The 72,089-nt window shown below is 35.1% G+C and overlaps 1 protein-coding gene across 1 annotated transcript; it reads right to left on the reverse strand.

The window, feature by feature from the left end:
• Positions 1–15,339: 15,339 nt before the first annotated feature.
• On the reverse strand, positions 15,340–30,175 carry Tnmd (tenomodulin). The gene is made up of 7 exons (XM_077107439.1): positions 30,128–30,175; positions 29,830–29,961; positions 20,799–20,939; positions 20,505–20,606; positions 17,366–17,519; positions 15,839–16,005; positions 15,340–15,549 (listed from the first exon to the last, which is right to left on the reverse strand). Exons 1-7 carry the CDS (start codon positions 30,173–30,175, stop codon positions 15,340–15,342), a joined length of 954 nt encoding a protein of 317 aa, XP_076963554.1.
• Positions 30,176–72,089: the final 41,914 nt, after the last annotated feature.

The following is a 72,089-nucleotide window of genomic DNA, read 5'->3' on the forward strand; positions in this document are numbered from 1 at the left end:
TCCCTTATAATGCTATTGTTACTCTAAGTTTGATAGTGATGTCTGTTCTTTCATTCATAATTCATTAATTTGAGGTTTCTTCCTCCACCCTTTTGTCAGCCTAGATAGATTTATCAATTTTGTTGACCTTTTCAAGGAATCAACTTTGGTTTTATTGATTTTCTTTGTTTTTCTATTCTCTAAGGCAATTAGTTCCACACTAATCATTTTAATATCCTTTGTATTTAATTTGCCCTTTATTTTCTACTTTCTTAAGGTAGAAATTTATATTATTGATTTGAGATTTTTTAAAAAAATATATTTTTTAGTTGTAGATGGACCCAATATTTTATTTTTAGGTGTCGCTGAGGATCAAATCCAATCCCTTCCATATGCGAGGTAAGCACTCTACCACTAAGCTACAACTCCAGCCCTTGAGATCTTTTTAATCATAGGCATTTAGAGGGATAAATTTCTCAACTGTTACTTTGGCTATATCCAGTGCATTTTGATTTGTGTGATTTTGTTTCAATTCAGATAAAAGGACTTCCTAGTTTCTCTTGGAGTTTCTTCCTTGACCTATGAGGTTTTTAGAAATGTGTTGTTATATTTCCTCCTTGTTGTCATCTTTCTTTTGTTCTAATATAATACCATTTTGGCCACATGACAGACTTCATATAATTTTACTCTTTTTAAATTTACTAACACTTGTTTTATAGCCTACATAAGTTTTCCTGCACAATGTTCTTGATAAAATTTATATTCTGCTTCGGTTAGGCAGAGTGTTCTATAGATTTTTGTTAGATTGTTAGTTTCTTATGTTCTAGTATTATTGATCTTCTGCCTACTTTCTATGCCTGCTGTTGAATGTGGGGTATTAAAATATATATTATTGTTGCATTATCTATTTCTACCTTCAATTTTCTTAACTTCATGTATTCTAAGGCTTTTTTGTTTTATATTTTCTTATTGAGTTGACCCTTTTATCATTATAAGATGTAACTATTTGTTTCTAAAAACATTTTTTTGGTCTTAAAGTCTATTTTGTTCACTATTATTATAGTTACTTAAGCCTTTTTAAAAATTTTTCAAAATTTTTTGTACTGGGGATTGAACCCAGGGATGCATAACCACTCAGCCACATCCCCAGGCTGTTTTTAGTGTTTTATTTTGAGACAGGATCTTGTTAATTTGCTTAGGGCCTCGCTAAATTACTGAGGCTGGCTTTTGAATTTACAATCCTCCTGCCTCAGCCTCCTGAGCCACAGGGATTATAGGCATGTGCCACTGCACCCAGTCTACTCTAGCCTTCTTTTGGTTACTGTTTGTATATCTTTTAGCATATACTGTTTGTGTACTTTTCTTTCTTTTACTTTCAATCTATTTGGGTATTTGAATATAAAATGTGTCTCTTGAAGAGGGTATATAGTTGAATCACATTTGCTTTTATCTATTCTCTTGATATGTCTCTCATTTGGAGATTTTACTCCATGTATAATATTTAATGTAATTGCTAATAATGAAGGACTGGCTCCTGGCATTTTTATACTTGTTTTCTGTATGTCTTATACTTTTTTGACCTCTTTTCTACCATTACTGTCTTCTTTTGTGAAAAATAGGTATTTTTAGTGTGTTATTTTAATTACTTTGTTCTTGTTTTAGTTACATTTTATTGGCCTTTTATTATGTATCTTTTGAGTTATTTTTTTCAATGATTGCTCTAGGGAATATAATTAGCACATTAAAACAATGTGGTTCAAAGTAGTACTGAAGGAATTCTTGATTGACAAATTTTTTTCCAGCACATTTTGATATAATCATACAAGCATGGGGTATATCTTATTCTAGTTAGGACCCCATTCTTGTGGATATGCACAATGTTGAATTCACTGTGGTCTATTCATATAATGTAAATAGGAAAACTATGCCAGGTTCATATTTCTTACATGTCAAGTTTGCTATTTAAAAAATGGTTTCAGTTTTTGTTCATCTGGGAATGTGTTAATTTCTCTTTCAGTTTTGAAAGATAGTGTTGTCAAATAAGGAATTCTTTTTTAAATTTATTTTTATTTTTTAATTTCATTTATTTTTAATTTTTTATTAGTTGCTCAACATTACAATGATCTTGACATATCATACATTTGATTCAAATGGCGTACATAATCTTATTTTTCCACGTGTACAGATTGCAGGATCACATTGATTATACAGCCACGTTTATACATAGGGCCATACTAGTGTCTATTGTATTCTGCTACCCTTCCTATCCCCCTCTCTCCTCCCATCACCTCTTTCTACCCAATCTACTGTGACACATTTCTCTCTTTTTTTCTTCCCCCTCACATCATCTTATATGTAATTTTGCATAACAATGAGGGTCTCCTATGTCATCTCAATCAACTCTGGCCTCCATGTTTTCTGATGATATTTCTGCTCTTAATCTTACTGAGGATCCCTTGTATCTGGTAAATTGCTTTCTTCTTTCTTCTTTAAGAACTCTCTTTGTTTCTGTCTTCCTTTTCTTGTTTTATGTTTTTAGTTGTAGATGGAAAGAATGCATTTATTTTATTTATTTTTTATGTGGTACTGGGGATTGAACTCAGTGCCTCACGCACGCCACAACCCCAGCCCTTGTTTCTGTCTTTCAACAGTTTGACTATGATCTGTCTAGGCATAGATATTCTTTCATTCATCCTATTTGGTGTTTTTATTGAGCTTTTGGGATATGTAAATCAAAGTTCTCTCATGAAATTTGTGAAGTTTTTGGCTATTATTTCTCCAAATATTCTTTCTGGTTCATTACCCTCTTTCTTGCATTTTTGGAACTCCCATCATACATACATTGGTATTCTTAATGGTATCCTACAGGTCTCTGGGGTTTTGTTAATTTTTCTAATACTTTTTTTTATTTTATTATTTATTAATTTATTTATTTACTGAGCTACGTCCCCAGTCCTTTTTGTTTTTTAATTCAAGAGAGAATTTTGCTAAGTTGCTCTGTTGCCAGGGTTGACCTTGAACTTGTAATCCTCTGGCCTCAGACTCCCGAATTGCTGAGATTCTATGTGTGCATGCCCAGCCATTCTTTTTACTTTCTGTTACTCAAATTGGATGATCTCACATAACCTGTCTTTGGATTATCTGCTTCTTATGTCAGCTCAAATCTGCTGTTGAACTCTTCTAGTGAAGTTTTCATTTCAATATTGTACTTTTCAACTCTGTAATTTATATTTGGATCTTTTAAAACTTCTATATTTTATTGATATTCTGTTATTTGGTGAGATTTCACTGTCATATTTTTCTTTAATTCTTTTTTTTTTGTGGGGGGGGGATCAGGGATCAAACTCAGGGACACTTGACCACTGAGCCACACCCCTAGCCATATTTTGTATTTTTCTTCATATTTTTATTTTAGAGACAGAGTCTTACTCAGTTGCCTAGGGCCTTGCTAAGTTGCTGAGGCTGGCTTTGAACTCTATCCTCCTGCCTCAGCCTCCCGAGTTGCTGGGATAACAAGAGTGCACCACCACACCCAACTTCTTTAATTCTTCAGACATGGTTTTCTTTTGTTTACTGAACATATTTATGAAGCTGCTTTGAGTCATTGTTTAATAAATCAGTTCCTGAGCTTCTATAGGGAGTTTCTATTGACTGATCTCCTTAACCTATATAAGGGTAATACTTCCTGGTGTCTTTATTTGTCTTATATAAAATTATATCTATTTTTTTTATTTTTTAATTTTTTACATACTTGACAATAATGGAATGCATTACACTCATTATTACCCTTTACAGAACAATTTGAAAACTGGAAATTATAGATAATATATTTGATACCTAAGTCACCTCCCCAGTCCCCAGGATTTCCTGCTGTTGTTGATCTGTTTGTTGACTTTTTTAGTGACTTTTCAGGACTAATTCTATAAGGTTTATATTGCCTGTAGTATGAGGAGTATAAGTCTCTGATCATTTAGTTTAATGATCTCAAAACAATTTTTCTTCTCTTTGCCAGTGAGGAGGGGGCTCTTTGCCATTTGGGGAACACCTTTGACCTTCAGACAGGAGGTTTATAACTCCTCCTTAACCTTCACTTTAGCTTGCATAGAACTTTAAGATTAGCCAGATATGGGAAATTAATGGTCTCAGATCTTTCATGGGCATGTACACAGCTCTGCACATGCATGTGACTTTCTAGATCCCTAGAAACATGAGAGCTCTTTAAATACCACTATGGACATCTAGATATTTCTTTTAATATATATATTTTTTTTGGTAAATTCAGGTAGCTGTCATATTAAACAACTGCAGCTGATTGTTTTTGACAATTGCAGTACAGATGGAATTTTCTTATGCAGAAAGCTCCGAGTCAAGTCAAATAATTAAAACACTCTGTAAGTGTGATTTTTCCCAGGGAATTATGAGACAGGTCAAATAGTGACAATACTCTGGGGGTGGAACTTTTTGAGGAATTTTAAACCTAATCAGCCCACTCTGGTGGCTGTAAGGCTGCTGTTTTTCACAGCTACTATGATTGTGAGTCTGCCTGCTATTAAGGTGTCTGTGGAACCGAGGAGAACATGGGAATAGGCCAAAAATGCCCTAATGTACTATTATAGAAGTTCAGTAGTTTTTCTTGTATAAATGTTTTTCCAATTGCTTTATATCTTTTGTTAATTTCCAGATTTCTAAAAATGTTAGTTTTTATAATTTAACATGTATTTTCTTGCTTCTATGGAGGAATGATTTATTGAGGTCCTCACTTTGCCATTCCAGAAAGCTCACCTGGTTAGCTATTATTATATTTTACTAGCTATTTTGCAGCTTCCTACCATCCTTTAACAATTCCTCTTAAAGATTTTTTATACTAGGTCATGTTAATCTTATGTAATGTTTCATAGTGTGTTGCAACCTAATTTATCTAGCTATGGCTAAAATGCAGTACCCTGTTATAAGTTGCTCTGGGTCTCTGATAAATTCAAAATGGAACTTACAGTTGTTAATGAACATTTTAGTTTGCTAGCTACTGGTGAACTTTTTCTTTCACAGTTGCAACTAGAATGTATTACACATAGTTGGGCTCATTAATTGTTTTTGTAGAAGGCACGAGAAAAAAAAAAAACAAAAACATTGTGTCCACATTGCTATAAGGGAGAAAATAATAATGTTTAAAAGCAGGTTATAAAGTCGGAGAAGTAATTGAAGTTCTGCCATTTAAGACCTGATATATCTAAATGCCAGGTAAAGTTCAAAGGGAGATTTATTATAACATCTGTAAATAAAAACACCTCATTTGTTTAAGATAACGTCTTCAATTATGTTCATTGTCTTTTGGGCACTAGCATCATTTCCAAAAACCATGCCAATCTTGCTAAACACATAGCTTATTCTTTCATATCCTTCACACATGGCCATTCCAGGGCTATGGATATTATGTTACTCAAATCAATCCAGTAGGCAAAGACATTGAGTGGGTAGCACACAGGGACTAGAGGCAGGCAGCATGGAGGATAAGTAGTGGTCTTACTATGTTGCCATGATAGACTCCTTGGTAACTGTGGAAAAGTTGCATTAATGTCTCAGTTTCCAATTCTCTTAAGTGAGACAATGAATTAGCAGGGAATACAAAAATCATCATAAAAGCATTGTAGTGGTTTTTACTATGATCATGTACCCTTCAGGGAAACTGAATTTGGTCAAGTAAGCCACTGATAAACAAATATACTTTTATATGTTTTTTTAAAAATTCTTACAATAATTTTGTACCTTAGTGAATTTAGTGAAAATAATATAGTTACCAAGAAAAAAGCTACTATTTCCCCTTGGAAATATAGTTACTATAATATAGCAGTTATACACTGCTCTGGTTCTAGAGCCAGAGAGCTGGTTCTGGTGTCTTAGCTCTGCCACTTACCAGGGCATACGACCTTGAACAATATCTCAGTTTCTTCATTTATAAAATAGGAATATAGTCCTCCCCTTATCTATGGGATTTCTATAAGGATTAAATTAGATAATACAAGAAAAACTCCATATTAGGCCAATAGTAAGCGCTCAATAAACATTAAATACTATTATTATTCATTTAAAATGCTCTCCTTTTCTCAGGTGCCAAACAGGAGCCAGTAAGACAGATGGAGGCTGAGATGGCAAGGAATTATATTATCTATAATTTCCAGCTGAGGTGACAAGGATGAGAACAATAAAATCATAGGCTTTCATGTAGTACCACCAAGGAGATCATAGTTCTGACAATGGTGTTGCTTACATAATATTAATTGTTCTGTCTATAGTATTAGCATGTTTTATAAAACATACCAGTGTTATTCAGAATGTATCCTTGGGCTACTTGCATCAGAATCACCAGGAGAGAGAAAATTGATGAAATGCAAATTCCAGGGCTTCATTCCAAAGCTGCAGAATCTGAATTCCCAGACCATAAACAAGACTGTATATATTTTTTTGGTACTGGGGATTGAATCCAGGGGTGATTTATCACTGAGCTACATCCACATTCCTTTTTACTCTTTATTTTCAGACAGGGTTTCACTAAGCTGCCGAGGCTGGCTTCAAACTTGTGATCTTCCTGCTTTAGTCTTTTGAGTTACTGGGATTACAGACATGTGCCACCTTGCCTGGCAAGACAAAAACTTTTAGAAGTCACCCTAGGAACTTCTGATATAGACTACAAAGTGAGAACCAGCAGACCAAGGAATATTTAGATATGATTTGGCCAGCACAGAAAGTAGCTAGTAATACTGACAATGATGTCAAATGGCACTAGTTTATGAAGCCATATTCAGCTTGACCCTGGAGCTGCTCTGACTTTATTTGCTTCTGCTCTGAAGCTAAGAAATAAAATTTTTGTGTAATTTTTGCACTCAGGCTACAAGATATTCTGCTTCTGGGCATGGCAAAGAAAAGTTTAATTCTTAGTTCTATAAGGTATTTGCCAAGTACATTTTTTATACTGGCTGTAGCTCTTGATTTTACCAGTAGGGAGCACAGTCAGTCTATTGATCTTAAGCTTTGTATTACAAAAAATTCTGAGATGATATTTTCTGTGTTAGTATGGAAATCTTATTCTCCTAGTTGGATAGAAAGAGACAAAGGCCAATTCTGTTGTTGGGTAGGAATGTGACTCTCAGGTGGGATTGATCATTTTTCAATGATTACATAGAATGAAATACATCTAAACTTTTTACATATAAAAATATGATCTCTTAGACATGACATTCCATGAAATGAAATAGAGCCCTTTTTTCATGAATAACACAGGCTCCAAATGAGCACTTTGGAACAGGGTGTGAAGAGTAGAGAAATGTGTAAGAAAAGTTATGAGATGTTGAGTTGCTCTATTTTTGAAAACAATGTGCTTTGGCATGTGTAATTAGACACCTAGACAGAAATAATTAAATGTCTGATGAAAGATAAATTTAAATTTTCTGTGGTCTGAGGTGTTTTTCTGTTCCTGCAGACCACTTAATTATCATCTTAGAAGAAAACTGAATGGGCACAGGTTTGGGGTCCTTGGAAAGAAGCTAAAACATAGCATTCCCTCCCCTGCTCCAGCTCCCTGAAGTCAAAATATTTATGACAACTATAGTATTGGCGTCAAATGAAAAAAAAAAAAAAAACAACTCTCTTTTCTGTACAACTTTCCATGAATTCACAGAGAAGAACTGGTTCACTAATAAAATGTAGGCATTGGTAAAAACAAGTTTTAGAGTGAAAAAACTGTGGACTGAATATCAAGACAAGTAGAGTTTCTGTGAAGCAATCTCTCAGTACTTGAAGCAGGCTCATTCTTAAGATGCCAAAATGTAATTCTGGGTCAAAACATAGGGGAATGTTGGTTAATATTTATTTAATGTCCACAATGAATGTGCTGTAGGGAGTTTGTGTTAGTTGGCCTGAAGACTGAACAAGTTTCAAACTAATAAATGTTTTTCTTCATTTTTTTCTCTGGTGTCCTAAATAGTCACCATAGTTTCTCTGAATATAAAGGTTTTTGTTCTTGGGATTAGTCCATAAATTGGTTACAACCTTTTATATCCCCAAAGCCATATTCACTGGGATGACTGATAGGATTCACTGATGGTACAAAAGATTATGATTTAGAAAAATAAGTGTGGGTTATTGGCTACTTTAAAGAAAAGGGAAATTTCCCTGGGTGACAGTAAAATAAAACTTGTTTTTTCTGGACTCACACTCTCACATCTGCTCTGTGTATGATATGTAATGAAATTTACTCTGCTAGACACATTTTGATTCCACACAATGTAGAACATGAACTTTTTCCTAGTCAATTTAACTCTGTCAAAAAATCCTCTTTAGAGAATAATATCATTTTATAAAGGCCTTACTACAAAATATAACAAGAAAATTTAAAGAGAAAAATTTTTTCCCTTTACTTTTTTCAAAATGATGCTCTATTTTGATACAAGAGCAAGAGCTATGGTAATTTAGATGGGGGTTTTCTCTTTTCTCAACTAGTTCCAAATCTCTTAGTGCCATTTCCCTTCTTTGCTGATAAAAATGAAAAACAGATAAAAACCTTGTAAAAGATAGCAGTAAATGGAGTTGTTTACTTTGTCCTATAATATTTTTGGGGATAATCTCTCAACTATAACAAGTCCATACCATTGTTTCATCTATACATGTGGGATCAGTCTACAGCAAAACCATGAAGCCTGCAAATTGTTTTTAATTTGCTTCCTACACTGTTTTTTTTTTTTTTTTTTTTTGGTAGCAGAAATTGAAGCCAGGGGTATTTAACCACTGAGCAACATCCCCAGGCCTTTTTAAACATTTTTAAAAATTTAGATACAGGGCCTCACTAAATTGCTGAGGCTGGCTTTGAACTTGTGATCCTCTTGCCTCAGCCTCCCAAGCTGCTGAGATTACAGATGTGTGCCACTGCACCCTGCACCATCAGCCTTTTGATGTGTAGTATCTTGATTCCACAGATCCTCTAGATGCTTTCCCTCATGTATCCTTTATTTGTTTTTCCATGAGTGTTTTTGGTTCTCTTATGGTTTCATTCTTCAGAGAAAAAGTTAATCTCATGAATTAGTTTGAGATAATATGTGAATGAGTCCTAATATGATAACGCTTTACCACATTCTAGGAAATATATTTGCATTTACCAGAGATTTTGAGAGAAAGCAACTTAATATAAAACGGGATGACTTCTTAATAGGCATTCTAGATCTTGTGACAAGTTACTAGATATTCCCAAGATTGCAGAATACTTTCTCTAGTATGTCTTCTCATCTTCTTACTTGCTAACATAATTTTGGTTACATTTGAAGTGACAATGCATCTAGAACAAAGACTAATACCAGTATCTTTTGAAGCTAAATTTGGTCATTTCATGCTTATGATATGTAAGTGGAAGTCCCGTTAAAAGATAGGGATACCTTTTGTCCTATCTAGCTTCCTTCTGATGCCAAAATGGAAGTTCATATATAATGGCTAGAACTAGAAATATCATAGGTGATGAGGTGACCTTGAGCATGAAAACCAAGTATTGAAAATGGTAACACAGAAAGATAGGTGCATGGATCACTTGACCAGACAACTTGGACTACATACTTTTTACCTTGTTTAAGATACATATTTTGTGATTTTTCTATTATATTCAGCTGAACCTGATCCTAAGGTTACAATGAAACAACTATTTTGGGGAAATCAGGTTTTGCCAATCTCTCAGCATAGTTGATAGGCTGATTCTGAGAAAATCATCCCTATTGGTTTTTTGTAAGAGTTTTTGGTCTCTGGGAAGCATACGTGAAGAATTCTTGCTCTCATGAATCCTCTAAAAAATACATGCTTTCTTAGTTGTTTACAAAGTCTAGGTCTTATCATGCCAGATTTTTTGTAAATGACTGGATAACAAAGAGGAAAAATTGTTTTCTACCTGCTGTCACAGTATTTAGTGCTAGGTTCTTCATTTCTTGTTGATCATGTTAGTTTAACAGTTGGCACATCTTTGTAGGAAGAAACTCTCAGAAGTAATTTAGAGGAACAGGAAATGTAAAAGGTCAATCATGAACCATTCTGATTTTAGCATATGATTTAGTGTTACCAAAATATCAAAAGCTGTTATTGGGGACATGGGGGAATTTAAATCACAGTGGTTGGCTAGATACACATGGCAGAACAACATTGCTGTATAAGGGTCAACTTCCACCTCAAAGAATGGATTTCAGTGAATACAGTGAATATGTGAGTTGGCATGACACCTGGGTCCCTTTGCCAAATAAATAAGCTAGGTAGTATTCTAGATAGACACACTGCTGTTTTTTATTCTTTGCTTCAGGAACTCAATCATGGCTAGGGGCCACACACTAATCTCTTGCCCTTGACAGACATCTTACTCTTGGCTCAGTGATAACTGACATGGTGTAAGCCTGAATTGTGTTTTAGTAGTAAGTTAAGACCAGCAGAAATGCTGTTGTCAGTGGAAAATTCAGAATGGTAAATGATAGCATCAATCAGAGAAAGATAAATATAAACAATATATTCATATTATTCATATTATTGTCAGAGATCTCCACATTATGGAGTTGCTGAGGGGGTTTTGTTGATGTACTATTTATTTACCTGTTTGTTTAGGATGAGGAATTTACTGTGTCTTGATCTATCCCCCTTAGTTAAGTCTTCCTCTCTTTTTGAGTCCTTTCATCAAGAACAATAAGCATGAGTATGAAGTAAGAGAATGGAAGAAAAGAAGTAAATAGAAACTAAATATCAAAGCAGCAAGGAGACAAGCGGCTATTTACTCACTGGGTGACAAATGACAGAATTAAGTATTGAACTAAATAATCATTGCAGTCATTGGGTAAGTAGCTTTCATGAAAATTGATTAAAGATATCCTAAGAGACTTTGGCGCTGGACTTAGGAATGGCAGGGGCAATATATTTTTTTTGTGTGTGTGTGTACATTCGTACCTAGATTTTAATATGTAACCACTTTTCTTTCTTGTTAGGGAACAGCATGCTGTCAGCAAAATTAAGCTCTAGAATGAAACTTCTTCAAAAAAGGAAAGCCAAAATGAAATCATTTTTAAGGGTATAAATAAAATAGATCCACGCATTTCCTGACAGCCTGAATGAGAAGGTCCATATTTATCTCAGTAAGCTTTCAGCGTTAGACTTTAGGAGCCAAAGTGACAGTTTTGGACTCAGCCAGACAGTGAGCCTTATATATAAAGACTCAAAATAGATTTCCTTTGTCCCTAGTCCTGCCAAAGAGCCATTTTAGGTGTGCAGGAAGGCACTGAGCACACTAATGCACAGTGTCCTTATGCTGAGTGGGAGCAATGGATGGATTTGCCTCACCTGACTTTTCTTGATTGGAATTTAGATCCCCATAGAATCTGAAAGGTAATATGATATTTCTTGTGATTCAACATCAGATATGCTTCTTGCCTCTTTTTATTTTTTATACATAAAAATCATTGAAAATTTAGATGAAAATGCCAAAAGCCTGCATTTGTATAATGGAAATAGATCATTGAGCTGTGGGCAATCATTGATGCTTTTGATCATTCTGGGATTAGAGAAATTCCTTACTCTTGTAGAAATTGTCAAAAGATAAAGAATAAAAAACGGATTTAAGTAAGATAAGACATTTCATCCCCAATTTGAACAGAACTCAAGGCTAATTTTTTATAATAATAGTCTGAAGGACTTTACAGCTGTGCTCTGTTACAGCCTCCTCTTTTTCTTCTACCTTCACCCCTGTCTTTTTTCTTCTCACTGTCTTTAATTTAAAGACCACCCATATATTTAATTCTATACTAGTTTCTAGACAGAACAAAATGGGAGAAGACATCTATGGGCTCTCTTCTTTTAGAATTTGTAGATTAAACATCTATGTAAAGGGTATGTGCATTGAACAATATTAACTTATACAGGCATGGAAAGAGGTAGAAAAGATTTAGATATTATATTTAGGCAAGAGGAAAATGGAATTTTAACAATATTTTAAAATTACTTAGAGACAATTCTAAAGGAAGTGGGATGGCTAGATAAATATAGAATGAAATTAAGGAGTCTGAAAAAGTCAAAGGGGTGGAGAGAGCAGTGGGAGAAGTAAAAGGATATGAGGTGGTAGTTCAGAGTGTTTTGATTAAGGAGGTTTTGAGTGTTCAAATTCTTAATTCTTAATGTAGTAAGTAGCCATTATAGACTCTGAGGAAAGGAAATGGCATTAATAAAATCTATAAATGAAAAATAAACTTTGTGTGAAAGCATTTATGTTAGCTTCAGTCTGTAACCTTGGACTTCACCAGGGAGGAGGTTGTAACAACTCAGCTGAGAAGTAGTTTGTGGCCTGAAGTATAGTCATAATTGAAGGATGGCTTAGGAGGACAAGTTGGGACCATTTGGCAAGAGACTGGAGAAGAGGACAGAGATACATTTAAATTCCTGCCAGGTATCTGGCTAGGGAGCTCAGAATTACTTCATTATTGTGCCTTGTGATGGGCCCAGGGAAGAGTGATAGAACGAAGAGAGGCTGCTTTAGCTTTAATGGGGTCCATCAGAGGGAAGTATAAGTTATGTTGTAACAAGTCTCTACACAGGACCTAAATGAGTGGCAAAAATCTATGATAGAAGGGACATCATACCTTCTCTAACCTTTCTAGCCTGGTCTAGGCCTAAGGTGAAGTGACAAATTAGTGTTGGGCTTTTTTTGTTTGCTGTGTTGTTTTTCCCCTAAGAATAAGATGATTCAAATGCTTCTTAAACATGCCTTTTGTACTTTCTTTTGAACTCATGGTCTGCCACATTAAAGGGATCATACTTTCCCATAGTGAAATTATTTGAAGTATCTTATTTGAACAAAAATGCTTTCTGAATTAAAAGAATGTGAATAGGAACTCTGAGCCCAAAGATGTGCTAGGGAACTGTCTATACCTCTGTGTGTGTGTATGTGTGTGCGTATGTACATATACATAGCATACACAACTGCAGTTAGTTGGGTATAAGTTCCTATATTTGTGATTGTGCTTATGTATTTTGAGTGTGTTATTTTTTTTTTTTTTTTTTTTTTTTTTAGAAATACCTTCTACTTCATTTCTATCCCCTACAGAGCATGGTGTATTTAGTATACTAATAGGCTGTATAAATTTGAATGTCTGGGTTGGTATTGTGGCTCAGTGGCAGATCGCTTGCTAGCACATGTGAGGAATTAGGTTCCATTGACAACTAAAAATAATTTTAAAAAATTGACTGTCTTAGGAATTTAAAATTATTGGATAATCTTAAAAATGTTAAAATGAATAATTTATTAAGAAACAATAAGAGAGAACATCATAAAGTGCATATAACCTCAAGTTATTCTATTTCAACTATAAATTAATGCCTGTTCTAAGTATTTCAAAATGACATGTTCTAAATCATCCTCAATAAAAAAGAAAATATTTTAATGATATGCATTATTAGATATAATTTATTGTATTCTCATTCTGTGAAAATTAGTAATCCAAGTATGGCATGTATGCTATCAATTAATGACTGGCTAATCTTTAATTAGTCTTGGGCAAAGCTGTTTGTATGAGTTTTCTTAACTGTTAAATGGGGGAAAATAAGTTCTGACCTATGGGCATTTTGGTGAGGATTTTATTTGAAACTCCTTTTCTGATGGATAGTTTCATACAGATATTTCCATGTCACAATAACTTTGAAGTTGGGCAATGAAGGATACTGCCTTCAAATGACACTAGATGTGGTGACAGATTGGTAGAACATGAATTATGAAACTTGACATGCCGCAGTCTGGCTGGGCACAATTCAGGAGCCACTTGTCAAAAGAAACTAACTTTATTTTTAGAACCACACACGATAAACAAAACAGCTCCTCAGGAAAAAACCCTCAGAGCCCAACTGCCACCACCGGCTTCCCACAAGCCACACACCCCATCAACAACTTCCTCCCACAATCCTCCTGCTCTTGAGGCCGATTGGCTGGGTCGCATGGGCGGAGCCAAAAAAGTCCCCCAATGAGCAGCTCCGTGGTCTGAAAGGGCAGGGAAACAGCCCAATGAGCATCACTGCAGAGGAGCCAATCAGCTAGATGTTGCTAGATGTTGCTGGGGCTGCTGTGAGCCAATCATCAGCTGGTAGTCTGAAAGGGCAGGGAAACAGCTCAATGAGCATCTCCACAGAGGAGCCAATCAGCTAGGTGTTGCTGGGGCCGCTGTGAGCCAATCATCAGCTGAAAGTTTGCTGGAGCCCCTTCGGCTGTGGCTCTCAACATTGACCTGCCTGGGATATAAAGGTTAACATTACCCTCTAAACTATTGTTTTCATTTTTCTCTTGTCCCTTTCCTGTTTCCCAGGCAAATTATGGGGTGATTAGGAACTAGGCCTTACCCTTCTTTTAAGAAAGTGGCACACTGCCAGTTCCCTGTGGTTTGGGAGGGAAAATCCCATTTGATTCTTCACCTCAGTAACTTCCTATCATGCCTGTTTCTGTGAATGATATTTATGGGTCCCTGTTTTTCAGATAATTGCCTTGGAAAGTTATGTAACCAGACACTGATCTAAAGAGAAGTCAGACGTGAAGGTTATAAAATGTTGAATTTGTCCAAAGTTGAGTTCCTGTTCACAGGAGGAGAGCCTGGGACCCTTTTTGCTAAGTTAGCTTTCTCCTTTGCTGAGTCTGAACACTTGGAATATTTTAGTGTTGGCCTGCTGTGACTCACTGCCTGTCCAGCAGCTTAAGAGATACTTAAGCAAGTCCACAGTATGCTGTTCAGATAATTAAACATTGGGGGTATGAACAAAAGGATATGTTTTATGCATCACTTATGGGGGCATTTTATCATTATCCCCTTCATTTCTACTTTCCCAGTACACTAGAATAAGTTATGGGGTTTAAAAAAATTTTAGTTGTAGATGGATATAAAACCTTTATTTATTTGTTTATTTATATGTGGTGCTGAGGATCGAACCCAGTGCCTCATACATGCTAGGTAAGTGCTCTACCACTGAGTCACAACTGCAGCACCAAGTTATGGGGTTTCAGAATTCTTATGTTTTACCTTTTCCTACTCCCAAACCTGAGGATGAAATGCATACTTGCATTGTTGCCATCCATGTTACGCCAGTGTGCTCCATTTCAGTAACCAGGAGTATTCTCAGAAAACACCCAGTGTGTTCAGTAGCAATCAAGCCATTGATGATGATGTAGAAGTTTATTAGAACATGAAGAGAGGAATTACCTACAAGTAATTCTGGAGTCTTGGCTACCAGAAGCCAAATGCCTCAGAGGCAGAAATTTATTGAATAGCATGCATTTATTATATGTTAGCTGACAGAAGGTCAAGCATTTGAACTCAAAAATTCCTATTAGACCCTCCCCAGCATGCGGGCCACCCACCAGTTGCAAGGCATGATGACACGACAGATGACCCGTCCTCCTTGGTAGCAGTATGGATATGGGTAGTAACCTAGTAAAGGTTCACAGACACGGCGGCAATAGCGGTTGCCTCGACGACAGTAAATACAACAATAACCTCTCTCATCCAGCATGGGGTCAAATTCGATTCCATTTTCCGTCTGAAAGAAGAAGACAGTGTTGGAGAGTGAAGTTCACTGGGAATAGGTCCCCCAAAGGAGGGGAGGACTCTATGAATAGGGAGGGGGCTGGTGAGAAGTTCCTTAATCCAATTGTGGAGATAGTATCAATAGTGATCAAAATTGGTTTTGAATGAGCCTCCTGGAGAGTCTAAGTTGTTTAAACATTTGTTAAAACCATATCATTCTTCCAGTAATTGTGATCTGGGGGGTAGTTAAGTTTTGTGAGGGATTTTTTTTCTTGTTTAAAAGAGTAATGAATGTAACTCACATAGTCGTTTATTGGAAGTTCTTCCTCACTTGCTTGTCTGGTGTGACGAGTCTTCTCCACCTTTACTTGAGGGACCACCCATTGCTCATTTTGTTCAATTCCCTTTTTTTCATTGGTAGGAAAGTGAAGATCTTCACCATCTTCTTCAAAATCTTGTAACTCAGAAACTAAGATAATAAATATAAGATTATGGTGCAATTGTTTTGCAAGTGTTTCCGAAAGAAGTGTTTAGGGGAGTAGTAGTTGGGGATAGAGATTTTCATTTTGTCTTCTTATTGATATCATTTAGGCGTGCATGGGCCACTTTCCAAGCTCCTTCTGCTAATATTTTAAGGAGTATTTTCCAAAACAAACCTCACCATTTCCATGCACACAGACTTCTTTACTTGTTTGGCATCAAACATATTGTGTGCTTTGCCTTATTAGTGTACTAAATTAAAAACTGAGGACAAGGGACTTCTGTGTCTCCCACAATTATTTTACACATAATTGTTCAAAAACTATTTCTTGGCTATCTGATTTCATTTGGCATTCTCTGTCTTCCTACCTCTTCCCTTCTCTTTCCTGTCTTAAATTTCTTTAAACCTTCTATTCAAAAATAATCTTGGATTTATAAAAGAGTTGCAAAGATAGAACAGAGTTTCCATATACCCTTAACCCAGTTTTTCCTAATGTTATTTTACATAATCATGATACAATGATCAAAACTAAGAAGTTAGCACTACTACAATGCTATTAGCTAAACTATAGACTTTACTCAGATTTCATCAGTATTTCCACAAATCTCTGTTTTCTGTTCCAGGACACTACATTCCATTCACTTATATATTTTTTTTTAATTTCCAAAGAAACCAATAGATGCATGTATCTATAAGAGCACCTTTTCTTGAGTAATATAGTAATCTATGTTTTTCAGAATGAGGGAGATGAAAGTCTGTGTTAGCTGGACAGAATAAGCTGTCTAAGAACTTTTGCCTTCTCTGGGTTGACTAGAATTTGAGGGCTGGATTTTTTTTTAACTCCAGACTTCTAGCCCTTAATTACTTTTTATAGTGATTCCTAAAATAGCCACGAAGACATTTGTATTATAGTGATTGTCCTATCTTCTTGGGAGAATACCACCATTTGACATAAAGAATCCTTCTTGAGACAACAGAGCATGTTTTAGTTCTTCTCTGTGTTCTTGGATTGGACCTACAGTGGTTTGAGCAATAGTGTGGTGTCTCTGCTGCAATGAATATAGATGTGCAAAGAAAGACAGATTAGCTTTTTGCTATCACTAGTCACATTAGGGTGGTATTACCTTTGTTGAGATACTTAAAAGCCTGTCAGCATTAATTTATCTGATTTATAACTTGGCTGTGAAAAATTCCCGCCTCACTGGCAGTCAGCATATACAATTTCATCCAAGGAGATACAAGCCGATCATTTGTTTTCCTAGAATTGTAGTCACTCAGTGCTGGAAACATGAATCTGTTATCATCTTTGGGAGGAGAAGTAGGAGGGAGTGGGGATAGGGTTACATACCTGCTATTAGAGTGGGATTGATCCAATACATAGTTACATTATCACAAATCTCCAGAATTTTGGAATTTTTTAGAAAGTCTCGGTTTTCAATTGGCTTTTCTGCTGGGACCCAAATCACTGACTGTTCAAAGAAAGTTGTGGTAATTTCTTCATTCTGAAAGTAGTTGTTCAGGGTAGGAATTGGAGGAGAAATTAATAAAATGAGTGAGATGTTACAGGATATTGGAAAACAATATGCTTTGATTCTGAATAACAATTCCAATACTAGGGATGCTGGTGAACTATCTATGTGTCATTGCATACAATAGGTGCCCTTGGAGGAGTTAACAACTAATCCTTTCTTCCTGGGTCTAATAGCAAAGCTGCTCACTGAAATAAGAGCCTTCTCTGCTATCATTTCACTTGAAATTGGAAAGGCTTTCCCTCATTTTCTTGGGGCCCCCTGGGGGAGAACCCTGAGAAATTTACATTTGTTTTCTCTCTTTTAAATGGCTGTTGTGAGTGCCTGCTTTGTTTTAAGCTTACAGTTAGGATTGTGCACAGGATTTGATTTGAAGCTGAAAAAACTCCTGTGATCCAAAGTAGTGACATAAGTTAAATAGCAACTGAACCTAATATTTTGGTTTTAAGAGATTTGTCTGTTAATGGTAAGTCATTGTAGTACAAAATACGTTTTTTATATATTTTAAAGTCTGGTCTACAGTTTATGACTTCATTGGCCCTACTGCTATTTCATACCTTTCATTCTACATACGTAGGTCTAATCTCACTTAAGTGTTTTTGTTTTATGGAGCCTTTCTAATATTGTTAATAATGATACCTTCTCTTCAATTGCTAGTATTAAAAATAGTTTTCTTGTATATCTAGTTCTTTCTTGTCATTAAGACTTTAACATACCCTGCCCGCACTGGGCACTCTTAATAAGGCTTTTTTTCTTTTCTATTTTGTTTATTTCTAGTTTTACAATTTTTGTTTATTTTCTGAAATATCCCTTGGTGTAATTTTTCCCCAAGCCATTCACAATTTTCAAGTCCTGGCTATTTTTCCCTTGACTCTGTAAAGACATTGAGATGCATTGAAAGGGACTATATAAAATGAGGGTTGATACGCTGATTAGCTTTGTTAGCAAAATAAGGGCTATTTATATACCTGCTCTGCATGTTTTACATGCACACACCATGGATATAAGTGGTGAGGAAAGTACAGAATAAGAGATTGTTTTGTCATTCAGGACAAAAAAACTGTTTCTTAAAAATGAGTGTCAATATAAAAAGTAGAATTTTTGAAGACACAGTGATTTTGCTATTATGAGATGAATACATGCGTTGTTTTAAAATTCAGCAAACTTAACTAAAGAATAAATGAGGGCCAAAATGAGAAATTATGGGCCTTTGGCTTTATCTCTTTTGGAAAAATAAATCTACTATATCACTTCAGGCTCTCATTGCTAGGTGCCATGCTCAAAGTCTTATTTGGTAAAAATCATCATATGATATTGCATATTGCTTTTTAATCCTATTGATTCTCATTTCATCTTATCATTGCCTCCTATAGTCATTCCTGATAGTCTAAAACTTGTTCTGTTCCTAAGAAACATCTAACTTAAGTTTATTTTTAAAAAATCTAGGGGCGGGGGTTGTGGCTCAGTGGTAGAGTGCTGGCCTAGCACGTGTGAGGCTTTGGATTCGATCCTCAGCACCACATATAAATAAATAAAATAAAGGTTTTGTGTCCAACTACAACTAAAACATAAATATTAAAAAAAAAATCCTACAAAGCCTGTCACTAACATAGACCTTGGTAACAGAGCATCATTATCTTTGGGGATAGTTTTTCTTGGAAATTGTAACAACAAAGTTTGTAATTTCTCTGTCCAAGAGAAGACCAGTAGTAGGCTTCAAGACTTGAGTCAGGAAAAGGAAAAATTGTCCCCATCATCTCCCAAAAAAGAAAAGGAAAAGAAAAAGATTAATGAGTAGGTGAGAATTAAGATGAAGATAGTTAGGTGGTAGAAAAGTGACAAAAAAAAAAAAAAAGAGGAGACAGGGAAGAAAGAGAGAGGTTTTTATGATATATAGAGATGTCACTGTGTCATTTCCATAATCTCATTTTTGATTTGCCAGTTAAGCTCTAAACTAAAGTGAATCAAATAAGATGAAACAAATGCTTGGGTTGTTTTTCTTGCTGTAGTACGGGTGTGCTATCACAATATGACCTTAGCTGAAGCTCTCCCTTATCCCCCAACTCATAGCTACATATTGCAATTATAAGTAGGATACCAGGGAAATATAAAAAGCCTCAAGGGTGATAATTGTCATTGTATTTTATGCAGCAATGATTCATCTCCCATTAGGCTTTCAGGGCAACTTATTGATTAGACCAGAATTCTAGGGTCCCTCACCCTAACTCAGTAGTGTTTCCAGAGAATTCTTATTACACTGATATTCTTGTCTTCTTTGCTTTTAGTAAGGAATAATAATAAATGATGTGTATTATTTTATCAGCTGACAAGCATAAAGCAGTGAGGTGAATACACTAAAATATTTAAAATATAAACAAACATTTATGAAAGAAGTTGCAAGGGGGCAGGGGTTGTGGCCCAGCAGTAGAGCACTTGCCTCACACATGTGAGGCCCTGTGTTCGATCCTCAGTACCACATAAAAATAAATAAACAAAATAAAGGTATTGAGTACAACTAAAAAATAAATATTAAAAAAAAGAAGTTGCAAGGACCCCGGGTGGTATTGGTACTTATTTTTAAAAAATGCTTTACCTTAGGCAGGATTGCTTTTGTTCCTCTGGCTCATCCTTTTTACTAGAAATGATTTGTTTGGGAGCAAGTATATATAATGTTGATGAGTAGTCAGTTGTAAAAATATAGTATTGCATCAAAAAGTATGAACTTTAGTTTTTTGAGAGGTCTGATTTCAAGTTACTTACTGGCTGTATGACCTTGGGCAATTCACTTTTTGTTTCTGAGTTTAATTTTCTATATCAAAAAATGAGAATAATAATAATTGTGCCTATCTATAGGGTTATTCGAGAATCAAATGAGAGTACAGTATTTAGTACATTTGTCACATAATCAGTACTCAGTAAATGATACCTTTTACTACCACTCTTATTATTCTTACGTACCTCATCTATTTCTTCTTCTGGTTCAGAAAATTCAGGAATCACTTTAATCTGAGTTTTGATAAAGCATTTTTGGAGACCTACAAAGTAGATGCCAGTGTATCCCTATAAGACAACAAAACAATAATAAAATTTCCTGATATAGCTACAAATAATGAGTTCCATCATCTCAGTGCTGCAGACTAGCACAACATGAATTCAAAGGAAAATTTTGTCTTGTAACTTATATGAAAATTAATTGACTCAATTACTCTAATATTTTAAGTGGAAGCCTTAGGGCTCAAATATCCAACTTACATTTTTAAAGTCATGTACTTCCAATGTTTCATCAGTGCCATTTCCACTTCTGAATATTTCAGTTCTGGTCATAGGATCAATTTCCATATAAATCTTCCTCTTCTCTCCATTGCTGTAGAAAGTGTGTTCCATGTCATAGGTCTGGGAAAGCAAAGGAAAATAAGCTCTAAGATACTTGGTGCATCCCTTCATAAGATACTTTAATTGGGTAATATCTGGGACACCTTCTCTTTCCAGAGCCTTTGTAGTGAGGTGCCATCTCAGCAGCTTGCTGTTGGGAATTCTCTGAAACTTGAGATTAAAGAGAGGTGCTTTTTGGCACTAGGGTTGGCATGGGGATCCCTTCAGAGCCAGTATTTTGTATTCAAGCCAAGTTGCTGAGCTAATTACTAAGAATTCCAACAGTTTTCTTGGCAGCCTCGACTAAAAAGCAAATGATATTCTGCAAACCAGCTTGTAAAGTATTTTCCCCTTGTGTTAAGCCGAGGGATCACCTAAAACCTATGCTGGATCTTTAAGCTACCACTTCCTTTTCCAAGTTCTCTGTGATCTCCTTTCCCAACCATGAAATTCACTTTGGCCAAGAAAGAGATTTGAACACATTTAGTGTGGTTAGGCATTATTCTCTATCCCCAGGTCTTTAATATTGCCTCAACTTTGGGCCCATCCTTTATAGAATGCATAGATACTTTTCTTGGCCAGTATATTAGGTAACAGTCTTATCCTGTCCTTGTTTCCTTCCTTTTGCCTTTTAAATTCCAGGAAATGTTTATTGTCTTCCCACAGCCTTCTATTTTATAGGCTTACCAAACTCATTTAGTTTAGTCCTGAGTCCTATTTTCCAAACCTATTCCACTGTTTTCAAGTTCTCTAGATTATTCTATCTATCTATCTATCTATCTATCTATCTATCTATCTATCTATCTATCTAATCAGTAGCTATGTCAAGTACAATGTATTAAATAATAGGGACTCTCATGAGAAGAGTCCCTTGGGAAGGATTCTTATCCGTTCTTTCTTGAGTGGCTAAAACAAAACCATAGACTTCCTTCTTCTATCTGAAAGAGACAATTCTTTTTCTAAAGACCAAGAAGTCTATTCCCATAAAGTATTCTAGTTTAGGAGAAAATGCAGAACTTACAACCTAGGACATATTTCTAGGTAGAAACGACAAGTCTAAAGGAGTTTGCTACCTGTCACAAATCAGGCCTGATCTAATGGTGTAATTTGGAAGTCTATCTTCTTCCTGTTGTTAGGAGGCCTTTGTCTGATATTTCTTCATATTCATTTGTCCTTACAAAAAAAGTTGGAAAGCTAAAAGCCTGAAAATGCAAATCATCCACAGAGCTAGCGCTGCTTTCTAATGATACAGTTCCCAGTGGCAGCCCCATAGAGCTTGTACTAGTTTAGGTTGTTTTTTAGTGTCTGCTGATGTCTGTGACAGCATGTTAGTTTAACCTGGTCAAATTTTCCCCAACTCAAGTAGAAAAACAAGTTGGAAAGATTTGTAGAAACACGTGTTACTTCAAGCATGAAAAGTCTAATGTGGCTGCTGAATAGAAAAAACAGAGGCAATGTCATTTACCTCTTTGTAGCTCAGCAGTGACTTGGACATGGTTGGCAGTTAAGTATTTGTTGAATAAGTATTCCACACCAATGAAATATTCTAATCTTCCTAAAGAAAGATTTTGAACATTGGCAAGGTCTTTTAAGAGATCATTTTAAAAGGGAAGGGGAACACTATTTAGAACCCTCTAGCAATTGCAGAGTTAACTCAGGAAGTCTGGCCTGGTTTGTGACAGGTAGCAAATTCCTTTAGACTTGTTATTTGCTTCTTCTTATAAATTTGTCCTCAGTTCCAGCTTTGCAGCTAGCTGGAGAAGAGAAACTTCTACCTATGGCAACAAATTGAACTCTCAGTTGGCCTGACCTAAGCAGAGGAGAGAGGCATCCACTTCAGATTCAGCCTTGTCAGGTCTCCCAACAGGGGGTCGTTTCCTTAGAAATACTATCCATTGTTGAGACAAATGTTGACACCACTAGCCATTGGGGGCTGGGGTGGGGTGTTTGTTTCATCAGTAGCACCACTGATGGATTATCACATGGAAAAATTAGGTTAGAGACTAGGGGATGTTGGACTGCTGCCTACCTGGGCAAAAGAGAAAATATGAACTGTATTTTCAATCATTACTAGAAGACTATGGAACCATACTGGTGACATTTAAAATTTCAGTGTATTTCAGTGGAATGAGTTTTCCTGCACTGTTGGCAATGCACTTTACTTGGACACCTTGCTAGAAGAAAACTATTGGAAACTGTGAAACTCAGCAAATCTTGATTATTTTCAACATTCCTGCAAAGAGATTTTTTTTTGTTGTTATTTTGTTTTGTTTTGGTGAGAGAAAAAGGGGCCATCCTGATTGTATTCATCAATAACTTTGTTGATTTTATGTTAGTAATGGTAGGTTGTTAGGTAGAGTGGGATGGGAATGACTTCATTTGTGTGTGAATCCCTGGTGGGGGGTAGGAGTGGGAGCTATGTATTCACCCAGATGGAATTCCACTATCAAAGGTGTCCTTTTGGAACAGACTGTCCTTTGTCTAGGAAGATGATGCCGGTGACTCACTTTGGACTGAGTAGGGATGGGTTTGAGCAAATCCAGACATACTGTCTCGCTTGGGTCCCTGTGGAGCACACTGCTTGGTAATGGCTATGCAAGCTTCACTGGCCCATATGAAGACTGAGCTCATGCCTTTGGCATCAGAAGTACTTTGCTCTCTACTAAGCTCCCTGGCTCGGGGGTTGAGGGTCCTTCTGGATATGAAGAAATAGATGTCTCTGTCCTCTCCAGGAGTAAACTAAAATAAAGACAGGATGGCTGGCCTGAGAGAGATGTGAGTGGGCACAAGCAGCACATTTCAGACTCGGCTCTGAATTCAGTTTTATTCCAGGAAGGACAGAGCAAGGACAGCATATGATGACTAAGGCCCTGCCAAATTGGCAAAGAGGGAAAGTTAATCTTTGGTGCTTCTCTTTTGTGGTGTCTTTTCATATCCTGTTTACTCTGTACCCTCATAGTCTTTTACCATGCTCTTCATATCTCCATCTGTCCCTTTATCTCCTGTCTAGACATCCAAGAATCTCATGATGTTTCAGGTACCTTGTGTAAGAGACAAAAATCAATCTGACATATGATTTCTCATTTAGACATTAGCAAAGGATATTTATTTAAAACTGAGTTCAATACTTCCCTCAAAGGAATGAAGTACTATTGAAGGATTTTAGGCATGATGGCACTAGGGATAGGAGATGTTTGGGAGCAAAGGCATCCTTCCATAACAACTCAAATGGGCTCACACTCCATCCATACATTAAGGCTGGCTTAACTATAAGATACAAGATGTTGAAATGGGACAAGGAATACAATAGAGTAGAGTATGAACCAGAAGTGAAACAAGGAGATGTGTGGTTAAACTCAGGAAGTCTGAGACCATATGGAGGAGAAACAAACCAATTTTTCTTCCTTTCCCAGAATTCTGTCCTTTGTCAAGTTAAATCCTACACTCAGGCAGCAAATGAGCCCTAACATCCCCCTATAACAGTTTTCCCGCCCTTGTTTGTAACAGTCTCTGAGATCAGAAAAGAAAGCTTTTTATGAAGAGTAACGCTGCCTCGAACCTCAGTGTGATAGATATGTTTTGGGGGCAAATAGCTTTAGCCTGTCCTGACAGGGATTTGAGGGAATTTGGCTTAGGTTTGTTTTTTGAAGCCTGTGATTAATCTAGCTGCTTTTCTCTTCACCTTCATCCTTTACTGTCTGTTTATGAGGTACACTCTCCAAAGGTGAAATACATGCTCAGAATATCTGGCTAGCAAGTGTTAGTCTGGAAGGAAGGGAAGGAAAGGCATTGTACCATATTATTACTGATCAAGCCTGTAGGAATTAAAAGGCCTCTGGGTATTTCTATACCAAAACAGAGCAGACAGATTGTTTCTCAAGCAAAGTTGGACTTCTGCATCTTCGATCATCAGCCCTGAAAAAAATTGGCATAAGCAACCAGACATTCCTCTTTTTCAACAAGAAATAGCCATTTATTTAATCTACAAACTTGTGTTAGCTGGGAAGTTTTCCCTTGCCCACAATCCCACCTCTAACTCTTCAATGCAGCTGAAAAATAGTGAAAAGAATCCCCAGACCAGTTTCTAGTCCTAATTGAGCTGTCATATCTACACGCTGTGTGACTTTGGGTAAGTTACTATATGCCTCTGAAGGCTCAATTGCTATCTCTATCCCTCATCCCTCTCTAGCTGCAATGTTTGATTGTTGGCAGAATCAGTTCTGCTTATATTTGGGCTACTAACTGGCAGGTTGATCATTGGACTGTAACTACCTGTTAATCACCTGAACTACTTCCTCCTAGAGCTCCATTTCCACTCTCAGCCACTCAAAGACAGTTCCTTTGAAGGTTTGGGTTCTTTTTGCTAGTGTTATGTAAGGTACTCAGCAAATGCTATCTTAGGAGGATGAAGGACTAACAATGTGACCATCATAGCCCTGGTCTGCTTCATGTATTTGGTGAGAACTGCCCCTGAGTAGCCCAGAGTAAGAGTAGCTAGCCCAGTGGGAGTTGTATAAGGGTGGACTTGGATCTTGCAATGCTGTAAGAGGAAAAGAAAATAAAACAAAGTCGTCTTTTATAAAATGCTGATGTGGCACCATCTGGTGAAGCTCAGTTCCTCTGCTATAGAGATTCCAGATACATCTCCAACTTTTTCCTTTAGAGAATAAATGTTTTTCCAGTCCCACATTTCACCCACCAAACTGTTGTATATGAAAGCCTGAGAAATCTAGGCAGGAAAATTGTCTCCCTTGTGTGTCTAGAGATGAGTGAAGGAAGTTGGTCTTGGGCTAATGCTGATACTAGAAAAACAGACACAAAGAAAACTTGATCAGACTTGACAAGAAAGTACTTCTGAGCAAAAGACTTTCAGCCCAATAAAACTGTGTTTGAAATCCTGGGTGAGACTGTTTTAATGGTCATCTTCAGTTGAAGTGGGGATGAGGAGGGCAGAAGAATGCCGGCCTATCCATATCACTTCTCATTTCATAATGGTAGCATGTAGAAGTTGAAGGAACATCCTCAGGAATATGCTGATACCTGTGTGGGCCTGTTGCAATCAATTAGCTCTGAAGTCACCAGGCAGTTCCTGTGCATGGCAGGGAGGACCCCATTTCATTTATTTAATTTATCATTCTTCTGCCTCATTCCACAAATAATTGGAGGAAAAGAGTACAAAATCTGTGCTATGTTTATAAACTGCTGATATATGACCTGGCCTTTTTCTAATTTGTTTTCTCCATGTTGCATTCATTATCCAGGGTGTTGGCTTCTAAATGTTTTAAGTTAAATGGGGAACACCAGGAGCTTTTAAAACCAAGAATTTTTCTCTTGTGAATATGCTTTAAGGATCCCAGGGCAGTCACTGTCTGGGAGTGAAACCTTAATGTGATGCTGTTTCAAAATTGCTGGGACTGAATAGGTCTCTTCTGCTGGGATAAGAAAGCTGAGTACAGAGCCTGATGGACCTGGCTGACATTCAGCTCAAGTAGCTCCTATGCATGCTGTGGCTCAGGGGGCCTGGAGCCTAGAAGGAAGTACAACAGCTCATCCAGAGTTAGTCTTCCTTGTTTCATTTTATTTTGATTTCTTTCTCTCTCAGCTGTGTGTGCCCATGTGCACAGACACAGAAAATGCATTCTTGAAGTATGTGTGGAGGCAAACATGGCTTCCTTTCCCTCTGGTATCAGAAATCTGGATATTTTGTACACACTAATATAGGAGGGAGGGAAGGACTTACTAGAATGGGAATGTCAACAGCAGATGTAGGATGTTAAATAAACACTGTTTATTATAAACAGATGTTGTAAAACAAAATAAAAAGGAGATGTGGTGGAGGCTGGAGGAGCAAACACTAAGAGCTTGGAGGAAGCCCAGGACAACAAAGAAAATCACTGCCATCAATAAGCACAATAGCATCAATAGTTCTTTCTACCAAGGGCCCCATAGTCCCCCAGGAGTCCCATAGGCTTATCAAAGAAAGTAATGAAGAGCTTGGGTTAAAATCTTCTATTATTTCTTGCTATACTATACTGTTTTTTAAGAGTACTTTTCAGTTTCAATGGACCTTTATTTTATTTATTTTTATATGGTGTTTTGAACCCAGTGCCTCACACATGCTAGGCAAGCACTCTGCCACTGAGTTACAAACCCAGCTCCAAAGAAGAAACTAAGGTTTTTTTTTTTTTTTTGGTGTGTGTGTGTGTGTGTGTGTGTGTGTGTGTGTGTGTGATGCTGGGGATTGAACCCAGGGCCTTGTGCAGGCAAGGCAAGCACTCTACCAACTGAGATATATCCCCAGCCCCTAGACCATACTCTTAAGGGGAGTCTTAAATTTGTGCAAGGTACCTGGATCCTTTTTCTCTGGGAATCTTCTTCCAGACTAATCTGATTACTCATTGATTCCCAGGATTCCTAAATACACTTGGAGGCAGGGGCTTATTCTGAGTCTTAGCCATTGGGAACATGGATGGTCTCTTGGGTTTCTTTTCTGAGACTTTGAAGGTAGTAGCGAATTGAGTAAAGCATCTTATAGTTTGTATATCCACCTGGTCTCCTAGTTTACAAAGGACCCAAGCTGATCTGTGGTGAAAGCCAGGATTTAGATATCAAAAACAATAAATCTGAAATCCCTCTTGGAATGGAACCAAATTAAACCTTTGCTCTATAGTGGAAACAAAAATGGTATGGTGATATGCTACTGTGACAAAATGTATAAAAAAAAAATTCCAAGTCTTTCATGAAGTAATCTGCTGACAATCACATCCCAAGGTGGATTACTTCATGAAAGACTTGGATTTTTTTTTTATAAATTTTGTACAGTAGCATATCCTACCTTTTCTACGTATACATTGAGCAAGTTTTACATTTGGTTTAAGAATTTCAGAATTTGTCTTTAGCATTCATTACGAAAAAACCTGGAATAAGAAGCAAAGATGATGTAATAGGGAAGTAGAGGAGACCAGGAACCCTACTAGTCATTTATAGCTGCACAGAGGCAAATAGTACTACAAGTTTAGAAAAACACATAAATTCTTTAAGAATAGCATTTGCAGTACCAATGGCTACAATAAAACAAGAAACGCCATCTAGCCCCCTATTTAGGCAGGTGTGTATGGATGGTCAAAGGGATTGGTTTCCTACTACATCCAGTTAAGTACATTATAGCCATGGAGAACAAAAAAGTTTTTAATCTTCTAACTCATGTATACTTTTGAAAGGATCCAAGATTCAATTTACAGGGCAGCATGTCACCTTGAGAATTAGTTAAGCGGCACCAAAATTATATCAGAATGCATTTTGGCACTCTCATTCATTTGCTATTTCCTTTCTAATCTTGATTGCTTTGTGCATCCTGCTAGTCTGAACACAGGTGGCTTCTCTAGAAAGGCACCTAAGCAGTAATAGTTCAGAAGCAGTGTGTGTGTGTGTGTGTGTGTGTGTGTGTATGGTGTGTGTGTATGTGTGTGTGTGTGTGTGGTGTGTGTGTGTGTGTGGTGTGTGTGTATGTGTGTGTGTGTGTGTGTGAATGTGTGTGTGAATGTGTGTGTGTGTGTGTGTGTGTGTGTGTGTGTGTGTGGAGAGGGGAGGAGAAGAGGATAACTATAGGCATTGGGTGATTCCTGAAATCTTTTCTGGAACAAGGTGTAAATAAAAATGCAAACAAATAAAGTAGGCTGGTTTGCTCTCCCTCCTATTTAAACTTGATAAGGTATCTTTTGAGAATAAATGGTAGGCAAAGGTGTAGAATCTGAAGGTAGCTATGCTTTACTTTTCTCTTTTTGGGGGGGACACTTAGCCACAATTTATTTTCTATTTTCCCCTGTGCCTCTCCTTCCCCATTTACTCATATTCTTTCCTCTCTACACCTATCACTCCTTTGGCTCCTAATAGTCCATGCCAGCCCATTTTCTTCTTGTCTCATTCTCCCTCCTGGAACTGTGCCTTTTCTTCCTTAACATCTGTTACCAAATATAAGTGATCATCTCATGACAACAAATTAACAATAGCAATAGCAGCAGTAGCATCAACAATAACACAAACACAGAGAAAATATAGCAAAACCAGAGAACCATCTTTATATCTTATAGTTTGTATGTTTATTAATTCTCTTTCAAATGGAAATTGTTAGCATGAAAGGACTCTGGTTTTATTGGGATCACATCTAAATTGGTCCATTTGTGAGTCCCAAAATAACAAAAACACTAAAGTGCACTAATACAAAGTACAATGGTCAAACAATCTTTACTGAATGACCCTAATATTGCAAGCTTTCTGAGATATCTGTGATTAATGACTTGGTGTTTCTTGCTTCTACTTTCTGGCATTACTATCTCAGTGGGGCAGTGATGATTGTGGTTTGTGAGAAGCTGAAAAGCTCTAGCTTTTTAATCATAAATAAATGCAAACTCAGGTATACAAATTGCTTCTTATAAAAAAGGAGCTTGTTGTCTGTCCTCACAACAGATGCATTAAGTCAGAAACATAATCCCTGAAAATTCTTTGCTGCCATTTCTGGTGGTTTGTCCTTATGTGGTGGTATAATTACTTTTCCATCAGTTTCTGCCCAGATAATTGAAAGAAAGATGGAAAATATTTTTTTTCCTAACAGTAAAAAATTTGCTTCTGGGAGGAGACTTAACTCCTTAAAGCCAAAGTATTATAAAAGAATGGGCAAACCTACATCTTATCATTACTAACTAAAATGTAGAAGACAATTTTACCCCTAACAAAATTATTAGAAAAATAAAAGAGAGCAAAATCTTGATTCACTTTTTCACACCAGAAAACAAACACAAAAAGGACTTAATGATTTTTTCATTTTCAGAGTAATTTACACGTCAACCACTGGTTAATTTTAATCAACTCAGTACAGAAGCACTGGATAGTGACATACATTTACTTTACTTACTTTCTTGGGTGCTTCTGGCCAGAAGTGCTTGCTCCCCCAAAACAGGACAATCAGAGTTAGGGCCAAGATACCGATCACCAGTCCGCAAATCTTAAGTGATTTACATATCTTCTTGGATTTAAAAGCTTCTGCCTAAGCAAAGAACAGAGAGAATGGAACAATACACAATAATCCTCAAAATAGCAAGCCATAATTCAAAGTCTCCTTTGATTTTACTTTCTAATGTTCACATTCCAATTCGATAAATCTACCAAACCATGCTTCTGCTCAAAAGGGAAAAAAATATGAATCAACTTACATTTAGGATGTGACAGTCCTCACAGTTCTCTGGAGGATTCTTTGCCATGGTCTCTCAGCACACAGTACTCCTTCCCTGCTTTGAGAGGACTGAGAGACCACTGCTGAGGTGGAGTTGCAAGTGAGTCGGCTAACAGATGCCAGAGGAGAAGCTGAATTTATATGGCTCAAATATGTCATACCAGAGCCTGAGGGAGCCCAGGGGGCTCCTGTGCTGCGATTTGTTACATAGATATACCCATATATGTATATAACTTCTGTGCACAGAATTCCATCCATAATGGCAAAGACAGAAGGTTATAATGAAAACTATTGTCCTGGGGGTTGGGTTGGAAGGGGATCAAGCCTAGGACACATTGAAATGATTTTTTTTTGCTATGAACTTAAAATATCAGTGGCAAGACATGCTGCACACTCCAGAAATAAGCAAACAAAATAAAAAGGAATGGAGTTCTAATTTCAATTTTATTTCATTCAACACATATTTATTGTAGGGATATTAAATGTCAGGCACTGTGCTTTTTGTTGGAGATACATAAATGAATAAAATAGTGCCTCCTTCACTATGTAAAAGCTCTTGGAGAACTGAGATCAATGTGTACTCACCTAATTATAACTAAAAACAGGATAAAATAAAGACTAATTTTAATCTCTCTCTCTCCATCCTGTGTCTCTGATTATTTTCCTTTCCTGGGTCCTCTTCCTCAGTTGGTTCCTTAATGCTGATATTTATTATGCTTGTTTCTTCCACTGTTGTTCATCCTCATGCCTAATCACTCATTAATTCAGTCAATTCTGCCTCTAAATTATCACCACAATCTTTTGCATTCATAAACCACATTCATTATAGTTCTGTCCTTCTTCTCACTTTACATATACTTCTTAGATGATCTCATCCACTCATACAGTTTAAAATATCACTTATATATCAATGATATCCAAATATGTACCCAAACCCAGTTTTGTCTTTCCATTTCAAAATCATTTGAACATTTCTACCTGGATGTACCTCCAGAACCTCAAACTCGAAATGTTCTATATCAAACTCCTCTTCCAAAAGTTCCTTGTCCCAGCCTACTTTCTTTCCCATAATTCCAATACTGGTTGGTGGCTATCTTATTTTTCTGTGGCTGCCATAGAAGAGTATCACTGACTCAGTGGCTTAAGTAAGAGGAACTTATACTCTTATGGCTCTAGAGGATAGAAGTCCAGGATCAATATGTCAGCCAGGTTAGTTTCTTTTGAGGACTCTCTCCTTGACCTGTGGATGACTGTCTTCATGTTCACATGACTTTTTCCCTCCATATGAGTTTATATCCTGATCTCTTCTTATAAGTATACTAGTCATATTGGGTAAGTGATCATTTACATAACCTCATTTTATTTTCATTACCACTTTGAAGGCCCTATTTCCAAATACAGTCAAATTCTGAGATACTTAGGGGTAAGACTTCAGTATATGAATTTTGAAGAAACATGATTCATCCCTTAACAGTGGAACAATCACACAATCTTCAAATCAGAAATCTGAGGGTTGTCATAGATTTTCCTCTCTTTATCACAATATTTTTATCCAATCAGTCACCAGGTCCTATCCATTCAAACTTGTTAGCCGTTACATCCTCTGTATGCTCATTTCTAGAACCTTAATTTAGGTTACCATCCTCTCTGAAGAGTCTCAATTCCATATCTCTCACCCAGGCTCCTTTCCTGAGGCTCCAGATTCATGTGTCCACTTAACTTGCTAGATATATCAGTTGATCATATGAAATATTTATCAAATATTATTTGTTCCCAATTGAATTAATTATATCCCCTTCCTGTATTGGAATCCCAATATGGGAATTATGGGAAAAATACTCTTTTATATTATCTCTTCACTAAATACACAATGGTCAATCTTTAGAACAGAAATTTCTGAAAGATCCTTGATTTCTTCCACTCTTATTCATCCTCATGCCTAATTGCCCATTAAGTTCACTCAATTCTGCCTCTAAATTATCACCACAATACTTTTCTCTCCATCTTCAATCTCTACTACCTTATTCAAGGGTCTATAGTTACTTTTATTGTTGTAATAGAATTTTGTTTACCTTATCTCTAGTCCATTGCCTCCACAGTGTTTTTTTTTCCAAGTCATAAATATGAGGATAGTCTCTCCTCTGCCTAAGTCCTTCAATGTATATTTATTGTCTATAAAATCCAAGCCACTGGGGCTGGGGCTGGGGCTCAGGGGTAGAGTGCTCTTCTAGCCCGTGTGGGGCCCTGGGTTTGATCCTCAGCACTACTCCTAATAATATCCTGGTTTTGCTATAGAAGGGGGAAACATATAGGGAAAGAAACATCTAGTTTATTCCTTAAGGGCTATGGCAAGGATTTGAAATTTATTCTAAGAACAATGGGAATTCATTGAAAGACTCAAGGAGAGTTCCTTTTATATTTATTAACATCTTTTTGGCTGCTGTGAGAAGAATGAATTGTAAAGGATCAGGAATCTTTAAAATTTTTTTTTTAGTTGTTGATAGACCTTTATTTTATTCATGCATTCATATGTGGTGCTGAGAATCGAATCCAGTGCCTCACACATGCTAGGCATTCGCTGTACCACTGAGCCACAATCCCAGCCCAGGATCAGGAATCTTAAAAGGTTGACCAGTTAGGAGGTAATTGAAAGAGATAATTGTGGCTCAGACTAGGGGACTGGTAGCAGAGATGTAGAGAAGTGGACAGATTTGGAATATATTTTAGAGTTAGTGTATTTTAGGTGATGGATAGGATATAGAGGGCAGGAAAAAGAGAAGAATAAGAAATGACTCATAGATATTTGGTTTGTGCATTCAGGTGGAGAGTGGCACCATTCATTGTGATTAGGAAGCACTGAGGAGGACTAGTGTGGGTAAGTGATGAGTATGGATTTGGACATTTTGAATTTGGATTGTCTATGAAGCATCCAAGAGCATATGAGTAGTTTTCAGTGGGAATATATGTCTGGAGCTCAGAAAAAAAGTCCTGGAGCTGAAATATAAGTTTGGAAACCATTTGCCTTTGGGAAAGCTATAGAAGTTGATAACATGGTTTAGGAAGAGTGTTCAGAATAGCAAGTGTTCAAGACTGAACCCCAGAGAATCTTCACAGTTATTTACTTAAAAACACATTTTTAGAATAGCTTTTATATTTTTATTATACTCATTATAAAATAATAAAAAATGTGAGAAAATACAAATAAGGGAAAAATCTATATCTCCACAAACCAGGAATAACCATTATTATTCCTTAGTTTCATTATCTGAATAAAAGAAGGATTAAAGTAGTATCTATTATAAGATTGTTGTGATAAATTAATGAGGGAATTCATTTAAAGTGTATTTTTTCCATATCTGGCAGATGGTGAATATTTAATAAATTGTAGTTTATTTAAGATTAATGAACATTATTCTGGGCATCACTCTTAATATATAGGGTTAATAGTTGGATAGACAAATTTTAGTAGAAACAATTTGCATGCTATTTAAAAGCAAAATATATTGGCAGTGCTGGGAATTGGACCTGGGACCTTGCACATACTAGGCTAATGCTCTACCATTGAGCCACATCCTCAGACCTTAAAATTTTATTTTATTTAAGCAAGGGGTCTTGCTATGTTGTCCAGGCTGGCCCCTTACTCCTACCTTCTGCCTTAGCTTCCAGAGTAGCTGGAACTACAGGTACACACCACTGCACCCAGATGAAAGTATAGAAATTTAAAAATGCTTCAATTGAACCTAAGAAAAATAAATCAAAGTGGAATTAAAGGAATTAATAAACTTCAGATAAATGTTTCCTCTCTTTCAAGGAATTATAGTCTCTTGAAAGACTATTTTAAAGTTAAGATCAAAGAAATGAAATATATGTAGAGGTGTCAGTCCTTATATTTTTATCTTCTTGTTTCAATTTTGATAGTGTTGACTGATTTCCTGCATAGTTGGTTCAGAGCATAGGTTCTGAAGATAGCCTGCTTTGGTTCAAATCAATTCTGCCACTTCCTAGCTTTGTAAAGGTGGGCAAATTATTTAATCTCTATGTTTCTCAGTTTGTTCATCTCTGAAATGGAGATTATAAAGTCCCTACTTCATTGGCTTGTTGCTAGGAATAAATGAGTTAATATATGTAAAATACTTGCCATCGTGCTATACACATAGCTGTGTTATTATTCTTAACTTCTCATAATTTATATAATTTACATTCTGTTCTCTATCCAGAATTCTGTAAGTTGTTTGGTCTTGTTTCTGTGTTTAAGTGAATCAATACTTACCACTAGTCTTTTTATCACCACCACCACTTATTTATTCCTAAGATCTTTATTTTAATATCCTTTGGTTGTCTAGATATTATTATCTACTACCTTTTATTAAGGAAGTGCTCATAGTAAACTATTATTATGAATATGAGGAAATTATGTTTCTATAGTTTGCATTTCCTGAACTTTTGCATACTTGAGACTACCAGTCTATTGAATATCAAAACAATGGCATATAAAATTCTTGGGTCTCTTTCTTTCTTTCCTTCCTTCTTTCTTTCTTGTTTCCTTCCTTCCCTCCCCCCTCCCTCCCTTTCTTTGTTTTTATGTTTCTTTTTTTGTGGTGCTGGAGATTGAATCCAAGGCCTTGTGCTTGGCAGGAAAGTGGTCTACCACTGAGCCACATCCTCAGCACTTGGGTGTCACTTTCATTCCCTCAAGACTTGGTCAGTATTGCTTCATTGGCTTTTCATATTATATTGAAGGTCACAATAGTCCTTTAACTATGGCCTCTTTATTCATCCTTTTTCTGGTCATATTGCATTGTAGAAATTCCAGCAATAAAAGTCAGGTGATGGAGGAGGAGCTGGCAAATAAGATTTAAAGGAGTGGCCAGGGAAAGGGGAGGAAAACACTGAGGTGTTGCAAAAATCAAGTGAATGACACATGTGACAAAGAAGACAGTGTTCCAGGCAGAAGGAAAACCAGGGGAAAATGCTTGAAACATGAAAGAGAGTGGAATGCTTGAGCAACTGAAAGCATTTTAGTATGGTAGGCATGTTTACATTTTTCCCTACAAAAGTATACCTTCACATATAAATAATCTATCAAGAATAGGAAGTAAAAATCCAAATTGTTACCCATATCTACAAGTTCCTAGTATTAACTATTGTTGAGAGTTCCATATTACTTTGTATCATTTTCTATTTTAAAGAAAATACACACTTAATGTGTATATGTGTCTGTATGTATAATTTTCCTTAATAGTTCAAAAGTATCACTTTTATAAAAATGGTTCGGCTAAGGCCTGAATATTTTTGTCCCTTAAATTCATAAATTGAAATCCTAACTCCCTCAAAGAGATGGCAATAGGAGGTGGGGCCTTTGGGGGTGATTAAATCACATGGGTGTATAACTTGTTAATGAGATTAGTGCCCTTATAGTCATGCTAAGTGAAGTAAGCCAATCCTAAAAAAAACAAAGACTGAATGTTCTCTCTGATAAGTGGATGTGATCCATATTGGGGAGGGAGGAGGCATGGGAAAAATGGAGGAACTGTGATTGAGCAAAGGGGAGGGTGGGTGGGGAGGGTGCATGGGGGCAGGAAAGATGGTAGAATGAGATGGACATCATTACCTTAGGTACATGTATGACTACATGTATGGTATGATGCTACATCGTGTACAACCACTGAAATGAAAAGTTGTGCTGCAATTGTGCACAAGGAATCAAAATGCATTCTGTTGTCACATATACCTAATTAAAATAAATAAAATTAATTTTAAAAATCTATCATATCAGTTCTAGATTTTATGATAAAGAATCAAGATAGTGCAATAATATTGGGACATAAATTTGATGTGTAAATAGTGGATGATCAAATATAGGATTTATTCAATTGTTAATATTTTTGTGTGAATTATACTGACAATATAGAGGTTCCATCCAGGAGTTCAATAAATATGTAAAATGAGATTTCCATGTTTCTACTTAAAACCTGCATTAAGTGATCTAAAATCTGTTGTGAATGTGAAATTCACATATTTTTGAAATATTTCATTCTTAAATGCAAATTTTTTTGAAAAAAATGGAATACATTCCTGTAATAAAGCATTTTTCCTTTCAAAAACAACAACCAAAAAGAAACAGCTCTAGAGACACCCTCACACCTCTACCACGTGAGAGCACTTGTATAAATTAGGAAATAGTCTCTCATCAGACACAAAATCTGCCAGTGCCTTAGTCTTGGACTTCTTAGCCTTCAAAATTATGAGGAGTAAATTTCTATTGTTTATAAGTAATCCATTGTATGTGTTCCTGGTCACTGGTGTGGTTGATAGTCACTCGGCTATCTCAGTTGCGGGGGTGTAGAGACACAGTGTCAAATCAACACAGACACAGGGAGCTTAGTGAGAAAGCTGGCTGATCATAAACCACAGTCGATATCCAGCAAGCTCGTTTAATGCGGAAGTGATTACAATTGATATAGAATGCAACTTGGAATCATACATAAGCAAGCAGGTTATACAACATCTAGAAACCAATCTTCTTATTATTAATGTAGCCACACTATGAGGAAGCTCTAAATATTGCTACCTGATGGAAAGCAGTCTGGAAGGATCTTTGTCCCTAACGGAGGGGGCCTTTTGAGTTGGGGTTTTCATGTCCTGAAGCACCTCTCGATTCCTGGCCTTGTAGCTTGGCAACACTGACCTCAAGCACTGAGGATGTGGTTTCACTGACTGCTCAGTGCAGAGCTCCCCGTCCTGCAGGTGTTTCTGTCAGGCTTGTACAAGCGTAGGTTTTCCTAGCACTCTGAGCTGCTCATAGCTGCTAGCTGCAAACCGAAAGTTACTCCAACAATCCATTTTAAGGTACTTTGTAATAGCAGCCTGAATGGACTAAGATACATTTATATACTTGTTTGCCACTTTCTCTTTTCTTCTAGAAATATAGCATACAAGTCCTTCCTTATTAGTATAAGAATTGATTATTTTTAAAGATTTATTTATTTATTTATTTATTTATTTATTTTTACATGGTGCTGAGGATCGAATCCAGTGCCTCACACATGCTAGGCAAGTGCCCAGCCACTGAGCCACAACTCCAGCCCAAGAATTGATTCTTAATAGCTCAGTAACATTCCATGAACAATGGGATGTACTTTATTTAACCAGTTAAATATTGATGGATACTTTGGTTACCTTTCTTTTTTGAGATTTTAGAGTGGTGCAAGGAGCTCACTAAGACATTATAAACATTATTGCCTACTTCTACAAACATTTTTATAATGGAGAGTCTAGGAAGGGTATTTTAGTTTCCTAGAGCTGCCATAAAGTACCCAAACTCAGTGGCTTAAAACAACAGAAAACCACTGATCACTGTGGCACATGCCTGAAATACCAGCAATTCTGGAGGATGAGGCAGGAAGATCACAAGTTTGAGGCCAGCCTCAGCAATTTAGTGAGGTCCTGTCTCAAAATAAACAATAAAAAAGGGGGCTGGGGATATGGCTCAGTGGTGAAGTGCCTTTGGGTTCAATGCCTAACACCACCACCAACAAAAATAAACCCAGAAAATTATTGTTTCCCAGTTTTGGAGGCTAGAAGTCCTAAATCAAGGTATTGACAAGGTCATTCTAGGAAAGAATCCATTCTTGCTTTTTCCTAAGTTCTACCGCCCCTAATGATCCTTAGCATTCCTTGGCTTATAGCGGCATCACTCCAATCTCTGTTCTCTATCTTCACATGGCTTTCCTCCCTGAGTGTGGATCTGTTCATCTCCAAATCTTCTATATATTAAGAACACTAGTCATTTGACTTAGGGTACACCTTAATCTAGTATGATTTCACTTTAACTTGCTAACATCTGCGAAGACACTATTTCTTTTTTTTTCTTTTTTTTTAAAGAGAGAGTGAGAGAGGAGAGAGAGAGAGAGAGAGAGAGAGAGAGAGAGAGAGAGAATTTTTAATATTTATTTTTTAGTTATCGGCGGATACAACATCTTTGTTTTTATGTGGTGCTGAGGATCGAACCCGGGCCGCACGCATGCCAGGCGAGCGCGCTACCGCTTGAGCCACATCCCCAGCCCACTATTTCTAAATAAGGTCCCATTCACAGGTACTGGGATTTAGGTCTTTAACATATTTTTTGGAGAATACATTTAAATTTGCTACCCAGGGGAATTCTGAGTCATTAAATGCATATATTGAGACCTTATAAATACAACCATATCATCTACAAGAGGTTGCACACCTATTCTATGTATGAGAGTTTAGTCATGTGCCATATAACAATGTTTCAGTCAAATATGGACAGCATATATGACAATGGTCCCATAAGATTATAAGGGAGTTGAAAAGTTCCTTTCATATAGCAACTTTGTAACCTTTGTAACATCATGTGCAAAGCATTACCCACTTGTTTGCTGTTGTAAACAAACATTTTACAATGCTACTCATAAAAGTTTTGCACATAGAATTGTGAACAATACATAAAACTTGATGATCATTATAAACCACTGTTACTGGTTCATGTATTTACTATACCATACCTTCTATTGTTATTTTAGAGTGTACTCATTCTGCTTATAAAAAAGTTTCCTGTAAAATAATATGCTATGTTAAACAAGCAGAGCTTCATACATCTGCAACTTATGGCATCTCTTGACTGCATCAAGAGGCCAAATTACAGTTTGTGTAAGTACACTGTATGATGTTCACACAGCATAAAGACAAAATTGCCTAATGATGCATTTCTCAGTATGTATTCATGTTATTAAATGATGTATGGCTATGCTTATTTTGCTGCACCTTTTTAAGCTGAGTTAACACTATTTATCTTTAATTTTTTAATAATATGAGAGGCTGAAGAAATGGTCTCATTTTAATTGCAGTACTGTTCATATTTCTTCTGTGAATTTCTTGTTAATATCCTTTACCCAATTCTATTGTTTTTAAATTTAATTTGCTATTGATATATAATTCACAGACCATAAATTTCACCATTTAAAAATGTATGATTCAATAGTTCTTAGAATATTCATAAAGCTGTGCAGCTATCATGGCTATCTAATTCCAGAACATCTTCATCACCTACCAAAGAAACTCTATATCCATTACCAATCAATCTCTGCTTTCCTCTTTCTCCAGCTGCTGACAACCACTAATCTTCTTTTTGTCTCTGTGGATTTGCATAGTCTGGACATTTTATGTGAATGTGATCATATGGTACGTGATCTTTTATGCTTGCTTTCTTTCACTTAACATAATGTTTTCAAGGTTTATCCATATGTTATCATATAAAATTATTTAATTCTTTGTTAATACCAAACAATATTCCACTGTATGAATATACTACACTTTGTTTGATCATTCAACTGAAGTTGGCATTGGCTTCCTTATTCTTCTTGGTTATCATGATTAATGCCGCTATGAACACTCAAGTACAAGATTTTGTGTGAACATATGTTTTTAAATTCTCTTGAGTGTTTACCTAGGAGTGGAATTTCGGGGACATATGGTAACTACGTTTAGCTTTTTGAGGAATGACCAAAGTATTTTCCATAGTGACTGAATCATATTATATTCCCATCAGCAATGCACAGAGGTTCCAATTTCTCTACATCCTTGACAACACTTCTTATTGTTCATTTATTTTCATAGCTATCCTAGTGGGTGTGAAGTGGTATCCCAGGATGGTTTAATTCACATTTCCTTAATCACGAATGATATTGAACATTTTCATGAGCTTATTAGCTATTTGTATATATTTTAATGTTTACTTAAATCTTTTATCTATTTTAAAAGTTGTTCTTATTATGTAATTCTAAGACTTTTTCTTATATATTTTGAGTAAATCCCTTGTTAGATATAAATTGCAAATATTTTCTCCAATTTTATAGGTTACCTTTTCACTTTCTTGATAATGTCCTCTATATACAAAATTTTGATTTTGATTAATTTCAATTTAAGCATTTACTTTTTTCTCTACCTGTGCTTTAGGAATCATATTTAAGACTATTTTTAAGTTTAAGCTCATGAATATTTATCTCAATATTTTTTTCTGAGATTTATAGTTTTAGCCTTTGCCTTTAGGTCTTTGATCCATTTTTAGTTACTTTTTGTATGGTATGAGGTAGGGAATCCAAATTCATTCTTTTGCATATGTATATTTAGCTTTCATAGCATCATTTATTGAAAAGACTGATCTTTTACCCTTGTCAAAATCATTTGACCACTTATGCAAGAGATTATTTATTGGCTCCTTATTCAACTGTTTTTATAAATCCGCCTTTATTTCACTGTCAAAATATCTTGATCACTATAGCTGTTGGAAATCAAAAGATATGAGTTGTTTAATGTTATTCTTTTTCAAGGTTGTTTTGGCTCTTATAAGTTCTGTGCATTTCCATATGAATTTTAGGATCAGTCCATTAATTTCTAAAAAAAGAAAGCTGTTAGAATTTTGATGGAGATTGCTTTCAATTGTAGATAAACTTGGGGAATATTACCTTCTTAACATGGGATGCCTTTGCATTCATTTATGTCTTTAATTTTTTTTCAATTATGCTTTCTAGTTTCTAGTGCATTATTGTGATTACATTTAAAACACCCCCTAAGTGTTTATTCTTTTGTACAGTTATAAATATAATTATTTTCTTTTAAAAAATACTAGATTAATTTTACCATTTTACATCTTTGTTACAAAATAACTTTGTTTTATTTAATTATTTTTATTTGGTCCTGAGAATCGAACCAAGGTCCTTATATGTGCTAGGCAAGTGTTCTACCACTGAGCCACAATCCCAGCCTCTAGAATTATTTTCTTAAGTTAAATTTTGAATCATTCATTTTTGGTGTATAGAAATACAAATTGACTTGGGTACAGATGGTCTTTGACTTATGATGGCTTGATTTATGATTTTTTTAACTTTATGATAATTTGAAAGCAATACATGTTCAGTAGAAACCATACTTCAAAGTTTAAATTTTGATTTTTTCCCCAGACTAGTGATATGCAGTAAAATACTCTCTTTCAATGCTGGTCAGCAGCAGCAAGCTGCAGCTCCTGGACAACTGGGTGATCTGAACAACCAATACTTGAGAGCATACTGTGTTGCCAGTTTTTTTTTTTTTGATACAAGTATTCAATAAATTACATAAGATATTTAATACTTTATTATCAAACAGGCTTTGTGTTTGATGATCTTGTCCAACTGTATGCTTATATAAGTGTTCTGAGCATATTTAAGGTATGCTTGGCTGAACTATATTAGATAGGTTACATGTATTAAATGCATACTTATGATACTTTCAATTTATGATGGGCTTATTGGGACATGATCATATGACAAATTGAGGATCATCTTCATTGATTTCATACCCTGATACCTTGCTGAATTTGTTTATTAGCTTCACTAATTTTTAGTGGTGTAGTCTTTGGGGTTTCCACTTTTGGATCCTGTCCTATGCAAACAGAGATGTATTTAGTACTTCCTTTCCAATCCTGATGCCCTTCTTTCTTTTCCCTACTTGTCCTGCTTTGATCCTCCAGTAGATCTACTGGATTTTTCAAATTCAGTTTTGGACATGCTAATTTAGAGGTCCTTGGGAGTCACTCAAGTAGAGAAGACAAGTAGATGGTCTGCTATTCAGGCCCTAAGAGAAATTCGGGATGGAGAGTCATACTTAGTAGATGTTAACATAGCGATGTAATTAAAACTCTTGAAAAAAATGACCTTGCCCAAGAAAAGTATTTAGAATGAGAAGAGTTACCTGGAACAGAGTCCTAGAGGTCAAAATCCAATAAGGAGTGGAAACAGAAAGAAAAGTTCACAAAGGAAGCTGAAAAAAATCACTGATAAAATGATATGAGTTATATCTCAAAAGCATGGTGTAATGGAAGCTAAGGGATCAAGGAGTAGGGAAGGTCAGTAGTGTGAAGGGGATTAAAATAATGGCTACTGGGGTAGATTAGAGCATGTTAAAAAGCTTAAGGAACAAAACTTTAAGGTGCTGTAAAGGGGATGGTAAGGTGCTGAATATAGAGCCCATATAGGTTTTTCAGTTACCAAATACATACTATTTTTGGAATTGCATTATATATAAATTTCCTTTGTATTGTTTATACCTTTTGATGCAGTTAAAAATTCTCTGTAAGGGAACTCTTTTGCTTGAAATAATTTGTTTTAATGAGCCATATATGAGCCAGTTCTAGGTACAAGAGTCCTGATCTAGTCTCTCTACCTCAGAGTTTTTCAAAGTACTTCTGACTTGTATTAGAATAACTAGAGAGGCTGGAGTTGTGGCTCAGTGGTAGAGTGCTCAACTAGCATGTGCAAGGCCCTGGGTTCGATCCTCAGAACCACATAAAAAATAAAACAAAATAAAGGTATTGTGTGTCCATCTACAACTAAAAACTAAATATTTTTAAAAAAGAATCACTAGAGATATTTAAAAATATAGATTATCATTATTATAGACCTACTGATTGACAACCTCATGACTAATACCCTCGAATCTGCATTTTGACAACTTTCCACAATTAATTCCTGTGCACACCTGATTTGAAAAACACAATTCTGAAAGAATTGCCTTCTAAAAGGTAAGTTTATTCATTTACACTGATGGAACAGAGAATAAAACCACCTAAAGGACATGCAAAACATTAATTTATTTGGCTACATTTGTGTACAGGTGGATAGCCACATAGAATATTCATCATTTCAACTAAATTCTCTTTTGTTACCAATGATGTCATTGGTGCCTGGCTAAAGTAATGGTATTTATCCTCTGTAGGTAAATGAATGGAGCTAATGTCTTTCATTGATCAGATTCCATCTTCCTATGTAATATATCTTCAGGTCAAGAAACCTTGTTTTCAGCCTATTTGCCATAAACTGCACATTTGTGTACCCCCATAATTCAGTTTGAAATCTTAACTGCCTTTGGGATCACATTTTTGATGTTAAGTCTATGGGAGGTTATTAAGTTTTTGAGATAAAGCCCTGATGAATAGAGTTAGTATAAAAAATGAAACCCTAAAGAACTTCCTCATCCATTCTGCCATGTAAAGATACAGTGAGAAGATAGCCATCTATGAACTAGGTAGAGGGCCCTCAAAAGACAACATATATGTGAGCACTTTGATGTCTGACTTGTATTAGAATCTAGGATTGATCTTAGAGACCTTAGAGACTTTTTCCTCCAACATCTAGAACTGTGAGGAATAAGTGTTGGTTAAGCCCCTTAGTCTATGATATTTTGTTATTGTAGCCTGAGCTACACCATTCTGTATTCCTTTTGATTGGTAACTGAATCCACCTATAAAAGAAAGGACAGGCTAGAAGTGGAAAATGACATTCTAATCCAAATATTCAGGTTCTCTGTAAAATGACTGACCTGTATTAAATGGTATCTAATTCCATTCTTAAATTGCTAACACTGTCAAATACTTTACCCTTCATGTCTCTTTGGAATTTTCTTTGTGCTTTGCCTTCTACCCTGACCAAACAGTTAGCCTTGTTACTTCCTATTTTCTTCATATCCACATTCACAGTGTGGGTTTTCTTTTATTGATTATAGCATCAAGGAAAGTTGTGACTAAAATGACCTTAGAGACTTTTTCCTCCAACCTTATTTTTACAGATAGGAAAACTGAAAGCTAGAGTCATGAAACAACTTGCTGAAAGTAACACAGCTAGTTAGTGGCCCAGCTAGGAGCCTGGGTCTCCTGATTCCTTTTGCAGGGCTCTTCCCACTATAGGAGGGATTGTTATCCCAGGAAAAGATGAACTAATAATTTTTCATATGTTCTTCAAGTAGGACCAAATCTGGGGCACAAAAGAAAAGAATTGGAGGAAAAATGATTTTTTTAAAGCTTAGTCTGTTAAAGAGATTTAACATTCAACCAGTATATTAGTTTTCATTTTTTCCTCTCTTCTCTGCCAGAAACAATAAAATGACTACTGTGGCACTGAGACCAAGGCAAGGTATTATACTTAAATTTGAGTTTAAATGATTTACAATTGAGTGGGAAGACTGTCTGGTGTACTGAGTTTACCAGGCTATTTCTGAATGTCACAGACCAGCCATATGACCCTCATCAAATCATGGTGAAGCTCTTTCCTTCATTTTTTTTTCTATTTTACAGAGATGACTCTACTCAGAGTGCTTAAGCAGAAATCAATGAGAAGGCAGTGATTTTAAGAAAAGAAGTTACTTATATTCATGGGTTATCTACTTTGGGCAACTTATCAACAGCCTTTTACAAAGGAAAAGATTGAGGCGTAAAGAGGTGAATAGACTCCACTGCCTCATACTGTGGCTTGATTAATATTCACTTTTGAAAACTTTGAAAAAATTCTCCAAGATGAATAGAATATCATATGTTAAAATGAGAGAAGAATCTAGAGTAAGAGAAGATATTTTTCTTCCTGCTGATCTTTTTTTCTTCCTAAATAAGCCCCCTGGATGTTGCCAAAAGAGTCATTAGAAAGTGAGCATGAAAGAGACAGGAAAAGAAAGAGATCATTCAAAGAGACTTTGACAAAAGAGTGGTGACTGTAGGGAGAAAAAAAATACAGTGAAATGTGGTAAAATCAAGAAATTGGGTGAACAGAACATGTGGTGCTGTGCAGTAGGAGGTGCCAAGGAGGATAGGTGGAAAAAAGCATGGGCCTAGCCAGAGAACTTTTTATAAAGCTTTTTTTTCTTTAAACTGAAAACAGTAGGAGATAAACGGACAGTCTCCAAGGTGCTCTGGAAAATCAATCATAAACATCATCTAGAAGCAGCTGACTTAATTCATTCTATTCCTATTACAATAAATCTGACTGGCATATAAAATTCATGTGCCTGGAAATACTGGACTGAGAAATTACTTTTGGGCTCCTGCTTGAATTTTTATGTGAATAAAGAAGACTAGGAAACCACCAAAAAACACAGAGAGACCAATCATTTCCTTTTCCAGAGAATGTTTCAAGGCCCAGATCCAACCTAGGGTGTGGGTAGTAACTTATTATATAAAATAATTTGTAAATATTTTGGTTATCCAAAATAAAGTGGCTGTCTTTTATAGGTGAAGATAAAGAATTTCTGTTAGGATAGGTACTTGAAAATTTGTGTCTCATATTGGAATTGGTTTTCTATCAACTCATCTGTACTTTCTCACCCAGCCTCCCTCCTATTTAATGCTAAAAGGCTGGCCAAAGAACAGAATAGATTGAATGGCCCACACAGGAGTTGGGCCCATGACTAGAGTCTCATTAGTACCTTGGCTCAGCCAACTAATTCTAATGAAAGCTCCACTGAAGTAGCTGAGATGGATTCCTAAGCCATAAATCAAAGCTACTGAAAAAGAACAACCTATTTCACAATATAATGTGATTAAAAATCACTTTAAAGCAATCAGTCCCTTTTTGTGTATATTTTGCTGGTATCTGGTAGGCTTTTTTAATCTATAGATTAAATATTCTTGAACTGTTTATTTGAAATTTCATTTCCTACATTTTCTTTCTTTCTGAACTTGGTAGAGATTAAACCCCTGGAGTGACCCTCAAATTTTATTATCTGTTCTCCCCATTTAAATTTATTCATCTTTTTGTTTCATTATTTTCTTAAAATAGAATTTATTGTTTTCAGAATTCTAGGTTCATAGCAAAACTGAATAGAAGGAACAGAGATTACTTGTATATACTGCCCCCACAAACATGCAAAATGTCACTATCAAAATCACATACAGTGGTACATTAATTACAGTTAATGAACCTACATTGATACATCATTATTATCTAAAGTTCATAGCTTGCATTAGCATTCACTCTTGGTGTTGTACATTCTATGGGTTTTGACAAATAAATAATAACATGTATTTACCAGTATAGTGTGATGCAGAGTAGTTTCATCGCCCTAAATTTACCTTGTTCTACCTATCATTCCCTCCTCCCTAACCTCTGCCAATTACTGATTCTTTTATTAACTTCATAGTTTTGTTCCTTTCAAGATGTTACATAGTTGAAATCATATAATATGTAGCCTTTTCAGGTTGGCTTCTATCAGTAGTATATATTAAAATTCCTTTATGTCTTTTTGTGGATTTATAGCTCAATTCTTTTTAGTACTGAATGATACTTCATTGTCTCGATTAATCACAGTTTACTTATTCCTCTTTCTTATGAAAGGATATCTTGATTACTAGAAAATTCTGGTGATTATGAATAAAGCTTCTATAAACATCTGTGCACAGATTTTGTGTAGGCAAAAGTTTTCAATTCATTTGGATACATACCAAAAAACACAATTGTTGGGTCATATGGTAAGAATATGTTTAGATTTGTAATAAATTGTCAAACTGTCTTCCAATAGTAGATGTACTATTTTGTGCTTTCACTAGCAATGAATGAGTATTCTTGTTATTCCACACTCTCATTCAAACTTTGTAATAGCTGTATAGTGGTATCTCATTGTTCTTTTAATTTGCAACTTCCTAATGAAATAGAATGTTAAGCATTGTTTAATATGCTTATTTTTCTAACTATACATCTTCTTTGGTGCAATGTTTATTTGAGTCTTTTGCCCATTTCTAAATTGGGTTGTTTTCTTATTGCTGAGTTTTAAGATTTCTTTGCATACTTTAAAAACCAGTCCTCTATGAGATATATGTCTTTTGTAAATATTTTCTCCAAGTCTTTGGTTTCTTTTTTTGTTCCTTTAACAGTGTCTTAGGCAGAACATAAGTTTTTAATTTCCATGAATTCCAGTTTATCAATTCTTTCTTTCATGATTCACACTTTTGTGAATGAATGTAAAAAGTCATACCCATACCCATAGTCATCTGGGTTTTCTCCAATATTATCTATGTAGTTTTGCATTTTGTGTTTTACGTTTAGATAAATGATATGTTTTAATTTTCATGAGGGGTAAGGGTTCTCTTTTTCCTTCTTTTTCATATGGATGTCCATTTTTTCCAGCACCATTTATTGAAAAGACTTTCTTTGCTGCATTATATTGCCTATGCTACTTTGTCAAGAATAAATTGACTATTTTCATATGGGTCTATTATGGGCTTTTTATTATGTTCCATTGACATATTTATCTAATCTTTCACCAATACCACACTGTCTGGATTACTTTAGTTCATAGTAAATCTTGAAGTTGAATAATGTCAGTCTTCTGACTTTTTCTTCTTCAATATCATGCTGGATATTCTGGGTCTGTTGCCTCTGTATATAAATTTTTAAGTCAGTTATTTTAATATCAACAAAACAACTTACATGGATTTTGAGGGGTATTTGCATTGGATCTATAGAGTAGTTAGAAAGAAGTGACTTCTTGATAATATTGGGTCTTCTTATCCATGAATATGGAATATGTATTTTAGTTCTTTGATATGTATTTTAGTTCTTGTAGCTATTTTGTTAGACTTACAACCATTTCACTTTTTTGGATGTTGGTATAAATGATATTTTGAGTGTGTGTATATTACTATGGATTGGATCTATGGCCTTGCACATGCAAGGCAAGCACTTTACCACTGAGGTACACCAAAATATCCCTTTTTTAAGACAAGGTCTCACTAAATTGCCCAGTATAACAGGTGTACAATAACATTACCAGCTTGGTATTATTTTAATTTCAAATTCCACTCATTCCTTGTTGGTATATTAGAAAACTATTGACTTTTGAATATTAACCTTGGCTCCTACATTCTTGCTATGATTATTTATTACTTCCAGGTTGTTGTTGTTGATTCAGATTTTCTACATGTCATGTAATCTGTGAATAATGACAGTTTTTTCCTTCCAAATCAGTATATCTTTTATTTCCTTTTCTTATCATTGCATTAGGTTGAACTTCCAACATAATGCTGAAAACAAATGGCAAGAGGGGAAAAAGAAGTAAAGGAAAATAGAGGCAGGAAAGCTTCTATCTTCTCACCATTAAGTGTGATGATGACTGCAGAGTTTTTATAAATGTTCTTTATCTTGTCCACTCACTCTATGCTGAACCAGGGGAAAGGCTGTGGGTCTATGATGACTGCCAGTCCAAACTGGCATCCCTATTCTCAGTGACCCCAGGAAGCTAATTGAGTTTATTCTAAGTTTATGTGAAGTTTTTTTTTTATTATTAGAAATGGGTTTTATCATATGTTTTTAATATCTATTGATGTGATCATGTGATGTTTTCTCCTTTGTCTGTTGATGCAATAGATTAAATTACTTGATTTTCAAATGTTAAACCAGCCTTTCCCACATTTGAGATAAATATCATATGGTCATAGTGCATAATTATTTTATATATTGTTGGATTAAAAATAATATATTTTTTGAAGATTTTTGCATGTATGTTCATGAGAGATATTGGTACATAACTTCTTTTTGTTATTATGCTTTTATTGAGTTTTATTTTTAAAGTAATCCTAGCCACATAGAATGAGTTGGGAAATATTCATTCTGCTTTAATGTTTTCAAAGAGATTGTCAAGAATCAATTGGGTAGAATTGACCAGCAAACCTATTTGGGCCTGGTGTATTCTGTTTGGAGGATTATTAATATTGTAAAAGTTTGATTGTTTTGCCTCTTAAAGGGGAGGTTTCCTTCACTTAGTATTTTGATTATATTTCCTATTTTGTCTAATACACACACACACACACACACAGACACACACACATACCTAAAGTGTGTTCTTGAGTGATGTCAACAAAATGGCAGAATAGGAAGCCTGGAACACTTCTTTTCTACACAAATACAGGAATTGAACAGTAATTTATGGACAATTTCCATTTATGAGATATTCAGAAATTAGAGAGGCTTCTTCAGCCTAGGTGGATATAACACTACCCATATCAAAGCAGGAAGAGAAATATGAGACACTATCTTACCTTAATACCTACCTCTGGAATAGTGCCATATGATTAGGATGAAATACCTTATTCTGAGCTTCTGTCTGGCTGGGGAAAGATATGAACCACATGTTCAAAATTCTAGCTTCTTTGGGTACTGCCCAGAGGACTGTCTTCTATCCATTTTTCTTGGAGTCCTAAGAGAATCTAACATAACATAGCTCTCTGGGGCAGGTAAAAACAGAGATATAATTGGGATTGGCAGTCATCACTGCTCCAAAGCCCCTCTTGGCTCAGCAGAGAGTGAGTGGTCAAAAAACCTGGGCTTTCAGCTTTTTCCTGGTCAGGGAAAGAAGTTTCCAATGCTTCAATTTTTCTGGGGGATACCCAAAGGACTGTCTTCTATATAGTTTATAAAGCACTAATGAAAACTGACATAATCTAACTGCCTGGAGGACCAGTGGAAACAGAGATGCTGGTGTAATGTAGCACAATCAGTTGCCATAGATCCTCCTCCTTACTCAACACAGAACAGAAAAGTGGAAACCTCCAGATCTCAGCTTACCACGAAGAGGTAAAGTATTCTGGATCTAGTGATCCAAAATTTCTTGTGCCTACCTAAGAAATTGGCCTAGTATTACTTGTTTTGGAGTGCTGATGGAACTCAACACACTCTAGATGCCTGGGGGCTGCTAAGAACAAAAAATACAGGTTTGACTAGTATGAAGTTTAGGAAGATCCCAGAATTTCTGACTGAGCTGATCAATTATGTTCTTTCCTGTATGAGGCTAGTCCATGAAGAGTCGAAGAGATGGCCATTTTGTATAATGTATAGGTATCAAAAAAGATATTTCAGGAAAATGAAGAAACAAGAAAATATATTCCAAACACAGTTAAACTCCAGAAACCAACTGTAATGAATGGAGTTATGTGACTTATTACCTCACAGAGAATTATTTATCTTTTATGAATTCTTTTTTTTATTAATAGCCATCATAGAGATGTTCAACAAAATCAGGAGGAAATGCCTGAATGAAGAGAGGATTTCAATGAATTCCTGACAAAACATAAAACATATACAAAAATACAAAATATATATTTAAGGGTACGAATTAGAAATCATGGAGCTGAAGATTATTATATCCGGACTAAAAAGCACACTAGAGGAGTTCAACAACATGCTAAATCAAACAGAAAAAAGAATCAGTGAACTAAAATACAGGATATTTCAAACTATTCAGCCAGAGGAGAATAATCAGAAAACAAACAAACAAACAAACAAACAAAAAACAATGGAAGAATGCAAAAGAGTGGAATATTTTAGTGAACCATGAGGACCAAAACACATTATAGGATCCAGAGGAGGAGAAGGGCGGGGAGAGGGAGAGGGAGAGGGAGGGAGGGAGAGGGAAAGAGAAAGAGAAAGAGAAAGAGAAAGAGAAAGAGAAAGAGAAAGAGAAAGAGAAAGACAGAGAGAATATGAATTAGAAAGCATACTCAAAGAAATAATGGATGAACACTTTGTAATTTCCCAAGTCTGGGGAAGAAAACAGACATCCAGAAATATAGAAAGCCAAAGGTCTCAGAAAATGAACTTAAAGGAATCCACAACAAGGTACATTTTAAACTGATTGTTGAAATCAAAGACAAAGAATATTGGACGCACCAAGAGAAAAACCAGTTATTACACAGAAGACCCATATCAGCTGATATTCCAGCAGAAATGTTGTAGGTCAGAGGTGAATGGGATGATATATTCAAAATTTTGAGAGGAAAAAGTTGTCAACCAAGAATACTATATTTGGCAAAACTGTTATTAAAAAATTAAGCAGATAAACAATAAGAAAACAAATAACCCAATCAACAAATGGGCCAAGGACCTGAACAGACATTTCTCAGAGGAGGACATACAAGTACATGAAAAAAATCAACAAGTATATGAAAAAATGCTCACCATCGCTAGCAGTCAGAGAAATGCAAATCAAAATCACCCTAAGATACCATTTCACTTCAGTAAGATTGGCAGCCATTATGAAGTCAAACAACAAGTGCTGGAGAGGATGTGGGGAAAAGGGTACACTTGTACATTGCTGGTGGGACTGCAAATTGGTGCACTCAATTTGGAAAGCAGTATGGAGATTCCTGGGAAAGCTGGGAATGGAATCACCATTTGACCCAGCTATTGCCCTTCTCGGACTATTCCCTGAAGACCTTAAAAGAGCATACTACAGGGACACTGCTACATCGATGTTCATAGCAGCACAATTCACAATAGCAAGACTGTGGAACCAACCTAGATGTCCTTCAATAGACGAATGGATAAAAAAAATGTGGGATTTATACACAATGGAGTATTACTCTGCATTAAAAAATGACAAAATCATAGACTTTGCAGGGAAATGGATGGCATTAGAGCAGATTATGCTAAGTGAAGCTAGCCAATCCCTAAAAAACAAATGCCAAATGTCTTCTTTGATATAAGGAGAGTAACTAAGAATAGAGTAGGGAGGAAGAGAATAAGAAGAAGATTAACATTAAACAGGAATGAGAGGTGGGAGGGAAAGGGAGAGAGAAGGGAAATTGCATGGAAATGGAAGGAGACCCTCATGGTTATACAAAATTACATACAAGAGGAAGTGAGGGGAAAGGGAAAAAAAACAAGGAGAGAAATGAATTACAGTAGATGGGGTAGAGAGAGAAGATGGGAGGGGAGGGGAGGCGGGGGATAATAGAGGATAGGAAAGGCAACAGAATACAACAGACACTAGTATGGCAATATGTAAATCAGTGGATGTGTAACGGATGTGATTCTGCAATCTGTATACAGGGTAAAAATGGGAGTTCATAACCCACTTGAATCAAAGTGTGAAATATGATATGTCATGAACTATGTAATGTTTTGAACAACCAACAATAAAAATTTTTAAAAAATTAAAAAAAAATTAAGCAGAGATTTAAAAAAGTCTCCCTGACAAACAAAAGCTAAAGAAATTAATTAAACTAGAAATATTTTACCAGTAATGCAGAAGAGAATTCTTTAAGTTGAAAAGACGCTAAGCAGCAATGCAATAGGTTTAGAAAATATAGCACTCATTGATATAGATACATACATAGACAAATATAGAACACTATTATTTTAGTGGTGATGGGTAAATCATTTTTAATTCTAATATAAAAGACAAAAATAGCAAAAATAGCAACTACAATGTTAAAATACATAATATAAATGGATTTACATTGTGTTATCAATAGTATAAACTGTGTGTGTAGGATCATAAAAGTGTAGGGGTTTTATATATGATTTAAGTTGTTATGAGCTTAAAATAGATGTTTATAACTAAGATATTTTATGTAAGTTCCATGGTAATCACAAAGAAAATACCTATAGAAATCACACAACAGTAAAAGAGGAAGAATTAACACATCAAGAGAGAAAAATGGGGCAAAACAATTATCAACAAACAGAAAACACTTGGGACTGAGAAATGTAACTCAGTGGTAGACTGTGTGCTTAACATGTGCAGGGCTCTTGTCTCAATCCCCAGTACCAACACAAAAAACAAACTGAATACCCAAAAACAATTAACAAAATGACAATAGTAAACCTTTCCTATCAATAATTACTTTATTTTTTAAAAAAATATTCTATTTTTTAAATTCTGTTTTTGTTTTGTGGTGCTGGGGATTAAACCCAGGGCCTTGTGTATGCTAGGCAAGCACACTACCAACTGAGTTATATTCCCAGCCCAAAGGATTCTTGTTTTTAAATATTTTTAGTTGTAGATGGACACAGTTGTGAACGTCTAGTGCGTTCGGGTCCCTGGGTAAGGGTCACGAAATAACCGGGACACAGGGGATGCAGAGCAAAGGCAGCAATTGCAACTGCATGCTGAGGTTTATTTGCAAGCTCCTTTTATATTCTTCTTCTAACAAAGCAAGCAATTCTTCAATAACACTTTGCCCACATTGCCCAGATAACATGCCTCAGCGGATACACAGAGCTAACTTCAGATCGTTCCTGCTTATTTGATAAGTACCCTCCTAAAGTTCCTTGTAGACATTATCTACTCCCCTGAGGATGCATCTATCTCTTCAGAATGTACTGTTCCCAGGACAAGTATGCAGGAAGCTTCTTCCTCTTGGCCAAACCATGCAGAACTTGTGACTTGCGATAAGGGGAAGAGAACGTTTCCTCCTCCTAACTGAGGTTTGCCTCAGCTGACCTAAATCACAGCCACAGCTCTTGCAAAGTGTCAGGCCTGAGGGAGCTAAACTCTGCACACTTGAACCCCAACACACAGTAACTTTATTTTATTTATTTATTTTGGTATGGTGCAGAGGATTGAACCCAGTGCCTCACACTTGTTAGGCAAGTGCTCTACTATTGAGCTATAACCTCCCCCCCCTCCAGCAAAAGACTTTATTTTTAAGAGTTTTAGGTTCACAGAAAACTAAAGCTGAAAATATATACAATTACCATATACTCCTGCCCCATGTATGCTTAATGTCCCCAATTATCAACATCCCCTACCAAAATGGTACATTTGTTGCAATTGATGAATTTATATTGATAAATCATAATCACCCAAAGTCTACAGTCTACTTTAGAGTTCTCTCTTGGTATTATACATTGTACAAGATTGAACAAATTTATAATGACCTATATCTATCACTGTAACATCATAGAGAGTATTTTCACTGCCTTAAAATCCTCTGTGCTCTGCCTTCAAGAATTACTTTAAATGCAAATGGATTAAACTCCCCAATTAAGAAAACATAGAGTGGTTGAGTAGATAAATATAAGAATCCAACTACATGCTTCTATGAGTAACTCACTGTAGGTTTTTTTTTATTTACCATTTTTTATTAGTTGCACATGACAATACAATGATCTTGACAAAAGGTTTTAATGCTACATGTAGGCTGAAAGCAAAAGAGTGGAAAAAGATATTACATGTAAAAGGCAACCAAAAGAGAGTTGGAAGTGGATATACTTACATGAGCCAAAATAGACTTTAAGTCAAAATCAGTCACAAGAAACAAAGAAAGACATTATATAGTGATAAAAGTATCAATTTACCAGTAAGGCATAATAATTAAAAAAAAATATATATATATATGTACACATATACACACACACATGATATTGTAGCACTTAAACATATAAAGCAAATATTTACAGAACTGAAGGGAGAGACAGCCATATACTAATAGGAGATAGCAGTACTCCACATTCAATAATTAATAGATGATCCAGACAGAAAATCAATAAGGAAACAGCATACTTAATTAACACTGTAGACCAAATGGACCTCAAAGGCTTATACAGAACATTCCACCCAACATTAGCAGAATATGCATTCTTCTCAAGCACACATGGTACATTCTCCAGGGTAGGTCACATGATAGCTCACAAAACAATTATTAATATATTTAAGAATATTGAAATAATACCAAATATCTTTCCACCCAAAATGGAATGAAACTAAAAGTCTATGGCAGAAAAAAAAGACTAAACTCCACAAATATATGGAAACTTTAGACATCAATGAGTGAAGGAAGAATTTGACAGGAAAATTAGGGAATGAGAAGAATGCAAAATAAAAACACAATGTGTCAAAACTTATGGTATATGGGGCTGTGGCTGTGGCTCAGTGGTGGAGTGCTTGCCTAGCATGCATGAGGCCCTGGGTTCCATCCTCAGCACTGCATATAAATACATTAGATCACTAGACTTATTCATATTATATAAATGCAAGACCTACATTCCCCCATTTACTCCTCTTCTTGGTCCCTGGTAATCACAACTAAAAAAATTTTAAATAAACCCAAACAAAAAATTACAGTATACAGCAAAAGCAGTACCAGGACAGAAGTTTATAGTGATAAATGGCTACATTAAAAAAGAAGAAATAGAAGAATGAAATCCTGTCATTTGCAACAACATGGATAGAACTGGACATAATTATAAACCAAGTACAGAAAGACAAGTACTGTGTAATCTCACTCATATGTGGAATCTAGAAAAAGTGAGCTTGAAGAAGTTGAGTGTAGAATGGTGGATACGAGAGACTAAGGAGCGTAGGGGTTGGGGAGGAATGTGAGAAATGTTGATTAGTGAGTATTGGATTACAGTTAGAATGGAGTAAGAAATCCTGGTGTGTTCTTGCCAAGACATGGAAACAACCTAAGTATCCATTGGTGATTTTTTTTTTAATAAAAGAAGGAGCTGATGACATTTTTTTTTACATGAGTGAACCTGGAGACATTAAATACTGCATGATCTCACTTGCATGTGAAACTTAAAAAACATTGAGTACATTGAAACAGAGAGTTGAATAGTGATTACCAGGGACCAAGAAGAGGATTAAATGGGGGAATGTAGGAAATGTACTTATATAATATGAATAAATCTAGTGATCTAATATACAGCAGTAGGATTATAGTTAATAATATTGTAAAATAAAATTTTGCTAAAAGCATAGATAATAGGTGCTCTTACCACAAATACAGAAGAGGATTGTGGAAGGTAATATATATACGTTTTTAACCATAACAATAATTTCATTACATATATATACAAAAATGTCATATTGTACTCCTTAAATATATACAATACAAATAAAATTTTAAAATATGTGATGGTCTTGGGATGTATCTTGCTAGGGGAGCACTTTCCTATCATGTGTGAGGCTTTGGATTTGATCTCCAGCATCACCAAAAAATGATGATGATAAAGATGATAACGTTGATGATGAGGAGGAGGATCATGATGATTGATGAGAATAATAATAATAATTGTAGAGAATTCAAAATACTCTCTCTAATCCTTTCTTTTTAAAATTATAATTCTTAACACACATTAATTGCACAAATTAATGGGTTTCACTGCAAGTTATAAACATGCAGATATCATGCCTTGATCATGTCTTCCCTCCCTTCTGTCTTCTTTTTTATTAAAAAGAGAGAGAGAGAGAGAGAGAGAGAATTTTAATATTCATTTTTTTTTTTTTTTTTTTTTTTAGTTTTTGGCGGACACAACATCTTTGTTTGTATGTGGTGCTGAGGATCGAACCTGGGCCGCACGCATGCCGGGCGAGCGCACTACTGCTTGAGCCACATCCCCAGCCCCCCTTCTGTCTTCTTTAGCCCTCTTCTCTCCCCCAGGTCCCATTTCCCTTCCCATAAAGTCACTCTTCTATTTTCAAGTTTTTTTTTAAAGTTTCCTGATATGAGAGAAAACATGAAGTAAGACTTATCTTTTTGTGTCTGGCTTACTTCACTTAACATGATGTCCTCTAGTTCTATCCATTTTCCTGCAAATGACATGATTTAATTCTATTTTCCCCCTATGGCTAATACTACTCTAGTGTGTGTGTGTGTGTGTGTGTGTGTGTGTGTGTGTGTGTTAATCTCTCTCTATATATATATATATATGCATGTAATTTTCTTTAACCATTCACTTGTTGATGAACATAGGTTGAATCCTTATCTTAGATACTGTAAATAGTGTCACAATAAACATGGGTATTCAGCAATCTCTTTTGTATGCTGACTTCAAAATAGAGCTACCATGTGATCTAGCTATTCCATTCCTGGATATATCTATCTATCTATCTATCTATCTATCTATCTATATATATATATATATATATATATATATATAAATTTTTTTGAGAAACCTCATTACTATTTTATATAGTGGCTGTAATAATTTATATTATCACTAACAGTATATGTTTCCTTTTTCTCCACATATTCATCAGTATTTGTCATTTATTTATTTGATAGCAGCCATTCTAAATGGGGTGAGATAAAATCTCAGTGTAAGTCTTATTTGTATTTCTCTGATGGTTAAAGATATTGAGCATTTTTCATATAATTATTGGCAATTTGTACTTTTGAGAAGTATCTGTTCAGGTCATTTGCTCATTTTTTGATTGGATTACTTGTTTGTTGTTTTTTTTTTTAGTGTTTATATATTCTGGATATTAATACTCTATTAAATTAATAGCTTGCAAATATTTTCTCCCATTCTGTAGGTGTTTTCTCATACTGCTGATTTTCCTCTGCTGCACAGAAGCTTTTTAATTTGATGTAATTCCATTTTTCAATTCTTGTTTTTATTTAATTAATTATTGGAGTCCTTTTTGAGAAATAGAATAAAAACAAATAAACAAGAAGAAATTTAAAAAGAAAAATTAAATATTAAAAAGAAGAGAAGAAAGAGAGAGAAGGAGAGAAACAAAAACAAAACAGCAGCAACAACAAAAAATATTAATAAAAATAAAAATTTCTTCTCCAGTGAGGTGCTTGAGTAAGTGGGCAATAACAGAAACTCACATCTATGCCAACCAAAGCTTCTCACCATGATTTCTTAAGCTGTGTGCGGCTTGGACAGAGCAAAAAACCCAAAAGTTATTCACTCCCATCTTATTTCCTTTGTGGTGCTCATCAGGTAACTAGAGGAAGTGATTTGTGGCTGGAGTCAATTGTAATGCCTCTCAAGAGCTTTGCATTCTGAAGTAAGTGAATGGAATGCAGAACTCCCTAGGGAAAAATCTTTCTGGAATTATTTGGGTGACACATTGAAAACAAGGTAGACATCAACAAAGTGGAAGGTCATGGAAGCAGTGGAGAATGCAGAACTCTCCAAAGTGTCTCTGTGAAGCTGTGCACCCTGAGGGCAGGGTTAACATTGTCTCTGTGGTGTGTCCCCATAGAGCCCTGAAGGTGGAGAGAGGCTATGGCATCTCAGAGATCTGTGCTGGGTGTGCAGGAACACCATGAATCTGGTGCTCTCAGTCCTGGCTTTCACATACCATCACATGAGACTGCTCATTCCCTTGGATTACAATAGCTGACCTGGCAAACTGCTAATTCTAAAGGGAAGCTCATTATGTTTCTATTCATGCTCATTCCCAAAGCTGTAAATTCAAACAATAAGGACTTTCTCAAGATGTTTCTCAATTCCAGCACCATGAGAATATGCTGGGAAATTCAGAGTACTTCTCCAGAGGCAGATTAATAAGAAAATCTTAGGATAATTGTTTGTTTAGCCTGTGTTTCTGCAAGGTGCTGAATTCTGTGCCAGTGGTCACTGGTCAGCCCCCACCAAAGGGACATCCACTTTCCTTCTGCCATGCTTCCCTGCAATGGGAACTGGGGCATTCTGTTTCAACTCTCTATTCAACTGTCCCATGTCTTTGGGTTTCTTAAGTCTCTGCCCAGTATTATCTCCAGCATTCTTATATGGTTACCCCACCTCAATGACAGCTACATTTCAGGTTTTTTATTTCTATCTTATGGAGATAAAGGTGAGTGCTGGGTGCCTCTAATTAGCCGTCTTGGGATGATCCTCTACTATTTTTTCTGTAATGGTTTTAAGCTTACAAATTTCAAAGGCTAATTTACAAATTTTCCCCAATCTGGCTGTGTCTAAACTCATATAAAGAAAGTAGCAGATTATGGCCACAAACTTGTCACAACTCTGTGAGAAAAATCAAGTGAAAAATTAAAAAATTAAAAATTATATATCTATGGTACACCACAGAATGTGTATATATATGAATAAATTAACTAAGCAAATGATTTGTTTTATATGATATATATATATATATGTATATGGCATAAAATGACCATATAGAATTAGATAATGTAGTACCACTATTACTTTATAGAATAAGAACTGAAGATGATAATTCATTTTCCTATGATGACAAAAGTAATAAGTAGCAGAAAGAGGCCTAGCTTTCAAAGCTGATTTTCCTACCCTTTTCACAGTAAAACCCAAAGTTCACTATCTTTTTTATTTTATTGAAAAATATTTTATTTTCCTTGTTTTTGGCAGCTTTTCATTACTGTAACAAAATATCTGAGATAATTAACCCCCAAAAAGAAAAGGTTTGTCTTATTATTTCAGAGTTTGGTAGATATTGTGTATCATGGAAAGGTAAACATGATTATTATTCACTTAATATACATTAATATAGGTATTCATATAAACTGAAATGTTTCCATCTCACAGTATGGATACACCATATCATATTAGTCCTTGAGGATCATTTTTTTAATTTATTCTGATTTGTTATACATGAGGGCAGAATGCAATTCATTTCAAATTACACATATAGAGCACAATTTTTCAAGACACTGGTTGTACACAAAGAATTTTCACACCATTTGTGTCTTATACATGTACTTAGGGTAATGATGACTAACTCATTCCACCATCATTCCTACTCCCTTGCCCCCTCCTTTCTCAGCTATCCCACTTCTTAATTTTTACCCAAAGGACTTAAAAACAGCATGCTACAGGGACACAGCCATATCAAGGTTTTAGCAGTACAATTCACAATAGCTAAACTGTGAAACCAATCCAGATGCCGTTCAGTAGATGAATGGATAGGGAAACGTTGGTAGATATACACAATGGAACATTATTCAGCATTAAATCAGAATAAAATCATGGGATTTGCAGGTAAATGGATGAAGTTGGAGAATATAATGCTAAGTGAAGCAAGTCAATCTCAAAAAACCAAAGACCGAATGTTTTCTTTGATATGAGGATGCTGACCAACAGGTGGGGGGAGCATGGGATGAATGGAGGAAAAGTGTACTATTTTTTAAAAATGTGTAAACTATAAATTCTTCCACTTGAACAGAAAGACAATGTGGTGTTACTAGAATAAGCGTTATTATCTGAAAATAAAGTGAGTTTTTGTTCTTTATTCTTATTTCCATAGAACCTTGACCTTATTTTATGATTTAAATAATTTCTAAACTCTCTGAGGATATTAATAGTAGCTTTTGAAAATATTCTTTTTTGGAATATTCTTTTTCTCTCTCTCCCTGCCCCACACATACATGGGTCTCCCTGTCCATCTGTCTGTCTGACTATCTATCTATCTACCTACCTACCTATTAAGAGAGTAAGTTCAGTAGGATGGGAAATATAAAGTTAATTTATAAGAATACATATTTTTACTATGTACAAGCAATCCATTAGAAAATACAATGGAAGACAAGACCATATTTGCCACAGCAACAACAACAAAAGAATAAAATGCTTAGCAAGAATTGTGCAAAGCAAGTTAGTAAGAATACAAGCAACAATAAGTGTTGGAGAGGATGTGGGGAAAGAGGCACACTCTTATATTGCCGGTGGGACTGCCAATTGGTGCAGCTATCTGGAAAGCAGTATGGAGATTCCTTAGAAAACTTGGAATAGAACCACCATTTGACCTAGCTATCCCACTCCTTGGTTTATACCCAAAGGACTTAAAATTAGCATACTACAGGGACACAGCCATATCAATGTTTAGAGCAGCACAATTCACAGTAGCTAAATTGTGCAACCAATCTCATATCCTTCAATAGATGAATGGATAAAGTAACTATGGTATATATACACAATGGAATATTACTCAGCATTGAAGGAGAATAAAATTTTAGCATTTGCAGGTAAATGGATGGAGTTGGAGAATACCATGCTAAGTGAAGTAAACCAATCCCCAAAACCAAAGGCTGATTGTATTCTCTGATAAGTGGATGTTGATACATAATGGGTGTCGGGGGGGGGGAGCATGGGAGGAATGGAGAAATTTTGGATTGGCCAAAGGGGAGGGGAAGGGAGGAGGCATGGAGATAGGAAAGATGGTGGAATGAAATGGACATCAGTTCCTTAGGTACATGTATAAACACACGAATGGTGTGACTCTACTTTGTATACAACCAGAGACATGAAAAATTGTGCTCCATTTGTGTACTATGAACTGAAATGCATTCTGCTGTCATGTATAACAAATTAAAACAAAAAAATAGTTTAATTATTTTAAAAAATAATTGTGGAAATAATATGATGAAAACACTAGTAAAAGACAAAATATACTTGACTAAATGGAAAGATATACTTTATTTTTGGATAGAGAGGATTCATATTGTAAAAATATTACTTCTAAGTTAATTTAAAACTTTAACAAACCATCAATATTTTTCATCTGGGAGGAAATTCTTAAGTTCATATGAAGAAAAAACAGGCAAAGTAGCCAGGAATCTTTAGGAAAAGGCATACGTTAAAAGAAAGACAGTATTTTAAAATTTAAATTCTCTAAAATTAAAAGTGTGGTATTGGGGTAATGAATAGACAGAACAGAATAAGAAGTTCAGAAATGGAACCAACTCCAGATGGGAACTTGGTATAGAGCATCTCAAATAAATGTGGTAAAATGGATTTTTTTTAATAACAATGGTGGAGAAAGAAAAAGCTGGATCTGTATATTGTACCATATACCAGACTAACTTTCAGGTGAGTTAATGATTTAAGTTTAAAAAGAAACTAGAAGAAAACATAAGTGAATTCCTTTAAAATCTTAAGAGTATGAGAGAGTTTTCTAAACTGACTTTAAATACAGAATATATTAAGGAAAAAGATTGACACATTTGAATACATTTAAAAAATATCTTCTTTATGGCAAAAAGCACCATAAGCAAAGTAGAACTGAAAGACAAAGTGAAATATATTTGCCATTTATGTCACAAAGAGCTACTCTCAGAAAATACCAACAACCTCACAAAAAATGAACGTAGGCCATGAAAAGATAATTTAAAAAATGAGAAAATTCATAAAAAATAAAAAGATGTCCAATGTCATTCAATACAAGAAAAAATCAAATTAAAACTAATTCAAAATACTAATTCCTATCTATCAGTTTAGAAATAATACAAAATTTTGACAATATACTGTGCTGATGAGGCTTTGGAGGAAAAAGGGAACAATTCATATGGAGAAGAATGTGGGAATGTTTAACATAATTATAGATCTATATTTTTTGACCAAGCAATTCACTTTTGGAAATATATCTTATAGAAAACATTACATACAGGTGTACAAATTTACATTTGTACCATGACAGGAAAAAAAATGAACAGAAATCTAAATACAAAATGTCAAAACCAAAATTACAACAAAAATGAAGATCATAATGTACTGATATAAAGAGATCTCCAGGAGATAGATATATATATACATATATATATATATATATATATATATATCATATGTAATTTTTATTTTATTATATATATGTATATTATTTATTTTTATGTGGTGCTGAGGATTGAACTCAGGGCTTTATACATGCTAGGTGAGCGCTCTACATCTGAGCCACAACCCAAGCCCTCTAGGATATATTTTTAATGAGAAAATTTTATGTGGAACCACATACACACAAACCATCTTTTGTTAACTAAATGGGGAAAGTAAAGATATAGAGTCATATTTTCTTGAATTTACCCAAAGAAACATTTTTCAAACAAATAAGAAACTAGGGGAGTGAGGATGGGAAGAACATGGATAGGGGAAAGGGTAGGAGAAAAACCTGATTATTTTTATTTACATTGTTTTGACCTTTAAACTATGTAAATATGTTATTGGTTGAAAGAATAACAATAAAGATAAAAATGTTTTACTTACATTTTGCCTATTTCCTTGTTTCGTTTTAGCATTTATCTGTTTGGTCTCTTGCTACACTGGTATTATCATTGGGTGATTCCAAAATGCCAGAATCTGAAGAAGAGATTCTACAGACCTTTCCATTTTTCAAGGGAAAAGTTAATCTTCTTAGGAGCCAGATGCTTGGTTTCTGGCATTCTAGAAGCAGAGGAGAGGGGACAGGAGTTGAGATACTTCCTCCAGATGTTTTGAGCTCCACATCCATTTTTTTTCCTTCTGCTATATATTTTTGTCCAATTTCTCCAAGGTATAACACTTTGGTTGTAGGAGATTTGCCTGGAATCTCAGGTGATGATGCAACTATTTCATTCATAGGCTTTCAACAACCAATTGTCCTATATTATCCCATTGCCTCACTGTAGTTTTTCTGAGGTGTCTTCTATCTATAAACCCTGTTTCTGTGAGCATTTTTTGAAGTGAATCAATATTTTTCTTTGAGTTTGGGTCATAATCCCAAAGGATAATCCTGAATGTTGAAATCTCGACAGAATATAACTCCTAAAATCTAAAAATCCTCAAAGATTAAAATCCCAAAAATATAATTCTGGAAAAAATAATAAAATTAAAAAAAATACTTTTGATTTTAAATGGGATTTATTTGAGAAACATGTAAAATCACAGCAGAACAGTTCATAGGCCATTTTCTATTATAGAATAAGCAACAACAACAATAATAATACACATATTTTTTTAATTGTAAGCATTCAGATATATTGACGATTACATGGGTATGAGCAGATAAATAATATTCTCTTTAAAAAATAGGTCAAAAGTGAAACATGAATGCATATCACTATGATTGATAATCATCTACACCAAACTGTACAAATGTGGTCATCTGAAATACCATGATGGACAAACTAGGTCTTTTGATGAGGTCAAAGAAAAACCACTATGGGTCATCTAAAAACCCAAGATCACTTTTGCAAGGGCAGATATGCAAAAAGGGATATTTTTTCTTCATAGTTGAGGAAGTTTCAAAGTTTTTACTTATATGCATAGTGTTTATACACAAATTCAATGTCTTGATAATGCACTTTTTCAGAGTCAAACTTGAAAAAAGTTCATGTAACTGCAAAAATCTCTAAAACTCTTCATACAATTTATATGTGTAGTATTAGAAATGATGCACAGATGAAATACATAGCATAGCAAATTGTAAAAACTAATTCTAACATTTTAAAATTATAAGAAATAAACTAAAAAAGAAAACCAAAACCAAACAAGTCCCTCAAACCAAAATAAATCAATAAATAAACAAATAAAAAAAAGTTAAAAGAAAAAGAAAATGTGACATGAAAAATGTACTTCAAGGATTGTTTATGGGTAATTGCATGGAAGTAGTTCATAAGAGCTGATCAACTCACAACTCATTATATTTTGAAGTCTTGCATTGTGATGAATGGCCATTTCTTTTCTTTTCCTTTTGGGCCTAACTCTCCTTGGAGAGTATATTCACATTCATTTTCTATGTGTTGGTGCTCTTTTTAAAATTCTTCATTGATTCAGTATACATTGACATGAAAGTTCTTTTTTTTTTTAGTTTCATGAAAAGATTTAATCTTATAAACAAACACTCCAGATTTTATATTTAATAATTCCTAGCCACATTCCCTTATTACATTTTTTCTGTTCTCTTTGGCATGTTTCTGTGTTGTAGTTGGGAACCTATTCTTCATGCACTCATATGAATACAACAAATTTGGTGGAAACAATACTGGTGATTGAATAGCAACACTACTGTGTAATATCTTTTTATCCTACTGTGCACATAATTATTTTCAAACAAGACAGTAATTTTTCTGACTTCTTTAGGCAAATATGGTTTTAATTCATTAAAAGCACCTAGAATTTCATCATTTGGAAGGAATGCCAAAGCAAACAAATGATATGTTTTAGTTTTTTATAACTGAAGGTTTTTTTTTTTTTTAGCCACTTGTATCACATGGCTAATTTCTCCCTCAGAATTTTTTCCTTCTCCTATAGAGCTTTTCTTTTCATGGTAATTGTGATTTTGAGGATGGGGTGTTCAGGATTTCATTAGTCTGGATTTTAGTCATTTGGGATCATTTTTTTTTGTGATCTTTGGCCTTTTAGAATCTCAGTATTCAGGATTATAGCATTTTGAAAATGCTAGATATTTCTAGATTATAACTGGCATCATCTTCTCCTCCTCTCCCCAAACTTCCTCCTTATCCTTGCCTTTCTTCTTCTTTATTGTAGCAAAACATACATAACATAAAATTTACCATTTTAACCATTTTTTAGGTGTATAGTTCAGAGACATCATGTACATTCACAATCTTGTGCAACCATCACCACCATTCATCTCCAGAAATTGTTCATCTTCACAAAATGAAAATCATTACCTATTAAACAATAACTCTTCATTCCCCTTCCTCAAGTTCCTGACAGCTGCTATTCCATTTTCTGTCTCTGTGAATTTCACTAATCTCAGAACCTCATATAAATGGGATTTTACAGTGTTTGTTCTTTGGTATGTGGTTTATTTTATTTAGCATAATGTCTTCAAGGTACATCTATATTGTATCATATGTAGCATTTTCTTCCTTTTAAAGACTGAATAATATTCCATTTTATGTGTATATATTTTCTTTTTCCATTAATCTAGCTGTGGACATTTTTTTTTCTGTTTCCATCATTTGGCTATTGTGAACAATGCTGTTATATATATGGATATATAAACATCTGTTTGAGATGCTGCTTTTAATTCTTTTGTGTATATTTTCTGTTAGTGCAATTGATAATATAGCAATTCTATGTTTATTTATTCATTGATTCTTGGGATTATGCCCTGGGGACACTGAGCTGCATTCCCAGCCATTTTTATTTATTTTTTTATTTTGAGACAGGGTCTCACTAATTTGCCCAGGATGGCCTCAAAGTTGTGATCCTCTTGCTTCAGTCTCCCTAGTCACTGAGACTACAGGATGTGCTAACCTGCCTAACTCTATGTTTACTTTTTGAAAAACTGCCTATTTTCCACAACAGCTGCATTATTTTACATCCCCATCAATAGTGCACAAGAGTTCAAATTTCTCCACACCCTCACCAATACTTTTTATTTTTTTGTTTTCCTTTTCTTAAAACAATAGCCATCCTAGTGGTATCTCATTGGGGTTTGATTTGCATTTTCCAATGATTAGTGATGTTGAGCTTCTTTTCTTGTACTTAAAAGCTATCAGTATATCTTCTTTGAGGAAATGTCTATTCAAGTCTTTTGCTCATTTTTGAATTGGGTTGTGGGTTCTTTGTTGTTGAATTGTAGGAGTCTTAAGAATATGCTTAGGAAATAAATCCTTTATCATATTTGATTTGCAAATATTATCTTCTATTTTGTAAATTATCTTTTTAATTTGTTGATTTTGTTCTTTGATGTACAAAGGTTTTTAATTTATCTCGTTTTTCTTTTCTTGCTTATGCTTTTGGTATCATATCCAAGAAATCATTGCTATGTTTCATGTCATGAATACTTTCCCTTGTTTTCTTCTAGATTCTTATTGTTTTAGCTCTTACACGTAGGTATTTGATCCAATTTCTTTCTTTTTGTGTATGGATTTCCAGTTTTCCCAGCACCATTTGTTGAAAAGACTGTCCTTTCCTCACTGAATGGTCTTGGCACCCTTGTCAAAAATAATTTAACCATATACACAGAGTTTATTCCTTTTTTAATCGGTCAATTGTAGTTGTACATAATAGTGAGTTTTGTGTTGATATTCATACGTGCACACAGTATAACAATTTAATTTGGTCAATATCCCTCTTGAGCACTTTCCCCCACACCTTTCTCCCACTTCCTGGTCCCTTTTCTCTATTCTACTGATCTCCCTTTGCTTTTCATGTGATTGCCCCTCACTTTCTTTTCCTTTTTCCTCTCTAATTTCCATTAGACAGAAAACATATGACCCTTGACCCACTGAGTTTGGCTTATTTTGCTTAATATAATGGGCTCAAGTTCCATTCATTTTCCTGCAAATGACATGATTTCATTTTTCCTTATAGTTAAATAAAACTCCATTGGGTATATATACCACATTTTATTTATCCAGTCATTTGTTGATGGATACCTAGGCTGGATCCACAGTTTGGCTGTGCTGCTATAAACATGGGTATGCTAGTATCACTATAGCATGCTGACTTTCATTCTTTAGGATAAATACCAAGGAGTGGTATAGCTGTGTCATATGGTGCTTCAATGCCTAGTCTTTTGAGGAACCCATACTGATTTCCATAGTAGTTGTACTGATTTACAATCCCACCAACAGTGTAAAAGTGTTCCTTTTTCTCCACATCCTCTCCAGCATTTATTATTGTTTATATTCTTTTTTTTGTAAAATATTTTTTTTAGTTGTAGATGGATACAATACTTTTATTTTGTTTATTTATTTTTATGTGGTGCTGAGGATTGAACGCAGAGCCTCGTATGTGCGAGGCAAGCTCTCCACTGCTGAGCCACAACGCCAGCCCTTTTTTTATATTCTTCATGACTGCCATTCTAACTGGTTTGATATAAACTCCAGTGTAGTTTTGATTTATAAGAAAATATAAATTGCTAATGATGTTGAACCTTTTTTATATATTTGTTGGCAATCTGCACTTCTTCTTCTAAAAGTGATTATTTAATTAATCTATTCATTTATTAATTGAGTTATTGATTTTTGGTGTAAGGCTTTTTTTTTTTTTTTTTTTTGGTGGTGGTGCTGGGATTGAACCCTGGGCCTTGTGCATGCAACTGAGCTATATCCCCAGCCCTTAGAGTAAGTTCTTTTTGGAGTTCTTATATATTCTAGATATTAACACTTTGTCAGAAGAGAAGCTAACAAAGATTTTCTTCCATTTTGTAGGTTCTCTCTTCACATTTTAATTTCCTTTGCTGCATAGAAGCTTTTTAATTTGATGTTATCCCATTTATTAACTCTTGGTATTATTTCCTGAATTTTAGGAGTCCTATTGAGAAAGTAGTTGCCTGTACTTATACACTGGAGTGTTGACCCTGTATTTTCTTCTAGGAGTTATATTGTTCTGGTCTAATTTCTAGTTTAATCCATTTTGAGTTCATTTTTATAGGGTGAAAGATAAGGACCAGTTTCATTCTTTTTTTTGTTCTTTTTTATTGGTTCTTTAAAGTTATACATGACAATAGAACCATTTTGATAAAAGTATATATAAGTGTGTTTATATATGAATAACCAGTTTTCCCAGAACCATTTGTTAAAAAGGTTGTCTTTTCTCCAGTGTATGTTTTTGGAAACTTTGTCAAGGATTCAGATAACTGTGGATGTGAGGATTTTTTTCCATATCTTTTAACTTGTACCATTGGTCTATATGTCTGTTTTTCTGCCAGTATCATGCAGTTTTTTGTTACTATAGCTCTGTAGCATAATTTGAGATCAGGAACTGTGATGCCTCCACCATTTTTTTTGGGAGGGGGGGTTAATATTACTTTGGCTCTTCTGAGTCTTTTATTCTTCCAAATGAATTTTAGGGCAATTTTTTCTAGTTATGTGAAGAATGTCATTGGTATTTTCAATATACAGATTGCACTGAATCTGTATATTGCTTTTGGTGCTATGGTCATTTTAACAATATTAATTCTGCCTATCCATGAAAATGGGAGGTTTTTCCATCTTGTGTCTTCTTCACTCAATTTCTTTCTTCAATGTTCTATAGTTTTCATAGTAGTGGTCTTTCACCTCCTTGGTTAGATTTATTCCTAGATATTTTTTGAAGTTACTGTGAAAGGGTTTGTTTTCCTGCACAAAGCTTATTTCCATATTTTTATTGTATTCCATTGATTTATATGCCTGTCTTTATGCTAACACCACACTTTAAAAATTATAACTGTATAATAATTTTTAAATGAGAATTCATGAGACTTCCAACTTTGCTCTTTTTTTAGGATTATTTTGGCTGTTTGGGGTCTCTAGAGATTCTGTATGACTTTTAGGATGGATTTGTAGAAAAATATCATCATAATCTTGATAGGGATTGCATGGAAACCATAGATTCCTTTGGGTGGTAGCAATCTTAATAATAGTAAATCTTTCAATTCATAGATACAGATGTTTTCACCATTAATTTCTGTTTTCCTTAATTTCTTTCAGCAACATTTTATCACTTCAGTTATATATGTCTTTCCCCTCCATGGTTAGGTTTATTCTCAAGTATTTTATTTTTGAAGCTATTGTAAATGGGATTGTTTTCTTAATTTCTTTTTTTGTACTCTTGTTAGTATAAAGAAAAGCTACTGATTTTTGTGTATTGATTTTGTGTCCTGCTACTTTGATAAACTCTTACAGATTTCTATCTATTTGGTCTTCATCATGTTACTTAATGTCCTGTGCCTCAAGTTTCCTTATCTGTATAGTGGTAGTAGTATTAGTGTCTAATTCATAGGCCTGATTTGAGGATTGTATGTATGATATAATCTATGGACTCACAACAATATCTGGCTCCTAGTACTCATTTAATAAATACTGGATGTTGTTAAATATTTTAAATTATATAGAAGAAATGTAGCTAAAACAAAATTATATTTTTATAAATATCATTGCTTAGGATGAGGTAAAATTTTTAAAAATGGATCTATTTGAAGAAAAAATAGGTGAATTTACAGATTTTAGGGCTGGGGCTATGGCTTAGTGGTAGAGCACTTGCCTCGCATGCATGAGTCACTTGGTTCAATACTCAGCACCACATAAAAATAAATAAATAAATAAAATAAAGATATTGTGTCCATCTACAACTAAAAATACTTTAAAAAATTACAGACTTTATTTTGACAAGGCAACTATTTGGAAAGACTGAAGTTTAAAATACCATGGTCTGTCTGAAAAATCCTTACATCTTAAAAAGCAGTAAATTGTGAAGGTTTAAATTTTGACCCCCTCCCTCCCATACTTTCCTACTGATGTGTCAGAGGCCTTAGGGCTAAACTATCATCAGAGCTTCCATTTTCTATACCAACTTAAGAACTACTTTCTCAAAAACCACATGAATTGAGAATAAAAATAGAAGCCCATGACTGACTTCCACTCCTCTACTCTGCACAACCCTCTCTAAACAGCCTGCCCACGTGCTTGCACTGGGAGGGAGAGACATCAGTGTCTCTGATACTGAGAATGGTCAATGTCAAGGTTATTGAAGTACTAGTGGTTTCTACCTGTTTTACTTTAGAAGGGAAGAAAGGGTCAAGTTTTTTTTTTTTTTCTTTGATACCGGGGGTGCTTAACTACTGAGCCACATCCCCAGCCCTTTTTAATATTTTATTTAAAGACAGGGTCTCGCAAAGTTACTGAGGTTGGCTTTGAACTTGCAATTCTCCTGCCTCAGCCACTGGAACTACTGGGATTACAGGTGTGTCCCACTGCACCCAGCAGGGCCAAGTCTTTAGGTAACAATGATAAACATGGTGGTGAGGTAATGTTCACAGAATGGAAAAAGATGCAGTGGCACACAAAGGAAGAGTGGGGGATGAAAAACCTGTTCCTAATATATTTTAACCATTTTTCCTTGAAAGTTTTAAGTATGCTGAATAAAAGGGATCTTTCCCACAGTTACCATGTGAAAGAATCTGTACCATCACTAATGTAGGGCACTTCTGTCCTGTTGAACATGTACTTGGCTATTGGATGTTGTATTTTGATAGTGCCTGAAATTTGAGTCTGATACCTTAATGCTAGTGTGGAGTCATTTAGGAGCCACAGTTGTAACTTTTGCTACATATGCCTACCATTGACACAAAGATAACAAATTAATATTTTATTTAAAATAAATTCATTAAAAAAACTTAACTTGTCTTAAGCCATAAAGTCATAATAGTTATGAAAGCTTGGGATAATCTACTGAAGAAAAAAAAAATATATATATATATATATTTCAATGCCTAAGAATTAAGAAAAAAATGATCCCAAATGACCAAGAATTATTTAATGTACTATCAGTGGTATTGGTACCACCCTGAGAAAATACTGCGTTAGTGGAATATATACTCCCAGATCAAAGGAAGCTTGATACAGCTATCTAATCACAGGATGTCCTCATCATCCAGAAAAAACTGGCAGAAGAAAAAGGCACTTGAAAAAATGTGTGTGAAAAGAAAAGCATTTCATGAGAAATAGTGGAAAAATAAAGAGTTTGATTAAAGGTTTAGTTCAAAGTGAAATAATTTTGGAAAGAGGTTTACATTATGTTTAACGCAAGTAGTATTTCAACAGGTTTCTAATTCTTAAAACAAAAAAATATGCTGGACATGGTGGTACATTCTTGTAAATCTCAGCTACACAGGAAGCCAAGGCAGAAGGATTGCAAGTTTGAGGCCAGTCTCAACAACTTAGTAAGAACCTGTTTCAAAACAAAAAATAAAAAAGCTGAGGATGTAGCTTAGTAGTAGAGAACCCCTGGATTCAATTCCCAGTACCACAAACATACATAAATAAATAAATAAATAAATAAACAAACAGATAAATGAATAAATAAATTGTTGCCTTTTTGGAGTATAATTTTCTAACAAATTTATGTGATAGCACTATTAAAATCTTCACTTTTGACTTTCATTAGAGGTCCATTTTTTTGTGTGAAAATGTTTGAGGGGTGCATCATCTTATTCATGAAGCACTCTTAAGTTTTTATTATTTAAACAATTCTCTTTTGAAATGTCAGTGTGATCAACATATTTGTCTATTTTCTTTTCTGAAATTGTTAACTTATGTAATTTTGCCAGGTAATCATTTGTGAGTCATTTAGGCAATCTTCCAACATCTTTTGTCTTTTCAATATTTCTGTAACTTTTCCAAAATTTCCACTTTCACTTTGCAAATGTACACAGTATTTTGTTAAACATCTACGGAAAAGAAAGATTATTGATGCAGAATGACCAGGGATTGAGGGATGTTTAAATAGAGTCTAATTTTACTCTGGCTAGTTCATTGATAAATATGTTTTATTATGACAACTTTTGCTTCTTGTAGGAACTTACTGTGTAGATTCTTATAACAACCAATTTCTATGTGCCAATAAATCCTATCTTTATTTTATTTTATTTTATTTTATTTTTTGGTACTAGAATTTGAACCCAGGGGTACTTAACTACTGAAACACATCCGCAGAAAGTTTTTTTAAATTTTGAGACACAGTCTCACTAAGTTGTTTAGGACCTTGCTAAATTGCTGAGGCTGGCTTTGAACTTGTGATCCTCCTGACTCAGCCTCCCGACTCATTGGGTTTATAGGCATGGGCCACTGTGCCCAGCTCTATCTTTACTTCATTGGGACTCTTAGCATAGATAATGGTCTGTATTTTCAGCAATATATTTATTCATTCATTCACTTATTTATTCATTCACTTTGGTCTTGTGGTAGTGATGATATTTTTATTTTTTTAAAATTTTTTTATTAGTTGCTCAAAACATTACAATGATCTTGACATATCATAAATTTGATTCAAATGGGGTACGTAATCTTATCTTTCCACGTGTACATATTGCAGGATCACATTGGTTATACAGCCACGTTTATACATAAGGCCATACCAGTGTTTGTTGTATTCTGCTACCCTTTTCCCCTCCCCTCCCCTCCCCTCCCATCACCTCTT

Source organism: Callospermophilus lateralis, chromosome X (assembly GCF_048772815.1).
Source record: "Callospermophilus lateralis isolate mCalLat2 chromosome X, mCalLat2.hap1, whole genome shotgun sequence".
Lineage (NCBI taxonomy): Eukaryota > Metazoa > Chordata > Mammalia > Rodentia > Sciuridae > Callospermophilus > Callospermophilus lateralis.

What these genes read in the sequence shown, in the direction of transcription:
- Tnmd (XM_077107439.1), bottom strand. Translation starts at nt 30,175, where the DNA reads ATGGCAAAGAATCCTCCAGAGAACTGTGAGGACTGTCACATCCTAAAT. An exon ending in GGCCAGAAGCACCCAAGAAA is followed by an intron (nt 20,940 to 29,829) that starts GTAAGTAAAGTA and finishes TTGCTTTCCCAG; the next exon opens with ACCTATGACATGGAACACAC. An exon ending in AACTTCCAATAAACGACTAT is followed by an intron (nt 15,550 to 15,838) that starts GTGAGTTACATT and finishes TTCTTCTTTCAG; the next exon opens with ACGGAAAATGGAATCGAATT.